Here is a 72,089-nt window from a genome sequence, read left to right as displayed (position 1 = left end):
TACAGCAACTTCAAAACAGGCGGCGTACCCTACCATCCCTCCTGATAGGGACGTCAAGCGTGTAGATGTATGGGCAAGAAAGGTATTTTCAGCAGTGAGCATGGCACTGAAATCGGCCAACTCCACCTGTGCCTTGGCAACATTTTTGTATACTCTGTGGGATTGCATATCTGTGGTTGCAGAGCATATTCCCGAAGGGGGAAGAAAGGGATGGCTTCTTGGCTTTTGTTAAGGACGGCAAAGAAGCTAATTGTGAAGCCCTTCAGTCAGGATTGGATACTGTGTATAGCGTAAGCAGATCCATGGTTATCAGCACTGTGATGTGCAGATATGCGTGGTTGAGGAAGTCGGGTTTTGCACCAGATATGCTGTCTAGGCTTCTCAACATTCCTTTTGACAGGTCTCATCTTTTTGGCAGCAAGGCTGACGGGAGCCTTGAGAAGTTCCAGACCTCGAAGGCGGCGGCCAAGTCTTTAGGCGCCGCTTTTAGACAACCTCAGCCTTTTCATCCTAGGGACCAACCTTGGAGGGGTAGATCTTTTCGCAACTACTCCTCATTTGGAAGGGCGAGAGGAATGGCCAGTAAAAGGGGCCAAAGAAAGTTTCCTTGTGGTGGACGAGGTAGAGGTGCCAAGCCAGCTCAAGCAGCAGCCTCCTTACCATCAGCTTCTGCAGCTGCTGCCACAAAACCACTCTGAGATCTTGAGTCACTATACACCAGTGGAGGCAGACTGTCTCAGCATCTGCAAGAATGGCAAGACATTACTTCAGATGCTTGGGCTCTGAAAATAGTAGCCCATGGTTACTGCCTTCCTTTCATAAGAAGACCTCAGAACAATCCACCGGGGAGCCGCTCTTTGATTGTTCCGTATCCGCTCCTTGTGCAGGAAGTTTTAACCCTGCTGGAGAAAGGTGACATAGAACCAGTACCTGTAACGGAGAGGACCAAGGGATGGTACTCCCCATATTATGTGATCCCCAAAAAGGACGGAGAACTGAGACCAATCCTGGACTTGAGATACTTGAACAAGTTGTTCAAAAAGGACAAGTTCAAGACGTTCACACTTTCTCAGATCCTTCAGGCCCTCCAACTTCAGGATTGGTTGGCGTCATTGGACCTCCAGGATGCTTATTTTCATATGCCTATTCATCTCAAGCACAGAAAATATCTGAGGTTCGCAATTGGCGGTTCTCACTATCAGTTTGGATTTCTGCCTTTTGGGCTGACTGCCGCCCGAAGGTTTTCTCCAAACTGATGGCGGTGGTGGCAGGGAATCTCAGGAGAGGGGGGATTCACGTCTACCCCTACCTGGACGATTGGCTGATCCGGGTGCGTTCTCCTGAACAAGCCTTGGATCATCTGAAAGTCACCTGCCACTCTCTCCACAGATTGGGCGTCTCCCTCAATTACAAGAAGTCCCATATGACACCTTCTCAACAGCTCCAGTACACCAGGGCTGTTTTGGATACATCTTTGGGAAAGAGCTCGCCACCCGAGGTGAGGGCTCAAGGCATTCTTCAGATGGTTACCAAATTTCAGAATGCCCAGGATCTTCAGGCCTTCGATTTATTGAGGTTGCTCGGCCTCATGGCATCCTGCATTTTTCTAGTGCCAGAAGCCTGATTGAGAATGAGATCCCTTCATTGGGGGGCTCTAAGAACACAATGGTCCCAATTTTCAGGAAATATTTTGGACCGACTTCAGATTCCAGACAGGGTCTCACATGATCTTCTGTGGTGGGCCTGCAGGGAGAATATTCTGAAGGGGGAACCCTTTTGGTAACCATGGCCGGAGATTACAGTAGTGACAGACAGCTCACTAACAGTGTGGGGAGCCCATGACAACAATCTGACAGTCAGTGGTCGTTGGTCTCCATCAGAGTCCAAGCTACACATCAATCTTTTGGAGCTGAGGGCAATCAGATTAGCGCTGAAGGCCTTCCTGCCCTCTCTCCGGTGAAAGAATATCCTGATAGTAATGGACAACACGGTGGCTATGTATTATCTGAACAAGAAAGGAGGTGTAGGGTCACTACCACTGTGCAGAGAGGCAATGCAGCTCTGGTACTGGGCAATTCAAGAAGGAATCTCTCTATCAGCAGTTCACCTGGCCGGAGAGGAGAACATGGCGGCAGACACTCTGAGCAGGCAGAGCACAGTCTCCCACGAGTGGGAACCAGCTCAGGAAGTCCTTCAAGAGATCTTCACCCTTTGGGGAACCCCTCAAGTAGATCTGTTTGCGACCGAGGTCAACCGGAAGTGCGAAAGATATTGCTCAATGGAATTTCCCCCAAGAGGAGCTCTGGGAGATCCATTCGTAGTGGACTGTGAGTTTCCACTCCTGTACGCGTTCCCTCCAGTCCCCGTCATTCCTCATGTGATCAGGAGGTTGCGAAAGTTCAGGAAGCGCATGATCCTAATTGCCCCGTATTGGGCCAGGAGGACATGTTACCAAGACCTTCTAGACATGTCCACCTGTCCTCCGATACGTCTTCCACAGAGAGAGGATATTATCTCACGAGAGGAGGGTCCTCCAACCATGGTCACCATTCTCAACCTTCACGCTTGGTTTCTGAAAGGTTGAGATATAAGGATTGGGATCTCCCAGCTGACGTTATGGAGGTGTTGCTTTCGTCTAGAAGACCAGCAACAAAATCCTTGTACTGTTGCCGTCGGAACAAGTTTTGCAACTGGTACAGGGAAACAAATGTGGATCCTTTTCTGTGTAAAATGCCAGACGTATTGTCCTTCCTTCTATCTTTAGCCAATCGGGACTCCAGATTGGTACTATTAAAGGCTATCTGGCAGCGCTGTCCATTTTTAAGGGCTCATCATAGGAATGCTGTTATTTCAAAATCCCACTGGTAACTCAATTCCTGGAAGGACTCACTAATGTGTATCCTCCATCTCCTTTCCAGCTTCCAGTTTGGGACCTAAATCTTGTCTTAAAGTTTCTAATGTGTGCACCCCTGCACACATGTCCTCTAAGGTTGTTAACCTTTAAAACCATTTTATTGGTTGCTCTCACATCAGCCCGCAGATTGAGCGAGTTGCAGGCACTGTCGGTAAAGCCACCCTGTACTGTCTTCTACAAAGACAAAATTGTCTTGAAGGTCAAACCTTCATTTTTACCGAAAACCGTTATCGGATTTTCATTTGAACCAGAAAATTGTACTTCCATCCTTCTACCCTCCTCCTCACCCTGGCAAGGAGAAGGAAAGGCTTCATAGGTTGGATCCTAGAAGCGCTCTAAGCTTTTACATTTCGAGAACATCCAAATTACGGTTTGATGATCAACTATTCATAGGGTATACAGGACACAAACTGGGTCAACCTGTTACCAAGCAAGCCTTATCTAGGTGGATAATTTTGGCTATTTCTGAGTGCTACAGTCTGGCTGGGAAAGACCCTCTTGAAGGTTTGCGGGATCATTCCACCAGGGGCATGGCCACATCTACAGCCCTTCAAAGGGGATTTCCTATAAAGAATATCTGCGATGCTGCAACATGGTCATCAATATGCACAAATGCTCTGGATGCTTCCCATTCTCAAGATCTTGCTTTTGGCAAGGTAGTACTTTTTTCTGACCTGTATATATACATTCTATACCCTCCTCCAAATTCGAACACTGCTTTGGGAGTCGGTCAAAGATGAGGAATATGTTGGAGGACACAATCCATTCGAAGAACAAGTTACTTACCCTTGGTAACGTTCTTCCGACTGGATGTTCCTCCAACCTATTCCTCATCGCCCTCCCATCCTACTCCTCTGTAGAATTTCCCATGCTATTATAGCTTCCGCTCCACCAAGGTTGAGTACTGTCATGCCCGTATTTATGGGCATCTCTGCTGCATGAGGAGGAGGAAAAACAGAACCGCGCGTGCCATATATGTTCTCCGATGACGTCACCCTCGACGGAGGTCTTCGGGGGACATCGACTCAGCGCCATCGACACAGGGCGCCCTCTGCCGAAAAAAGTTTGCCGAAGCAGCTTAAGCTGGGCATTAACATGTCAAAGATGAGGAATACGTTGGAGGAACATCAAGTCGAAAGAATGTTACCAGGGATAAGTAACTTGTTCTTTTGTTCGTTATGAAAAAGGAGGAGTGTTGTGTGACCCTCCCAAGTGTATTGCTCTTTTAAGATGGTGTGTCCCTCCCAAGTGTATTGCCCTTTTATGATGGGCCATGACTGTGTCATGTCCCGACCAAATAAAAGGAGCCCATGCGTGCACCTGCCTCATAATGGCTGCAGACTCCAACACTGGAACTGTTGATTCTGCCTCTCAATTCAGGCTTGCATGCCCACACTGTGTGACCACAGTCCTGCAGCCCTGGCCTGCAGGCCCACACTGTGTGATCACGTTCCTGCAGGTCCCTGTTGGTCTGGGCCCCCCAGATCAGCCTCGTGCCCTGCGTCCATCTACGATGCTCTCGGAATCCATGGTGCCACCGGCACCCAGGCTGTGTCCCCATGGACTAACGGTTCCCCCTGTAACCACAGTAAGCCCGGGTGACCCCGGCAAACCTAACATGGTGCTGGGAAGCCCAGCACCTGTCTGGCCGGCCGTGTGCCTACTGTCTGCCCCACAATAGGTGTGTCATTATGTACTACCTGGCGGTAGGTACATGTTTTGATTTATATTGATGTTCAAAAATGTAGTTAATTCTTAATTTGATTAATTGTTATACATGTGTGTGGTTCATTGTCATTTTGTACTATATATTTGTCCAAAGCGTTTTGTACATTATGCATTCAAGCTTTGTGCATTTGCTCTTGTATTAATTATGTGTCTCCTTGACTAAAATGTCATATATAAAAACAAACCAATAAAGTCAAACAAAGTGTTTTTGTTTACATTTTTGTTTAATCCTTGTGAGATTGTAGTCTGAAGGGTCTCACTCAACCAAACATATTTCACCTGATTATTTCTTATATGAACATTTGCAAACTGTACCTTGGCCCCCAATACTGATTGTTTTGTTTGTGCTTTGATTCCCATTGAGCCCTGGCAGTTAAATTACATTTAAGGGACAACCTCATTTTTGATCTTCTTTGATGCGCAGCTGTATGCAGTTATTTATTCAACGTGCACGTCTTTTTCAGGTGTGGCCTGCGAACCCTGCTAATTGTTGAGGTGTTTTATTGGAAGCTCTGGTTGCTCACTCTAAGGTTCATCCTAAACAACTATGTCCCATTACTATTTTGAATCTACAAACCTATAAAAAGAGGTCTTGCCTTTGTTATGAATCTTGTTCTATTGTGTGAGCTATGCCATGTATTTTCACAATTTATAAGTAAATTCCCTTGTTGTTCCTTTCATTGGTCTAAAAGGGTTAACTGCACACATAACTGTATTATTACTGGCGGAATTGCATTGCACAGAACTTCATATTTATTCTGTCACTTGTAGGTTTTCCTCCAATCATCATACTGCTCTGCTTGTTTATATGGATAATAGTGACCTTACTTACTTCAACATTTCTACTACATCTTATTTGAAAATGGATTTGCCCAGACCCTCCCAGCTGGAACTGCATTTGGATAAAATGCTGATGGAGCTTTTCAACATTCGTACATCCATAAATACTCTTGATAAACGTTCCCTTGCTTTTCAAGAAGACTTCCAAACTTTCGTGACTGAAGTAAAAGGCTTTTCTGGCAGGTTTGAGGAAGTTGAAGTGTGCGTTTCATCAGCACAGGACAGACTTGAGGACTTGGTGCACATGCAGATGAGACTGAACAAATTGGAAGAAAATCATACAGAATAGGAAGACCGCAATAGGAGAAATAAAATTAAAATGTATGGCATTCCAGAAAAAGAAGAAGGCGAAAACCCTATTCAATTGTTAGAAAGCAGGATCCCCAAATCCCTTGGCATCACTTTTTCCCCAGCTCTTGAGTTGCAGAGGGCTCATTGAGTCAAACCACGATTTCCATCATCTAATCAGGCTTCAAGACCCTTTATTGCGTGCCTTTTATGACACCAACATGTTAGACGGATCTTATCTCAGACTAAGAAAGCACCTTGAATTTCTTTTGCAGGTAATAAAATATACTTTGCTCTGAATTTTCCCAGAGGCACCCAAGCTCAAAGGAAAATGTTTCTTAACATTCACCCATAACTCAAGAAAATGGGCATTAGATATGGATTACTGGAACCTGCCAAAATGATTGTAACTATCCCTAATGGGCCTACTAAAGAATGTCTAGAACCCGACACACTTCTTTCTTTCCTGCGTGAATTGGACTCCAACCACATGGACATTTCCACTCCTATTTCTATATCGACTGCAGATACTGCATCTTCTAACCCTCATTCTGCTCAATATCTTCAATGGAAAGGCAAATCAAATAAGCATCATGCCTATCGTGGTCGCTTCACCAACTCTTCCCCTTCTGAGGACAAACCACTGTTAGACAATTCCAGAGATAATCCAGAGGCAAATCTCGCTCTCCAATTAAATGCTCTGAATCAACTTGTTGAATGAAGTATCTTCTACCAGACTAGTTTGTCCCCTGCATCTTCATCATTTATGTAGCTCCTATACTTTTGATTTATTCCAAAATGTATTACATTACTTTACATTTTATGGTGACTAAACCCATTTCGAATGGATTGTGTCCTCCCACGTATTCCTCATCTTATGATATTCGCATCCCAGCTCTGCTGCTTCGGAAAGAAATTTCACCGGGGGGGCTGTGTTCGAGACCGCAGAGTCGAGGTCCCTCGAGGACTGCCGTCGGACGTCGATGTCATCCACTGTATAAAGGGCTCAAGCATCGCCCGTTACCTGAGTTCTGTTTTTCTGACGCAACTGCTTCGTGTTACAAACGGTGCATCATTTTCTTCAACAATGTCCTCGTCTTCTACTCCCTCCACACCCAAGACAGGGTTAAAAAAATATCTGAAGCGAGGCAGGAAGATGTCTATAACCGACCCCAATCGGAATTGCCTCTGGTGCCTCAGCCCAGACCATCGGGTTGATGAGTGTGGGTCCTGTCAGGCAATGTCCAATAAGGCTCTTAGGGAATGCAGAGGTAAACTGGCGGTGGGGGAGGAGAAATATAAGTCTTCGAAAAGACAAAAGGATTCGGATGAATCCAGTCGAAAATCTTGTCATGAGCCGAGGAGGTCGAGACCGGAGAGTCGTTCGAGGAAATCTTCCTTGTCTTCGACTAAAAAGTCAACAAAAGCGACGCCATAGGTCTTCTTCCTCCTCGTCCTCTTCTGAGAGGAGAGTAACTTATCCATCAAAGCACGATTCCCCAGAAAAATGGGAGACCTTCAGGGCTTCAATGCTTAAAATATTCGAGAAAGCGGCCCAGACCCCCTTGAAGTTGCCGCATGGTGATCATGCCTCTACTCACTCTAAAAGTGACAGAGGAAAATCAAGATCTAAACACAGAAGAGTTGAAAAAGAATTGGGAGTGTCTTCAAGGGAAAGTTCCCCGATGCCTCGTACTAAGTGAAAGCCTCTGGTGTATAAATCGGGGCTAGCGGAATCGAAGTCGAAGCCAAAACTCGACTCGACACCGTCGACGACCATAGCGTCAAGACCGCTGACGAAGATGACGTCGACACCTTTAGCTGTATCAAAGCCTTCTTCGACAGCATCAAAGCCTCCTTCGACCCCGCTGAAGCCAGCGTTTTCCCTATCGACGCCTTCGATGCCTTTTTCAAGGCCTTTTTTGATACCAAGACCCAAGTCGACGCCATTGTCCATGCCTAGGCAAATTCCACCTTCTTTGCCTGAAAAGACTTTCCACCCTCAACCTAGACAGGAATTTTTTAGATCCATGTCATCTATATATGAAGAACATTCCTCTGAAGAGGATGTCACTCCAGCTGGAGTTAGACTTGGAGCCAGAGAGGTCCCTGAAGAGCTAGTGGACCCACAGTCTAAAATAACAGACCTTTATGACTGTCTCCAAAATGCCAGTGGCTTAGACACTTCACCTGAAGTGGATTTTGAAAGACCAGATCCTACAGATCATGCTGATCCTAGTTATAGGAATCTTATGGGAAGGGTCATTGATTTTATGGGTTAGAAAGCAACTTCTCTGGATTTTGACCAGGATGACATGACTGACATCCTGAGTGAGGGTCCCTTAAAAGATCCTGTTCGTCCATTCCATAAAGCATTGCAAAAAAGGGTAATGATAAATTGTAATACTCCTGATTCGATTGCAGCAGTAAATAAGAAACTGGTACAAAGATATAGCCCAGCTTTATCAGATCCAGAATATTTATCCAAACATCCATCTCCTGAAAGTCTAGTGGTTCAAGCTGCAACCTCCACTAGGCAATCAGCTTACCCATCAATACCACCAGACAAGGACGATAAAAAAGTTGATGCTTGGGGCCGGAAAGCTTTTTCTTCGTGCAGCATGGCCCTGAAATCGACTAATGTCACTCGCACATTAGCAAGATTTACTTATACCCTGTGGGACTGCATGTCATCAGAGGCTGAACGCATCCCGGAAGGGGAGGAACGGGATGGTTTCCTGGCTATAGTGAAGGATGGTAAAGAGGCTACGGAGGAATGCCCTCAGTCAGGTTTGGACACTGCAGATAGTATAAGCAGGCCCATGGCATCTAGCACGGTCTTGCGCAGATTCGCATGGCTAAGGAAATCTGGTTTTGCACCTGATATGCAGTCTAGAATACTTAATATGCCATTTGACGACTTGAAGTTGTTTGTCAGCAAGGCAGACGAGAGCTTGGAGAAGCTAAAGACCTCAAAAGCGGCAGCAAAATCACTTAGCGCCGCTATAAGGCAACCTCAACAACACTCTTATGCAGGCTCATCTTCCTGGAAGAGTCGCCCCTTTCGCTTCTATTCCTCTTTTGGAAAAGTGAGGGGGCAGGCCAGTCAGAGAGGCCAACAGACAAAACCCTTTCGTGGTGGAAAAAGGGAAAGGTGCTAGATCAGCCACAGCAGCGGCTACTACCTCCTCACCACTGCTGCCACTGCTGCAACCGCTGCAAAGCCGCTTTGAGATCTTAACCCACAAAACCCTGGTAGGAGGCAGAATCACTTGGTATCTGGACGAATGGCGGGACATTACGTCAGATGCCTGGGCACTAGAGATAGTGACCCAAGGTTACTGTCTTCCTTTTCATCAAAGACCTCAAGATCATCCACCGGGAGCCAACTCTGTAAAAATTCCAGACCCGCTCCTTGTGCAGGAGATTTTAACCCTGCTAGAGAAAGGTGCAATAGAACATGTACCTGTAGCGGAGGGGAACAAGGGCTGGTACTCCCCCTATTTTCTCATCCCCAAAAAGGACGGAGGATTGAGACCTATCTTGGACTTGAGAAGTTTGAACAAGTTCCTTAGGAAGGACAAGTTCAAAATGGTGACCCTTTCTTCAGGCTCTTCAGCTTCAGGAGTCCCCACCACCCAACCGAGGAGCAGGAGCTCCAGGCCACGTCCCTGCAGGAGCAGCGGACCTACTGAGGAAGCTGCCCTTTTAAACAAGAAGTTATGGTAAGTGCAGAAGCATTGGCGCACTTTTACTGAAATTACTATTTCAACTCATGCTCCACTGCCTTCTAAGTCAGTATAAGGAAAAGTTCCTTTTTTGCACAATAACGGCTAAAATAGCCAAGTGCCTCTTCGCCTCCATTAAGACACACGAGGCATTAGAAGTTCCAAGATGGCTGCCCGCAACTTGTGTGCAGCCTCCCCGGCCTAACGCGGCCACCAGCAACCTGCTGATTGGCCATTCGGTCCACTTTACATCCCAATGGGCGCCGGCAGGCGAAGCCGGCCCACTGCAACACAAGGCCCACGGAGACAAGGCCATCACCTGTTTGCGCCTGTTTCTGCCGACTCTGCCGTCTGCCAGATCCCCTGGTCCTCACACGCACGCCTGCTAAGGTAACTCTTATGCTCCTCGCAGACCTAATTCTCCACAAAGACCACTACTAAGTTGTCTCACCTACAAGCATTCGTGAACTTTTGCTGCAATCTACCATTGCCTCAGCGCTTCCACAATTTGTTTAACCCTGTCTGGTATGCGCACTTTCACATTATAACACTAATGTTATTACCCTCGCACTCTGTTGCCCCACGGCACGTCAGACTAATGCAATCTTCTGTTCCCAGTCATACTACACCCCTATTCATATATGCTTTGAATCCAGGCTCTGCACAACCTGTATCCTAGAGCACTATCATCTATGGCTACCAATATACTTTCAGCTTAATGCTAGGTCCTCCCCTCCGCACACTAGCCTGTTGCCTCATATTGATGCTAGATACTGCCTGCAGCACCTTAGACTAACTATGCCTTGCTGCCAAACTGCACCTCTGACTATCCTTCTGTATCTAGACGCTACATAACTGTATTTCAGCCTATTGGTGTTATCGCGATTTTAGATCCAACCCTAGTGCATTTTAGCCCAACTGTGTTGTTTCAAATTTAGGCGTTATCCTGTACATTTTAGCCTAACTGTGTTGTTTCAAATTTAGGTGCTACCTTGTGCATTTTAGCCCAACTGTGTTGTTTCAAATTTAGGCGCTACCCTGTGCATTCTAGCCTAAATGTGTTGTTTCAAATCATGGCGTTACCTTGTGCATTTTAGCCTAACTGTGCTGTTTCAATTTAGGTGCTACCCAGTGCATTTTAGCCTAACTGTGTTGTTTCAAATCTAGGCGCTACCCCAGTGCATTTTAACCCAACTGTGTTGCTTCAAATCTAGGTGCTACCCCAGTGCATTTTAGCCTAACTGTGTTGCTCAAATCTAGGTGCTACCTTAGTGCATTTTAGCCTAACTGTGTTGTTTCAAATCTAGGTGTTGCCCTAGTGCATTTTAGCTGTTTCAAATTTAGGTGCCACCCTTCTGTATACTAGCACAATTCTATCCTCTCTAACCTTGGTGTCACCTCTGCGCAATCAATTTCAATTGGACTAGTTCACAACGACCTAGTATGTGTGTCCCGAGTATCAGCCTGGTCGCCTGCCTCCTGCTCCTCATAAACACCACAGCACTATTTAGCATGTCACTTCAACCACCTATCATGCATTTGAACATTTTCAACTTTAAATCACCTAGTAGTCCCTCTCTACATACAAATGACCCTCAACCACGGCTACCTATCAGCCACCCCCGTTCTACTACTGATAGGAATCTAGGTCTCAGAGCCAGACTAGCCAGAATCTACGAGCCCCTCTCCCGCTCTATGCCCACCCAACAGAGACTAAGAACCATGACTGTCCGGCCCAGCCGAATTACCATAAACCCCAACTCATCCCAGAACCTCAACCCTATACCTCCAAACAGCCCCTCTAATCTGGGTTCTCCTGAACCTATACAAGACTAAGCCTAAACTACTAACCTCAACACCACTGCTAGCCCCCAAATCAAGGGAGCCCTAATTAACGCCAGATCGTTAGTAGCGCATGCTACAGAAATCGCAGACTTGATCCTCAAAGAAGACCTTGACCTTCTTGCTATTACGGAGACTTGGCTACATCCAGCAGCAGGCCAAATGCTCATGCTTGCAGTCCCAGACAACTACTCCATCCTGAGACAAGACGGCCCAACTCGTGTTGCAATTATACACAAATGTAGTCTCACCATGAGAAATGTAACTACTATCAACACCCTCTCCTGCGAACTACTTTCGGTCAAAATCCTTCTCACCAATGCCCAAACTCTCAATATCCATCTGATCTATCGCCCCCCAGGCCCATTAGGTACTTTTGATGAGGACATCAACACCATACTATCTAGCAACATCAAAAGTTCTACACAAGTACTCACCCATGGGGATTATAACTTGGGATTTAATGGCCCAGAAGACCTATTGGCCAGTACTACCCTCAATACACTCTCCGATTTAGGATTTACCCAAAAATGCATGGAATCCACACACGCCATGGGCAAAATCCTTGATTGGGTGGCCTACTACAACTGTCTAGCTAACATCACTGACATCTCACCACTAGCCTGGACTGACCACCACTTGGTATCATTCATGCCCTCGACTATCCGACCCCCACCCCTGCCAATCAGCAGGGCCCCACCCACACTTGCAAGAAACAAAAAGAGTATCACTGTGGAGAGACTCATCCCGAACTTACTCCCTACACTCAACGCACTCCCTGATAACATGAACCCAGAGACCCTGGTTGATGAATACAATAAAATCATGTCTACTTCGCTGGATCTAATCGCCACACTCAAACTCAGATCAAGCAAGTCCGAAACTCATCTGAACAAATGATACACACCCTTCCTCAAAAGTTTAAGACAGCAAAAAAGAAACTGTGAAGCCACCTGGAAAAAACTCCCTTCAGCAGTGAATAAACTCAAACTTACCAAACTAACTGGCCTTTCCAAAAAAGAAACTTACCTTGCAAAACAAACCTCCTTCGACTCACCACATTAGAAGTAGGGAAAATTATTTTGTCTCTGAAACCTTCTAACTGTCAGGGCGATCTGTGCCCCGCACAGCTCATTAAAGATGTTGCCCGTGACCTTTCCCTGTTCATTATTAAATTAATCAACGCCTCCTTCTCTACTGGTTCCATCCCCACTAATTTAAAACAATCTTGGGTACTCCCACTACTAAAAAAAAAACACACTTGACCCAGCCACGCCTAATAACTATAGCCCCATAACGACCGTACCATTCCTTCTAAAAATATTGGATAAGGTTGCCTATGTACAATACAGAAGTATTTGGAAGAACACCACCTACTAGGAGCCAGTAAATCAGGCTTCCGTCCGCAACATTGGACCGAGACTGCTCTCATTGACCTTAAAGCACAGATCGACAAGCTTAGAGACAACGGCCAAACTGCCTTACTCCTCCTCCTAGACCTCTCTGCAGCATTCGACTCGGTCGATCACTCTGTCCTATGCATGCACCTACACACCTCAGCTGACTTCTCGGCTGAGGCCATCACATGAATTCCTCAACGACAGAACCAGGAGGGTCTTTTCAGCCACAGCTGCAGCAGACCCCATACCCATCACCTGCCGTGTGCCACAGGGCTCCTGTGTTTCCCCCACACTTTACAACATATTTACCATGCCCCTTTTCGATGATCTGGATCATCTTGTTGTCACCTACACGAACTGCGCAGATGATACCCAGATCCACCTTCCGCTTTCTGGAGATTACGGGAAGGGTTTGGCCTTGGTGAATAGGGTGTACATCATCATCCAGGCTTGGATGGTCACACATGGACTATGCCTGAATGATGATAAAACAGAACTCATCATCTTAGGCACCACCACCACCAGCCTAAAGAAATTAGGCCCTGCCTATTGTTCTTTCACGATGGATGGCCATAGCATCAACGTAGGACAAGTGGTTAAAACACTAGGCCTTTATTTGGACTCTACCCTTTCCTTCAACAGACAGGTGAATTCCCTAGCCTCCTCCAAGGCCTACACGTGCAAATTGATTTGTGCAGCCAAACCCTTTCTATTCGACACTAGCTGCTTGACCCTTGCTAGAGCCCTCATACTGTCCCGTCAGGATTACTGTAACACCCTCTATCTTGGGTCCTCCAAAGCCACCACCAGCAAACTGCAAACTCTCCAGAATAACTCTCTTAGAGCAGCACTAGGCATCTCCAAAAGAGAGCATATTACAATACATTCCCAGCAGAATCACTGGCTCTCTATCAATGATAAAATTCTCTTAAAAAATGCTTCTCTCACATACAAATCCCTCAACAACACCACCCCGATCTATCTGATCGACAGATTTCATAGACAGACCTCTTTGAGACCCATAAGACCAGCCTACAAAGACTGTCTATCGATTCCCAACTTCAAACGCTCCACTATAGGGGGTAACAGCTTCCCAATGAAAGCAGCCAAACTGTGGAACTCCCTTCTGCCATCTCTCAGAATGGACCTGCCCTTACAGAACTTAGGTTCTAAGTTCGTTTTATGGCTGAAAACGTAGGCCTTTGATGAATCACTTCCAAACTGCCAGCTGTATATATTGCATTGCTCACTGCTGTCACTTACTTGTACTTATTGCCCATCTGTACATATGTTTATCTCTCGGTTTATTAGTTTTACTATGTATATGTATAATTCCTGTACTTGTTGTTGTAACAAAGCTTTGCAATCTCTTGTAAATGCTGCACACTGGTACCTGAGGGTATGACTGCGCATTACAAATAATAAAACAAACAAACAAACAAACAAACAAACAAACAGGACTGGCTGGTTTCGTTGGACCTTCAGGATGCTTACTTTCATGTGCCAATCCATCTCAAGCACAGAAAGTACCTGAGGTTCGCAATTGGTGGTTCTCATTATCAGTTTCGGGTTCTACCATTTGGGCTGACCTCCACCCCGAGGGTTTTCACCAAACTGATGGCGGTGGTGGCAGCGAGTATCAGAAGAAGGGGTATTCACGTCTACCCTTACCTGGTCGATTGGCTAATCAGGGCAAGTTCACCCGACCGAGCCCAGGAACATCTGGCCATGACCTGCCACTTCTTAGCCAGACTGGGCTTCTCCCTCAATTACAAGAAGTCACAAATGATTCCAAGCCAAAGACTCCAATTCATCAGAGCAGTCCTGAATACTTCCTCAGGGAAAGCCTTGCCTCCCGAGGAGAGAGCTCACCACATTCTGCAGATGGTAACAAAGTTTCAAAATGCCCAACATCTGCCAGCCTTCGGTTTTCTAAGGTTGCTAGGGCTTATGGCATCCTGCATTTTGCTGGTGCCAGAGGCCAGATTGAGGATGAGATCCCTTCAATGGGCCCTCATGACTCAATGGTCCCAATTTTCAGGGGAGATGTCAGATCTTCTGCAAGTCCTGGCCAGAGTGGCTCAGGACCTTCTATGATGGGCTTGCAAGGAAAATATCCTCAAGGGACAACATTTTTGGCAACCATGGCCGGAGATAACGGTAGTGACGGGCGCTTCACTCACGGGGTGGGGAGCCAACACCAACAAACTGACAATCAGCGGTCGTTGGTCTCCATCGGAGTCCAAACTACACCTCAACCTTTTGGAGCTGAGAGCAATCAGACTAGTGCTGAAGGCTTTTCTGCCCTCTGTACAAGGAAAGAATGTCCTGATAATGACGGACAACACAGTGGCCATGTACTACCTCAAAATAAAGAGGAGGCGTAGGATCACTCCCACTCTGCAGAGAGGCAATGCAGCTCTGGTTCTGGGCAATGCAAGAAGGAATCTCTCTATCAGCAGTTCACCTAGCCGGAGAGCTGAACACAGCAGCGGACACTCTGAGCAGGCGGAGCACAGTCTCCCACGAATGGGAACTAGCTCATGAAGTCCTTCAAGAGATCTTTGCCCTTTGGGGAACCCCTCAAGTGGATCTGTTCGCGGCCGGGGCAAACCGGAGTGCGAACTGTATTGCTCAAGGGAATTTCCCTCAAGAGGAGCCCTAGGGGACGCGTTTGTAGTGTACTGGGTATTTACACTCCTTTACGCCTTTCCTCCAGTACCTGTGATTCCTCACGTAATCAGGAGGTTGAGAAAGCATAGGAAAACCATGATCCCCTAATTGCCCCAGATTGGGCCAGGAGGACGTGGTACCCGGACCTTCAGGACATGTCCATCTACCCTCCAATACGTCTTCCACAAAGAGAGGATCTTCTCTCGCAAGAGGAAGGTCGGGTTCTCCATCCAGAGGTCAAGACACTCCGCCTGCACGCATGGTTTCTGAGAGGCTAAGATATAAGGATTGGGACCTCCCGGATGACGTAATGGAGATTTTGCTTTCGGCCAGAAGGCCATCAACAAAATCTCTGTATCAGTGTAGTTGGAACAAGTGCAGTAACTGGTGCAGGGATAAGAATGTGGATCCATTTCTTTGTAATACTCCAACATTACTTTCTTTTTTCTTACACTTAGCCAATTTGGGGCTTCAAGTTGGAACTATAAAAGGTTACTTGGCAGCGCTATGTATCTTTAAGCACTCCTCAGAAGAGGTGTCCTATTTTAAAATGCCTTTAGTCATTCAATTCTTGAAAGGGCTGACAAATGTATACCCTCCGACACCTTTTCAGGTGCCCATCTGGGATTTAAATCTAGTCTTTAGATTTCTCATGTGTGCTCCTTTCGAACCTTTACATTCTTGTCCATTAAGACTGCTCACTCTTAAAACAATTCTGTTAGTGGCTATAACATCAGCCCGCAGGGTAAGTGAGTTGCAGGCACTGTCTTGTAAGCCTCTTCACACCATTTTGCATAGGGACAAGGTTATTCTAAAAGTCAAACCAGTTTTCTTGCCTAAAATAGTGTCTGATATTCATCTGTCACAAAAAATGGTCTTACCTTCCTTTTATCCCCCACCTCACACTAGTAAGGAAGAGGAAAGGTTGCATAGACTGGACCCAAAAAGGGCTCTCAGTTTCTACATTTCCAGATTGGCAAATCTCCGAAAATGTGACCAACTATTCGTTAGGTATACTGGGCACAAATTGGGCCTTGCAGTATCTAAACAAACTCTATCCAGATGGATGATTCTAGCAATCTCTGAATGCTATAAACTAGCTGGGAAAGAGCCTCCGGATGGATTAAAGGCTAATTCGACCATAGGCATGGCAACTTCCATGGCTCTTCAGAGGGGTGTCCCAGTGCAGGATATTTGTGCTGCGGCCACCTGGTTGTCAATTCACACCTTTGTAAAGCATTACTGCTTGGACTCTACTTCATATCAAGGAGGACTATTTGCAAAGGCTGTCCTTCATTCAGTCCTCATAGTAGACTCAGTAAACATGTGTTTAGATGCTGTGAGCCTGCATGTAAATTATATGCTTGAAGTGGTCCCAGTTAAATGGATGCGGAGCTGTGCTCCCATAGTTTGTAGGCATGCTCTAAATGGTGCGAGCAGCTAACAATGGCGTCATTCAGTGGTGGAAGTTCCACTTGCCCCAGGTTAATAAAGGGTCTTGTAAAATGTGGTAGAACTGCCAACATACTACCAGCAGTTCGCCAACCACTACTGTCACCCACCGAATATGTGTAGAGGTGTAGAGTGTTTGATATGTGTCATATGTCTGCAACTACATGAGTGCCTATATGTGTATCAATGGTCTATCCTATGATTCATCTAACCTACAATTCCCAAGTGGTATAAGTATTGTCGTTCTGTAACGGGGGGAATTATTTATGTTTCAGTAACATTTGTTTGAATCGATTGTGTCCTCCAATGTATTCCTCATATTTGACATGTTAATGTCCAGCTTCAGCTGCTTCGGAAAACCTTTTTCGGCAGAGGGCGCCCTGCGTCAATTGCGTCGAGTCAATGTCCCTCGATGGCCTCCGTTGAGGGTGACGTCATCGGAGAACATATAAAGCACGTGTGGCACCCGTTGGCTTCAGTTCCATTTTTCAGTGACAGCATTTGCTTTGCCTAACGAGAATCGGCGTGCCTCATCATCCAGTTTTTGAGAAATTCTTCGAAAATCCTTCGATATGTCTTCATCTTCGACACCATCAACACCGAAGACCGGTTTAAAAAACTGCTGGGACTGTGGGCCCAAGATGTCCCTTTACCGACCCACACCGTGTCTGCTTGTGGTGCCTCGGGGAGAACCACAACACGGGCAGTTGTCCGAAGTGTCACTTCATCATGACAGGAAAGGCCTTGAGGGAGAGGAAGGGGAAACTCCAGGTAGGAAGAATACCCAAATCCCCTAAGCCCTGACCTGCTAAGACTTTGACCGACGAGTCGAGAGGAGACTCTCCTCGTAGGAAGAACGCAAAGCGCTCTAGGTCTAAGAGTGGTTCCCACCTCCAAAATTACCACTGCTATGGGAGTCTATCATAAGATGAGGAGTACGTGGGAGGACACAATCCATTCGAAGAACAAGTTACTTACCAACTGAAACGTTCTTTGATTGGATGTTCCTCCCACGTATTCCTCATCGACCCTCCCAACCTACCCCCCGTACAGTTTATGCCAGTTGCACTCTAACTTCCTTAAGAGCCCGAGGACTTAAAACCTGACCATCTGATGCGACCATGAACACCGTAAAAACAGAACTGAGGTAACAGGCGCTGCTGGAGCCCTTTATACAGGGGATAACGTCGACGCCCGACGGTGGCCCTCGTGGGACCTCGCCTTGCGTTCTCGAACACAGCGCCCCCTGGTGAAAATAAATTCTGAAGCAGCAGAGCTGGGATATGAATATCATACGATGAGGAATACGTGGGAGGAACATCCAATCAAAAGAACGTTACAGTTGGTAAGTAACTTGTTCATCTTCATCTATCCTGAACTGCGTGTTCACTGTCATTATAACTTCTTTTTATTGCTAGGTGTGAGACCCTGCTGGATTATTGGCCCCTTGTGTTTGTTTAGTCTTCCCAGTTATGGATTTTGGTTTAGTCTTGTTTCATATATATCTGTACTATCCTCGTATCACTCTCATTCCTTTTCATTTATGTTTTGTCTCTCCCTTCTGTTGTCTGTACTGTGTGTTTGTAACAATTTTCATATTGAATTTCTTGAAACTGAATAGATATGAGGCGTATACTATAACCTTTTTTAGGATGTGTTTCTTCACTTGCATTATTACTTTAACTTAATCAGATCTTATCAATTATTTTTCTTTTTGTTAACATGCACCTGAAAATATGTTCATAGAATGTGAAGGCTGTCAACCAACCCATCAAAAGACAAAAGATAATTGCACATTTAGCCAAGCTAAAGACAGATATTGCTTGTATTTAATAGACTCATTTATACGCCATTCAGGAAAATAATAAATTAGCCAAACAGTGGATGGGTCAGGGTTGCTTTTCCCCAGCTACTAACAAAAACGGTGTTGTTGCAATACTTATTTCTAAAAAGCTGAAATGTCAAGTATTAACTGAAGAAAAAGACACAGAAGCCAGGTTGATCATAATTGATCTACTGATTCATATGATTCCTGTGTCTTTTTTTAATCTTTATGGCCCAACCAACTCCTACCCGAATATTTGGACATCGCTTACTACTAGATTGATTTCTCACAATTACGATAGATTAATATGCTGTGGTGATTTTAATCAAATTAGGGACTTTACCTTAGACCGTTGATCCAATTTAATTAGTTCTAAACCACATAAATGTTACATGAAATGTATACAAGATGTTAATTTACAAGATTCATGGTCCCTTGCCAACCCAAATCTGATGGATTTTACTTTTTATTCACACCCATATGCCTCATTTGCCAGATTGGATTATGTTTTCCTCAATCCCAACATTCACCTCTTCTATTATAACTTCTCACATTGGCTCCTTTACTATTTCAGATCATGCTCCTGTGCTTACTACTTTAGAATGGTCTGCCAGTCCTAACAAGTCCAGTAGGTGGCGATTTACTTCTATAATCCTTAAAGATGAAAAGTCTAAAGAAGTTTTTAAAAAAAAAGTTTTTATTATCTTATTCACACAACAAAACAATACAAACCAAACAAGCAGTACAACCTTCAACCATTTCCATATACATCCATAATTTCTAGTCGCTGCTTCCCATTCCCTCCCCCCTTTATGAGTCTATTTCTTTTAACCTTCCGTTTCAGCTACCTGTGGTACGGTCTCCCCTTCTATAGCATCTGCCGGGTCTCCAATTGACCCAAACAGCTTGGCTATCAGTTGTTTCCAGGCCATCAGGGACTCCGTCTCCTCCTCCCCCCCTGCGCTGCTGGCCTCTTGCCACACCATGGTTTCTGCCTCGGCCCATTTTTGTAAATCTCGCCACCACACCTCCACCATTGGCATATGGCAGGTCTTCCAACCCATGGCAATTCTCCTTTTTGCAAGCACATAAGCCAGTTCCTTCAATTTACTCACATGCCTAAGCTTCGGTGATCTCGGGAACCCTCCCAGCAAACAGGCCCACACTGTGTCCACTGCGATCTTAACCCCTCTTTTCACCAATTTCTCTTTTACTGCACCCCAAAATCGTTCTATGACCGGGCATGACCAGAACATATGAACCATGCCCGCGTTCTCCTCATCGCATTTGGGGCACGCCTGCGTTCTCAAACCTCGATATCCTCCAAGGTGTCAGGTATGCCCTATGCGTGACATATAGTTGTATCTGTTTCAGTCTCGCATTCCTAGACACCTTCTCATGATACCCCTGCGCCTGTTCCCACATCCCATCCTCCATCGGGGCACTAACTTCTGTCTCCCAGTCCATCTTCAACTGCGTAACTTCCTTCCCCACTTTAGACATCAACATTTCATATATTCTGGAAACATCATGACCCCCCTCTGTTATGTCATATATCGTATCTATGGTGGCATCTGGTTCCCCCTCCAGCACTGTTACAGGCCATATGCTCTTAATTCGCTGCACCATCCTATAATATGTAATGTACTGCCCTTCGTGCAACCCCATTTCTTCTTGCAAATCCTTAAAAGTAATACTAGAGCCGTCCTGCCAGATGTCTCCCATTGTTGCCACCCCGGCCGGTTCCCAGTGGCTCCGGATTGTCAATCTTAACTGCACATCTGCCCCCGTTAGTGCTACCAGCGGCACTTGCGGGGAACATGGGGACAGGTTCTCCATCTTCTGGCATGCCCTGCGCCATATCTTCCACCCTAATAGCAGCATTTTAGGGCGCCCCAACATCTCCGCCCTGGGTGCCCACATCATTTCTTTCAAGTAAAATGGTGCACAATCACGCCCGAACAGCCTAGATTCCGAGGTATCCTCATCAGAGAGCCATTTGGCGACATATTGCAATTGGCTTGCTACATAATACACCTCATAATTGGGCAGTTTTATCCCACCTTTATCATGGAAATTCTGTAGCTTCGATAACGCCACTCTATTTCGTGTACCATGCCACAAAAAATCCCTACACATGCTATTCAGTTTAGTAACGAACTTCTTAGGGATCAGGTACGGTATATTCCCAAAATAATGCAAAAGCCTTGGCAGAACCACCACCTTTAGCATTGCTCCCCGGCCCATCATTGCCAAGGGTAACCTGGCCCAGAATTGCATGCACTTCTCAATTTCTGTAATAGCTACTTCTGTATTGCACCTATGCTCCTCCTCCACATTATGGTATATGTTGATCCCCGGATATCGGAATGTACTAACCGTCCATGGTACCTGCAATACAGGCAAACGCTCCACTGGGATCCCCATGTACCTCCCCAATGGGAACATGCTGGACTTCTGGGGGTTCACCGCTATGCCGGACAACCCAGCAAATCTCTCCATCACATCCAATATGTACTGGAGGTTTTCCTCCGGGTATCGCAAATACAGCAACATGTCATTAGCGTACAGGGGTATCAGATGTCTCTCCCCATTTACTTCAATGCCTATGATATCATATTGCTGTCTCAAGTATATTGCGAGAGGTTCCAGGGCCAATATGTAGAGCATTGGGGACCATGGGCATCCCTGCCTGGTGCCCCTGCTAAACTGCCATCTTCCTGATATCACAGATCCTGTCTTAACCCTAGCTAGTGGTTCGCTATACAATATCTTTGCCCACCTTACATATCCTGGCCCTAACCCATATCCTTCCAGGGCCGCAATCAGCCATGGCCATTTAACTGAATCAAAGGCCTTTATTGCATCCAAGGACACAATTGCCATATCCACATTGTTTTCGCCACCACTCTCAACAATTCTATGGAGCCGTCTATGTTTATTGGTAATATTTCTGTTAGGAACATAGCCCGTATGGTCTGGGTGTATCAATTTGCTAATGACCTTCTTCAGTCTATTTGCAAGGACAGCGGTCAATATCTTGCTGTCTTGATTCAGCATCGACAAAGGTCTATAGGAGCCACAGCTATTCCCAGGCTTGTTGGGCTTGGGAGCGGTATTATGGCGGCCTCTCTCAGTGAGACGGGCAAGCATCTCATCTCAAATGCTTCGTTCAGCATTTCTAGCAATGGGGGAAGGACCTCTTCTATGTACACTTTATAAAACTCGCTTGAGAGTCCATCGGTCCCCGGGGTCTTACTAGTAGGCAGCTGCCTCACCACCTCCCCAAGCTCTTCTAAGGTAATTGGTGCATCTAGTTCCTCTCTCTCTTCCTCATTTATCCTTGGCAATCCTATGTCTTCCAACACTTCTCTCACCTTAGCGCTACTACTTCCGCCGTCCTCTCCATATAATACCCTATAATAGTCCATGAATGCTTGATTGACTGCCTCTTGGGTATCTGCTACGCTGCCGTCCTCTCTCTCTATGGTCCTAATTGTGACTCTGGGGGTCTCGCTTTTATATAGCCTCGCCAAAAGTCTCCCCGGCTTATCCCCACCCGCATGCTGTCTCTCTACATATTTTTTATAATTGAGGTTACATAATCTGTCCCAGTATTCTACACATTTCTGCTGTAGCTTGAGTGTCAATTCCACCTTCTCTGCTGTATCATCCCCTCCCCTCAAAGCCTCCTCCAGTTCCTCCTCCATCTCCCATAGGTCGGCCAAAATCCCACCTTGCAGGCCCTTGGATTTTGCTATGGCCACTCCCCTCATCACTACTCCCATAGCATTCCTGCCGAGTCCACACTCCCAGTGTTTGTTTCAAAATAATTCACAATCTCCTCCCTCAAATCCTCCCTAAAGAAGGGGTCTCTCAGCGCTTCCGCTCGTAGACGCCATGTCGGGATTCTAGCTCTCGGGGGGCAGTATTGCCATTCAAAAATCAGGGGCGAGTGGTCCGAAAGGACCCTAGCCTTGTACTGATCTCCGCTATCATTTCGGGCGAAGTAAAGACATAGTCTAACCTCGTGGATAACTGCTGTGGGGCAGAATAGTGTGAGTATTGCCTCTCCTGGGGGTGTCTCACTCTCCATACGTCTTCCAAGCCAAAGTCCATTAGCAATGCCTGTTAGGCAGAAACCTGTGCAGTTCCCTTTGGGAACACTGCAAAAGATCTAGGACTACAGGTGTTAGCAGTAAACCCACTTGGTAGCAGTCTGTACCACCCAGATTTACCTGGTAGCTGTGGCTGAGCAGTCAGACCTCTCTCAAGAAGAGTTAGGCAGTATGCAAAGTATACACAATAGGCACTCAGATACAACAATACAAGCCAACACTGACCAGAGCTTTGGTATCAAAGTATATAATTATTTATTTAAACACTCCAGCACTCTTATCGTAAAACACTCTAAACACAGTTACTATTATAATACATACAGCCCTTATTCCTTATCAGATAAGTCTTAATTAACACCACTTATTTTCATACAGAGGTGAGCGCTTAACTATAGATGGCACTCCAACAAGTTCATGAAGAAGGGAGGGAAAAAGACAAAATATGGGAAGGTACACCACTCTAAGCTTTAGGAACACTATTAGCAAGGCGGAAGAGCAAAAGGAGCAAAAGTCACTTGTGAGCCAAAGTCCATAGGCTGGGCCCACTCTTAGAGAGAGCAGAGCACAAATGCGCCCAAGATCACACAGTTACACTAGGCTTAGAAAGTCTTGCAGAGAGTTCGAAAAGAGTTTAGAGAGGCTCAGAAAAGTTTAGCCAGGGTGTCCCAGGCTAAGCCAGGTTCGAAAGTCGGGGGCTAAATCTACCCCGTACAGTCGGTGGCAAGGGAAGCCGGGCGGGACATGGTACCTTAAGTGGGAAGGATCCTCCAGCGGTGGCAGTTGTTCCTGACAGCGGGTGCAAGTCTCGTCATCGTCCAGGGGAAGAGCCGATCTCGACTTGGAGGAAAGATGAAGGTCGTTGCACTGCCAGGGAAGAAACCAGCCGCAGAGTTTTCCGGTTAAAGGTATTACCTTTAAATTCGCGGTCGTGGTAAAACGTGGTATCCCGGTTGCCGGGGTGCTTTGCACAGGCAAGGCGGCCACGAGATACGTCGGGAAGGCGAAAAGACGGTGAAACTGGTTATCCCCACCAGTCAAAGGAAGAAGACTCTCCGACGGGAGATATCCTCTGTCGTTGGGAAAAGTGGTGAGGCGGTCCAGCAGGGCTCCACCGGTGGTGTCGTCGTGGCAGTTCGGCTCAGCTTCTCCCTCGTCGGATTCTTAGGTCCTGTGGCGACTTCTGAAGTTCCAGTCCCCAAAGCCCTGCTTTTATGCAGAAAACCCCCATTCACTTAGCCTAGCTGTCACTCAAACATGCTAAGTGGTGAGCCGGCCGACTCACCACTTGGGCCAATCAGGACGGAGTGCGACTTGAGTTGCCTAGGCAACTCAGTCCAGGGTGCCTAAATCCCCCTCCACCCCTCCTAAGTACCCCAGACAGAGTGGCACCACTTTGGAGGGCTTCTGTGGAGAAGCCCGCCAAAAAAGTGGAACAAAGGTCTCGACTTGGGTTGGAATCACAGAAGAGAACACAAACGCCATTTTAGAACCGAGTTTTGGCAAAAAATACCAACCGGAGAATTAAAATTAATTAAATAAACCAGCGGTATGTTCGAGGCTATCGTAATTAAATAAATAAAGATAGTAGCCTCGGACAATGGGAAAATCTCATAGAGAAATATTCGCGGTTAAATATAAAAAGTAGTATCCACTGCCACCAGCCAAAACCCGATCAGGGGGGACGGAGACGTGCCCCCTCGACTAACAGACCCCGGGGCAATCGAATTGCCCCAGCTAGTACGTCCACAATATGATGGTTTGTACTGGTTCTGTTCAGAATTTAAGACTAGTAAAGTCAATGATGACTTTACAGACCCTGGGAGACAGTAGTCAGTCCCAGGGTTTGGAGTCTATACTGGGGAGTCACTATGACACCCCTGTGTTACTGCACTGAGGGTGCTGTGTAACACACATCACAAAAACACATGAAGCCCTATGGAGTAAAAGACCCCATAGCCCATTAAACACATATAGAGTCAAAGAAACACACTCAAATCATGTCCAAGAGTGAGGGTAAAAGAGTCTCACTCTTGGCAGGAGAAGAAAATAAACCCCAAAAATCCAGCAAAGCTGCTGGGGGACTCACTAGGTTAGGAAATTCAGCCTAAACAGAGAATTCTCCCTAACAATGCCTGCAGCGTCTTGGCCGCCGGGGCTGGTCTATCCATCTTCCCATCCGATCTGTCCACCCTCGGGTTCATTACGCAGTTAAAGTCCCTTCCCCAGATCATCGCGCTTTCCACACATGCGCTCACATTTTTACACAATGTTCTGAAGTACGCCGCTGTGTTCTGGTTCGGGGCGTACGTATTGACTATACTTATCTCCCTATTTCCACCAGTCCCTTCAGTATAACCAATCTCCCTCCGACTCAGCTATCACTTGCAATCGCTGAAAAGGGACATGTGGCGCCACCCAAATAAGCACTCCTCTGGCATAAGCCGAGTATGATGAGCCCACCACCACTCCCTTCCATTTCCCAGCTATCTTATCCATCCTCTCCCGAGAGAGGTCGGTTTCCTGCAGCAGTGCAATATCTATTTTTTGCCTACGCAGGTACAACATAACTTTGTTCCTCTTTAAGTAGCTGTTGAGCCACCGTACATTCCATGTAACTATTTTAAGGTCTCCCATAATCTGTTCGAATTCCATTCCACCTCCCACAGGTGCAGTCTGCTACTAAGTTCCATTCCAATCCACATAGACTCATTACTCAATTTTAAACTCCCCTTAACCAAAAACTCCCCGAACTCCCCATTCTCCCCCCCCCACCCGCCTCCCTTCCCTGCCCCAACAAAACTCCCATTAACTGTTGCCCAGCTCCATCCCTGGATCTCAGGCTCCCCCGCATCTAGCCCTTTCCGGCCTTTGCCTGTACCCGACGCTCCGCAGGGTGAGGCCACCATAGTGTTTAGCCTACTACTACTACAACTATATTCGGGGGGTAGGGTGCTTTGCCCTGCCGCTCCTATTCGCTTCAGATTAACTACGCATAGCCACCCAATTTACGCATGTTTGCTTATTGCTAAATTCCAGTCCTTTAAAGTTCGTTCGAGACAGTGGTATCTTATCAAAGCATTAGCTATAATTAGTCGCACCCAGCAGTATCAATCTTCAACTATACACCTCTAAGGTGCTTACGCTGCACTTATAAGTATGCATACAGTGTACCAGTCAGTGTTCATGTTCTGCCTGCGCCTGCTCCGTTTCTTGTTCCTGGCAACCCTGCAGGTCCAGCTATGTTGTTGCTTCTTCTGGAGAATCAAAAACATGCATTTTGCTCTTGTGCACCACTTTTAATCTCGCAGGGTACAGAGGCATGTATTTTATGCCAGCCGCACGTAGCCTCCTTTTGATTGACACATAGCTGTACCGTTGCCTCTGGACCATCATTGTGTAGTCAGGATACGCTGTAACGGTGCTCGATGCCCTTTCAATCGTCCCTCCTTTTCGAAAGTACTCCAGTATCTTTTCACGATCTTTATAATTCAGTATTTTGGCAATGATCGCTCGGGGAGGGGCCCCAAGCCTAGGCTTCCTCGTCAAGGCTCTGTGTGCGCGCTCCACTGCAAACCCTTGCGATAGTTTCTCAGCTCCTATTTCTTGTAAGAGTAGGTTCTCGATGTAGTGTGTCGGGTCCTGTCGTTCCTCTCCCTCCGGCAGTCCGACCACGCGGATATTGTTCCTCCTCGCTCTCCCTTCCGCCTCCTCCGCCCAGGTCTCCAGATTAGCAACGTGTTGTTTGAGTACATGGATCTCCTTTTCGTTACTGGTGCTGGTGTCCGTGTTGATTTTCACCGCACTTTCCAAACTACTTGTTCTCTCAGCCAGCCCCCTAACGTCTTGCCGCAGCAGGGTAACTTCTATACCTACTGCGTCTATTTTAGCCTCCAGGGAAGTTTGCAGATCCGCCATCGCCGTCCCCCAAGAGTCTTGCAGCTCTGTTATGGCTGCCAGTATCTGGTGTTTGTCAGTCGCTGCCGCGCTCTCGCCGGTGCTATCGTGTCTATGGATGTTATGGTCGATGGAGATTGTTGCGTTTTGGCGAATGCCTCCATCGTGGATTGCTTATTCTTATTTTTACTCACAGCCCCTTGCCCTGACATCTTGCAGCCTCCGATGCACACCCAAGGTGGCCTGACCTCAGGTGTACAGTCCTGTTTTCCTATGTGAGCTCGGCACCAGTGTACCTCCCCGGGTGTGGGCAGCCGTCCTAGAGGAGCCCTGGCGTTAGCTTGCGTATTCTGAGCTCCGACTTCGGGATGGTTTGTATCCTCCCACGTATCAACCGTCTCACTACATCCTAGTGACCACGCAACCCCTTGGTGTAGTCACCTAGCCTCCACGCTCCTTCTATGCGGCGCACCACCAGCTTGGTCTCCGGCCGCTTGAGCTCGCTTTGCATGCTTTGGTTGCTTGGTGACGACCACTATTCACTTCCAGTGCTTCTCCATGGCCCTCTAAGCAGCCCAGCCCTCCATAATACCACCAGCTCTCATTGTTCATCTCTTATCGTTGCCAGGGGCGCGATTACGTTTCCTTTGGAGCCTGTTCAGTGTCCATGCCCCCAATTTCCAGAAGTCTCTGCTGTCAGGGGCCTATCCCCCCCTCAGCTGCCACTTTAGTGTTTATTGGACTACTTCTACGCACTGTTCGCCACTCCACCTCAAGATAATATACTTGTAGATTCACGCTGGGCCTGCTCTTCCTCCGTCTTTTGTAGCACAGCTCATCCACTGCCGTGTCCCCTCACAGGGTGGGCTCCGCTGTTTCTCGTTCCGGCGCACACTTCGCGCCGCTATTGCGTTTCGGGGCCCCAGCTTGATTCCACTGCTGGATCTCCCCGCACGCCCACTTAACCGAGTGGCGCCGAGGCTCCCGCTGTATGCGGGCGAGGACTGCACAGCTCGGTGTGCAAGCCCTTCGCCTTGCACACCCCCCGCTCTTGGGCCTATTCCTGGGGGTCAACCCACCGTCACAAGCCAGCTGCACTGGAGCATGCAGCCTTCAGTCGCGGGGACTCCGGTTTACCCCCACATGTTCGCTTTACTCATTCCCCTAGGCTGGCAACTCCTTACGTGTTGTGAGAGAACAGCTGGGCGTCGGCGCGCACCTCGCGATGCTTTAGCTATGCGGCGCTCAATGCCTCCTCACATAGCAGCGTGATGTTTATACCGCCGGGTCCTCACTGCGTGCGCTCGAGGAATGCACAACACTGTGTGCCAGTTCTCTGTTCAGCGCCTGCACTTTCTCCGCCGTCGGGTGCCGATCCACCTCCGTCCGAGCCCACGTCACAGGCCAGTGCAGACCTGCAGTCTGTTGTTTATCAAACGGAGGGACTCTGAGCCTTACACCCGTGCTGGCGTCCGTGTCCGCTATTGTGTGCTTTTCTCGCGGGACGGCCTCAGTGGTTTCCGAATCTCATTCCTTTGTTGTTGGCCATCTTAATACAATGTCTCTGACAGCCGCGGTTGTACTTCGAATGATACTTCCTGCTCCTCGCGTCCAAAGCATTCGATCCTCACCATGTGTGCGGAGCACACCTTCCGGCGCCCATGCTGTAACTCCAGGGGCTTTTAGGGCATTTTTAAGCATAGTTTCTGCAATTCGTTCGTCGGATCATTTGGAGCCCTTCAGGACGCACGTCCTACTTCATGGCTTCACAAGCCACGCCTCTAAAAGTCTAAAGAAGTTATTCACTTTACATCATATTTTTTTCAATTAATTTGTTGTACATACACTTCTATTACTAATAACTGGGATGCCTCAAAGCATCTCTTAGGGGTTTTATTATTAAATATTTTGTTAGGGAGAATTCTACAGAATGGCTAATTTCCTTTACCTACCGGGTCCCTCAGCAGCTTTGCTGGATTTCTAGCATTTATTTTTTCACCTGGTAAGAGTGTGAGCCTTTTTTTCACACTCTTACTTGTGTTTTGCTGTGTGTATTTAACATTTTCTTGTGTTCATAGACTGTGGAGCCTCACCTACTCCATAGGCATCATCTTTTTACTGTGTGTTACCTTCAGTGCGGTGACACAAGGTTGTCTTTTTGGCTTCCCAACTCCGACTCCATTTCTGGGACTGACTACTTTCTCCCAGAACATGTAAAGTTGCCATTGACTTTATTAGTCTCTTTTAAAACTCACAGACCCAGTGCAAACTATCTTAAATAGAGTTCTGGAAAGGGTTAATACTATCCCCTTTTGTCCGTTTCTCTTGGAGCATTGTTTCGCTCCCTTTTCATTAAGACTTGGCTGGTTGCGCTGGTAACTACCCTATTTTTCCTAGCGCGGGTATCTTAAGTAGCCATGGTATTGTTTTAGGCTATCTTGGTAGCCTCGAACTTAAACCCGCTAGACCATATACGTTTTCATACGGTTCTGGCTGGGTTTATTCGCCATTTCTTTTTGTAAAAGTCTTTCTCGTGTTTTTCTCTGCACGCCAAACCTGGTTTGGTTCCTGTATGTCTGGGGGGGACAGGATGTGAGGGAGGGGTTTAGGACTCCCTGCACAGGGTCTCCTTGGAGACCCTTGTCGCACTCTGATCTGATTGGCTGTGGTGACTGCCCTGGCGGGACAGCCACTCTGCTTTGTGACTGACAGCCAGGCTGTATGAATGGGGGAAAACTGCATAAAAAGCAGGTCTCTGTGTCTGGAAAGGCAGAGTCGCCACTGGAACGAAAGAACCAAAGAGGAGCTGACAGAAGAGGACCCCTACAACGACTGCACTGCCCGGTGAAGCCCTGCTGCAGGTCCAAATCTTCATACTCCAACGACAGGGAAGATCTTCAAGGAATTTTCTCCCCTTGAGCTGGTCGGAACAACCAGTTCACCAAACTGCTCGACAGGTCTCCCTTCTCTGGTCGAATATACTGTACAGAGCTACAATGAACCATATAGCCAGGAGGAACGGACCCTGCTTGTGTTTTAAGGAGCGCACCTTTTATTCGTTGCTTTGCTCTGCTGCTGTTTTCTTCCCTGAGCAATGCCGGACCCTCCAGTCTTCCTACTTCGTGTCAGTCCGACCGTCGCTTCAGGAACCGTGAGCCTGCAGGACCTGCCAGGAACGCCCACCTCAGCTACAGCCTTCTTCTCCATTTAAGGTACTGTTCAAATCCGGTTGTCCGTTTCGTTCAGCCGCGGTGAAAGTTTGTGAAACCTTTTGCCAATCCGAGGGCTTGTCCTTCTCCACCCTTTAAACTAACTTTTCTGCCGACCAACTTCGTCTTGAACTCTTGGCAAAGACTTAACCGAGAACTACCCTGAACCGTGTGATCTTGAGCAAACGACTCTGACCCCTTGACTTTGGGCCAGGCCCTGCTTGAATCTGATTTCCTCACTGTAGTTCCTTATTCTAGATTGCCCTGCTTACTTACTTGTTGGTGTATTCAATTCTTGCCTAACTTTGTCTTTCCCTCCCTTTTAAATTGCTGGAGTGCCATTTTGCTCACACTTCATTTTGAGCCTAACTTGTCCAGAATCTATTGGGTGTGGTGTAGTGTTTTAAGAGTGTGATTTTTCAACTGCTTTACTTTAGTGAAATGTTTTACAACTGATGTGTAAATAAATGTATATTCTTTTACTCAGAAACCTGGAGTCAGTGGTTGTTTGAATCATAGTAATTGCTGTCCTTTGTGTAACTATTGATACTGCTCACTTACTCTTGAGATAAGTCTGGCTGCTCAGCCATCGCTACCACTTTACTGTGTGGTACTTGCTTGTACCAAAGGTGAATTTGTACGGTAACTTGTAGTCTTAATTGTGTGTTGTGTTCCCAAAGGGTACTGCATATAATTCTGCCTAACATATGTAGTTCACAATAAACATTGAAAAATAAACAGATGATATTCTGCAAGAAATTAAAAGGACTGATTTATATTTGAACAACCAGACTGATTTACCAGAAAAGAATTAACCAGAAAAGAATTAACTGAGAAACACATTCATTACAATAATGATTGCTTCATATCTAAAGCATAAGAAATAAAAGAATTCTATAACACATATTAAAATAGTTTATGGTTCTATCCTAACTAACCCCAAAAAGATAACTGATGCATTTTTAAACTTTTATACACAGCTGTATAATGCGGAGTCCTCGATCATACTTTATAACATTAACAATTTCTTATCCAGTATTAATAACCCTCAAATTCATTCAATTTCCTTATCTGACCTTGATACACCTCTTGATGTTTCTAAAATTAAAAAATCTATTAAACATTTGAAAAAAGATAAAGCCCCTGGCCCTGATGGCCTACCTCTTGAATTTTATGATACCTTCTCGATATTCTTACCCCTCACCTCCTTCAGATATTTTCAATTTTTTGGGAATAAGGGAATTAGCAAAGGCTTGTTCACAGAAGCTACAATTGTATTATTCCCACGGCTAATAAGGACCCATCTTTAATTTAAAATGATCTATCTATTTCCTTAATTAACACTGAAGCAAACATTTAGCTAAAATTCTATCAAATAGACTCTATAAATGTAGGCCCCATTTGGTTAATTTAGATCAAACTGGTTTTATTAAGGGTTGATATGGTTCTTCTAACATCTGTCTTCTTTTTAATGCTTTAGCTTCTCAACGCTCTTCCCTTGATCAGTGTACACTCATAACACTTGATGCTGAGAAAGCTTTGGATCGTGTGGATTGATAATACATGTTTAAGTCCCTTATTTGGCATTGAATTCCCACTAAATGCATCGAATTAGTTAAGATCATGTGTAGCTCACTGTTAGGGAGAATTCTCTCTTTAGGCTGAATTTCCTTACCTAGTGAGTCCCCCAGCAGCTTTGCTGGATTTCTGGAGTTTGTTTTTTCCTCCTGCCAAGAGTGAGACTCTTTTTCTCCCACTCTTGGACATGATTTATGGTATTCCTTTGACTGGTAATGTGTTTTATGGGCTATGGGGTCCTTTACTCCATAGGGTCTCATGTGTTTTTCCTATGTGTGTTACACAGCACCCTCCGTGCAGTAACACAGGGGTGTCATAGTGACACCCCACCATAGACTCCATACCCTGGGACTGACTACTGTCTCCCAGGGCATGTAAAGTCACCATTGGCTTTACTAGTCCCAAATTATTAACAGAAACCAGTACAAACCATCATATTGTGGACGTACTGGTCGGGGCAATTCGATTGCCCCGGGGTCTGTTAGTCGAGGGGGCACGTCTCCGTCCCCCCTGATCGAGTTTTGGCTGGTGGCAGTGGAAACTACTTTTTATATTCGACCGCAAATATTTCCCTATGGGATTTTCCCATTGATCGAGGCTACCAACTTTAATTATTTAATTCTCATAGCCTCGAACATACCGCCGGTTTATTTAATTAATATTAATTCTCCGGTTGGTATTTTTTGCCAAGACTCGATTCTAAAATGGCGTTTGTGTTCTCTTCTGTGACTCCAACCCAAGTCGAGCCCTTTGTTCCACTTTTTGGCAGGCTTCTCCACAGAAGCCGCCAAAAGTGGTGCCACTCTGTCTGGGTACCATAGGGGGTGTGGGAGGGAGTTTAGGCACCCTGGACTGAGTTACCTTGGTAACTCAAGTTGCACTCTTGTGTGATTGGCCCAAGTGGTGAGCCGGCCGGCTCACCACTTAGCATGTTTGAGTGACAGGTAGGCTGAGTGAATGGGGGTTTTCTGCATAAAAGCAGGGCTTTGGGGCCTGGAACTTCAGAAGTTGCCACAGGACCTGAGAATCCGACGAGGGAGAAGCTGAGCCGACCTACCACGACGACACCACCGGTGGAGCCCTGCAGAACCGACTTACCACTTCCCGACGACAGAGAAGATCTCCCGGCTGGAGAGGCTTCTTCCCCTGACTGGTGGGCACAACCAGTTTACCTTTCTTTCTTCGCACCCCAGCCCGGTTTGTGGTCGAACTGCCTGTGCCAAGCACCCCGGCAGCCGGATAGCCACTCACCACTGAACCGCGAATCAACGGACCGCTCCTGGTACCTGAGAAACTCAGTGGCTGGCTTCTTCCCTGGCAGTGCAACGGACTCCTGACTTCCTCCACGACGAGATCCTCTCTTCCCCCGGACGAAGCACCGACTTGCATCCACTGCCAGGAACAACTGCCCCCGCTGGAGCGTTCTCACCACTTTTAAGTACCGTGTCCGCCAGGCCTTCCTTTGTAAAGATTGCAACAAGGTAATAATAACTCCTTAACCTTCTGGACTGGGCTTGCCGCCTTGACCCTCTAACTGGTCCCTTTCTTTGATCCAACTCCTTTTTGAACTATTACAAGACTTTTGTGCACTGCAACCGTGTGACCTTGGACACATTTCGTTTCGATCCTCTTAAAGCGGATCCGGCCTACTGACTCTGAATTCACAGTTTTACTTTGCCTTCCCCTCTTGTTCTGTTTTTGTAAAAGTGTTGGGATCTGTTTCAAGTTGTTCTCTGCTTTTCTCTCCCTTTTTAAAAACGAATTATTAGAGTGCCATCTACGTTAAGCGCTCACCGCTGTCTGAAAATAAGTGGGGCTTTACTTAAGACTTTTCTAATATTCTTTTAAGGGAGTGTATATCTTTTAGTGACCGTGTTTTTGAATTGCTTACTATTAGTGCCTGTGTGTTTTTCTACATGTGGTTTTAAATAAATAATTATATCTCTTTTACACCAAGCCCTGGTCAGTGTTTACTTGTTCTATCGTGTGCTCTTGACCTATTGTGAATACTCTGTATACTGCCTAACTCTTCTTGAGGGAAGTCTGACTGCTCAGCCACAGCTACCAAGTGAATCTGTGTGGTACAGACTGCTACCAAGTGGGTTTACTGCCAAACACCTGTAGTCCTAAATCTTTTGCAGTGGTCCCAGAGGGAACTGCACAGGTTTCTGCCTAACACTCACCATCCTCTAATATTTTCATGAATGAGACCTTAAGCTCTTCCTTCCCAATTGTTAGATGTACTAGACAAGGATGCCTTCTTTCTCCGCTTTTATTTGTTTTAGCCTTAGAGCTCTTCCTGGAAAGCATGAGAGTAAACGATAATATTGTGAGTATTTGTATTATCTCTTCAACTGTTAAACTGTTTGCTTATGCTGATGACATCTTGCTTTACATCACTAATGCTAAATTATCTATCCCAAGTGTGTTTACATCTATTGATATATTTTCTGAAATCTCGGGTTATAAATTGAATCTTGACAAATCTGAAATTCTTCCCTTAGACAGCTCCTTGATTTCAGATAATATGGATACTTTTGGGATGTCATTATGTACTACAAGTATCAAATACCTTGGGATTATTATTGCTATGAATATCTCACATGCTTTAATACTTATTGCAGATTTTAATGTATCAGCTATCAAAAATATGATTACTAAATGGTCCCCATTGTACTTAACCTGGTTGGGCAAACTCGATACTATTAAAATGATGTTTCTCCTATCATATTATATATTTTATCAATGGTTCCCATTTCCTTCCTCTAATCATTTTTATAAAAAGTTTGACTCCCTTCTCAAATTCTTATGAAATAAGAAGAAACCTAAAATTGCTCTTAAAAGACTTAGGTCCTCATCACAAGGTTGGCAGTAATTCATCGGTGCCACCAGTGGGTTGCTGCCGACCCCGGAACACCGAATCCACCGCCTGACTTCCCGATGCCATCGGGGCATTAGATGTCCCAGCAGCGCAGGAAGTCAGGTGTCGGATTTGGTAAGTCCCCATTCCCGTGGAGTCTGATAGGGCTCCATGGGAATGGGGACTCGGAACAACTCTGCCTGCAGGGGCTGTTGCGCCCGGCAGGCTCAGACCTGCCAGCCGCAACGGCCCCTGCAGGCAGACTTGTAGTGTGGCGGCCCAGAAAGAAGGGTACCGTAAGCTTACCGGCAACCTTGTTTCCGACCGCCACACTCGCAATGAGTCCCTTAATCTCCCTAAAATTATGGGGGAAGCTAAATTGCGACCCACTAGACATTCAGGCAGTCCTCCTGGCTAACTCCATAGTAGCTCAAGGATTCACTCAAAGGATTTGCACTCCTACCCATGAAAAAGGACGGACCTTAGATTGGTTAGCTGGCACCAACTGCATCATTAATATCCATTCTAATACCCCTACACCCTGGTCTGATCATAACACTATAGTATTCTCCACTTCCATTATCACCATAAACTTGAAACAACCATTATCAGCACCCACGGTCCCCTCCAGAAGCTCAAAAAACATCAACCGAGATAATATGCTACCTCTCCTCACTCCACTTCTTGGCTCGCCACACCTGGACAATGACCCATCTATCCTGGTTAGTCAATATAACGAAATCATGTCCGAGGTCATTGAAAAAGTTGCCCCCCTAGAAAAGAAAAAAGCTAACCTTCAGCACATATCAACCCTTGGTTTACCCCGGAACTCAGAATCATTCGCACTTCAAAAGGATCTGCTGAAAACAACTGGCTAAAATCCTCAACGGAGCCAAACAAAAGCCTATTACAAACCTTAGCCAACAACTATAAAAAAGAGATAATTAAAGCCAAAAGCGAACTCTTTAATCAGAGAATATCAAATTCCCAATTTAATACCAGAGAATTATTCACTATTCTCTGCGAATTGGACCTTACAGTCAAAGACGAATTATGGTGTTCCAACATCCAAAACGCCTTAGCAGACAAAATCTCACTATTACAGTGAAAAATATAATTTAAAAAATCTAAACTCAGCCTCAACCTAACCCTTCCAGCAACATTCATTGCTACGGAACACCCTAAGGCCAATACATTTACATTCACCCCTCTCTCTATTCCAGACACCATTAATATTATCAAAAGCCTAAAACCTTTCAAACGCAAAGGCGACATTTGCCCTGCAACATTGGTAAAAAAATGTGCGATTGAATTTGCCCCTTTTGTTACTAGCCTTATCAACAGCTCTTTTGCCTCCAACACAGTCCCGATAGACCTAAAAACAGCCTGGGTTCTTCCCCTACTCAAAAAACCTACATTAGATCCAAACATCCCCACGAATTTCCACCCCATTACCACAGTACATTTTTTGCTAAAAAATACTCGACCGTGAAGCCTATCTGCAGATCCCAAAACATTTGGAAAATAACCATCTCCTGGGCCTAAGACAATCAGGTTTCAGACCAGACCATGGTACAGAAACAGCCTTACTGGATCTGAAAACACAAATGGACCAATATGAAGACAAAGGCGAATTATGCATCCTCCTTCTGTTGGACCTCTCAGCAGCCTTTGATTTGGTTAATCACGACATCCTGTGCCAACACCTCGAGACCGCGGCCCAATCCACATTGACTCTTCACTCACACTAAATAGACAGGTCAATGCTATCATCTCCTCTGCAGCCTATACGACCAAACTGATCAGAGCCAGTAGACCCTTTCTTTCTTCAGAAAACACCATCACCCTGGCCAGGGCCTTGATACTCTCCAAGATTGCTTACTGTAAACTCACTATTTGCAGGAACGAGTACTACAAATATAAGCAAAAACTACAAATAGTACAAAAAAAACGCCATCAGAGCTGCTTTAAATATTCCTAAGCACAAACACATCTCATCCATTAGAAGAAACATCCACTGGCTCCCAGTCCACAACAGGATCAAATTTACAATTCTGTCATTAACACACAAATGTATTGCAAATAAGGCGCCAATATACCTTAGCAACTTCATCTGCAAAGCCCAATCCAACAGACCGACCCGTTCAGCCTATACTAATCTTCTTATCATCCCCAGGTACAGAAGACAGAATGCAGGAGGCTCAAGCTTCACAGCAATAGCGCCCAAATGATGGAATGCCCTCCACATACAACTCAGAAATGACACCTCCTTTTGGTCATTTAGAAAAAATCTAAAAACTCTCCTCTTCAGGACTGACCCCTCTCAATAACTTCCTAGTTCGCAGATCAGTCTGCCTATAACTAAACACGTAAAATCTTGATGTAACAATGTAATGTAATGTATAAACGTGTATAAGTAACAATGCAACGCTACTGTATATTTATGTAATGTGTAAATCGGCAATGAACTGTTGAAAAGACCTGACAGTGAAGCTCAGTGAACCTGTAACCATATTCTTAAGCATATCTTAGAGACTAGTTGCCTCTGGGCTTTGGGAGCTGTACAAGTGAAGAAATGAATAAATAAATAAGTTCGCTGATTTTGAATCCTACCACAAAGCTTTTGTTTTGAAACAACTCATTTTATGTTTACAATATAAAGAATTACCAGATATCTCCCCAACCTGGTGTAAGATCAAATTGGATTTGTTATCTCCCTTTCAACTTACAGAAGTTCTCAACATGTCTTCATGGCACGGCTCAAAAACTTTCCCAACTTTGCACTTTCTTAGAATCGCTTGGCCAAGTCTGCTTAGCATTGCCTCTAACATCTTGGATCATGTAGGGGAGGCATGATATCACAAGTATGACACTGACAAAATGGGTACAATTTGTAAAACCTTTATTGAAATGGTTGGGGTTGGAGAAACTGCTAGTCTGCCCTATAACTAAGATTGGAGTAGTTTCGATCATCAAATAATAAATAACGCAGTCCTAGTGGAGTCTGTCAAATCAAAATGGCTCATGCTAACAAAACCTAATGCCTACCCTATCTCTTGTTCAAAAAAGTGAATAAAGGAGAAATATATGCAAAAGGAAAGATCAGTGTTCAAATGAATAAATGTGTTTGAACCAGTTCTCCTCCCCACGTTAGACCTCACACAGTAAGGCTGTACCTGTAGGTAGGATGATACACTCTGCCTCGGCTTCCGACACAAATACAATTCCGGAACGTGGATCGAGGCCCATCTGACCTTCCACGTTTATGTCTCTTTTATCGACTTCCAAAAACAATGTTTCAACCAAAAAGTTCACATGGGCCCCCTCTGTCGGGCTTACTTTACTTCAGGTCTCCCTCTGTCAGGCTCGGACCCCTTTCGGATATCCAAGGCTTTCGAATGTGCGTGGCTAACCTTTCAAACCACTGCAGGACCACTTCGACTCAAAATGTATAGCTCAACTTTTCCCTTTCCCTTTCTAGGTGCAAAACTTTTCCATTTCACTTTTGCTGTATATTCGTTTTCTCTCTTCAAACAATGTACCTTTCACAGAGACTTTTGAGTGGGCTACTTCCTTTCGCCGGACCACTCCGTTATTTAGTATCACTGAACCCGCAGCCTGCCTTTTACTTCAAAGTTCATTCACAGGTCTGCCTTTCCTCGCATCTCATTCACACGCTTGCAGCCTTCACTTGTGATAAAAATGTTGCAATTTCAAACTTTAACACACACTGGTCTTTCAGGTCGCTTGCTAACTCACAGGCTGTTTGCGTTTCTTCTTTCCTTTATGATTTCCAATTCACGAGTCAAGGTTAGTACCACAGGCTTGGCCTCACCTACCCAGCTCTGCCGTTCACACGGGAGGGTCGCTGGCATCCTTGAAACACAAGGCAGTTTTCACTTGCAGGATATGGCCATCTCCACGTGTCTCTCGTGGCCTTTCGGAGGCAACGACCTCCAGTAGGGAACTCTGGTGTTTTCTGACCCCTTGCCCTCTCAGCTTGTTCCGTCACTCTAACGAAATAGATTTGCCTTCCTCCCGAAAGCCCTACTTGTTCTCGTGTTCCGCCTTACTCAGAGTGTGTCTTTGGGGTCTGTATTTTATTTGTGTGGGGAGAGCTAATTGGTATCGGGTGTATGCACTTAGAATTAAGTGCCTGACTTTGCCTGACCCGATTAGTGTGACATGGCCAGTACGATGTGTGAAAGGTAATGTCGTTACTCTCAGTCATTCTCTTCATCGGCCCAGAGTTTGTGTGAAAAGGGGGGGGAGTTGGCACCTCAGAGCATCCTAAAATAAAGGACGGGTTGGATAAACGAAATAGGGGGGAATACCACGTTTTGCCATCGGCTGACTCACCCCAACTCCCCGAAGGTCCCTCACCCAGGTGATCTTCCCACACTGGTCCAGTCCCGGATTCTGGATCTAAAGGCGATGGACGTGCCCATGCCACCTGAGAGAGAGATCCCCAGGGACTAGCGGGTGAGCCACCCTCTGGTTTCTCACAATCGAGACACAATTGGTCTATGGTTTAATAAGAATCTGCCTTTTAAAAATGATACTGATGATATACACAGATGGTATATTAAGGGCACCTCTTGTATCCATAATTTATTGTACTATAATACTGTGATCCCTTTTCACACTCTAGCTTATATTTCTAACCTCGATAATTCAAATTTGACTGCGTTTAAAGACATTGCTAAAGTTATTACTTTGTCATAACCGAATCTTTCACAACAAACCCCTTTGATAAAATATCAGAATCTCCGTACCATTGTTTCCACTGAAGCTGCAGCGATATATATATTTTCTATTCTAATGTACCCACATTGAATTTTGTTAAGAAGGATTTCTGAACTCAGACCAGGAGGGGCAGAGGTTCAGAAGGCCAACCTAGTTTCTTGGAACAGGGTAACCTCTGGACAAGCCCCACCAATCAGGGTAGCTATGGCAGGCGGTCAAGACTAATGGCCTCATCACGAGTTTGGCGGTAACCCTTAAATCCGGCGGTAGTGCTATTACCGCCAGATTTAAGGGTCGGCCAAATCAGGGCTTCGGCGGATTTCTCCCCAGCTCTGAGCTGGGGGGAAATCTGCCAATTTTTCGCGCTCATACCGTAGGCGGGAAATCCGCCGGCGGTAAGAGCGCGAAAATTCCCCATTGAGCCCAATGGGGAATGGGAAATTCCCGAACGGGCTTAGTGGGGAATGGGCAATACCTGTTCCGCCAAACCCGTGATCCCGTGATATTAGCGCCGGGGGTTTGGCGGTAGGGCTATTAACGCCGGCGCTACCGCCCAACTCGTGATGAGGCCCTAAGTCTCAGGAGGGGTGAGGGTGACTGAAGGACCTCAATGAGCACACAGAGCAAGGACACTTACAGATTACTCCAGACAGGTGTTATATTGAAAATATAGACACATTTATTACAAGGCCTTTGTAACATAGACCATAGCAAAGAATCACAGTTACATTAAGTAAACCAATACATCACACTCAATACAATATATATACAAGACCAGCGGGGGTCTAAAGGGGTGACTGCACGAAATATGTCAACAACCTAGATGGGAAGGAAACAGGCAGTGCAGTTAATCGTTAGGCCCAGTTCAACATCACTTATTCACCTAACTAAGAGACAGTCCAAACCCTAAGAAGAGGGGAGCCTTGTGATCAATAGTACATGTAGTGCAAGCGCATGCGGTTTTTCCAATGGGCAAAATGGGGTCTCTTCAGAGGTCTCTAGCAGCTTGGGAAGGTGGATGAGGCGATGAAGAATAAGTTCCCACTATTCAAGAAGGACCTCCACTTGAAGGCAGAGGCAGTTTGAGAGTTCGGAATGGAGTTGCTATTGCACAATAGTGGTGGACAGGGGAGGGGCCCCCAGGGGCCACTCATGCATAAAAATTGGCTCTTGCGCTAGGGGCCACCAATTAGGGTATTGATTACTCACCAGTCCCTGATGCAAGGAGACCCAAACTTCGGCAGGTTAGTCCAATTCGGTTGCAGGTTCGGATGCGGTAAAAAGGACGTCTCAGCACCTTTTAGTTCCTGAGATCCAGCGATGATTACCAAACGGTACAGTGGCGATTTCTCCGCTCTGGGTGGATGAATCGCCCAAGTTTCACTGCAGCAGGCTTCAGGGGCAAGAGGGTAACAAAAGCAGCGGACTTGCAAAAGACATTGCCGCAGCAGGGCAACACGGTAACCGCGTTTACTCTGGTCCGGGCGCACTCGTCTCACTTCAGACCTGGGAATGCCAAATGTATGAAATTCGGTGTGAGGGTGCTGTGGACTCAGATCTAGCAGTATACCAAGTTTCGAGGGCCTCCTCGAAATGACGGCGGAGACAGAGCAAATGTCCTGCGTAACACTCCGAGAAATCTTACTTGCAGGTTTTGGTGAAGGTGCCGAGAATAGTTGGTCCCGCTATTCCAATGGGTCTAAGTGTCTTCGCAGACCTTCTAGGACAACCAGATGCAGAGGGGTTCCACGGGACCACAGCGGGCTCAGGGTGCCAAACCTTCCAGCGGGTCACCAGCGGTTCCTCGACTCAGCTTCGTAGTTGTAGGATACTTGGATCCTTTCCTTTGTTCAGTGAGAACTCAGGAGATCGACCTGGTAGTGGTGTTTCCAGCCTCCTCTTATCCAATGTTCCTTTTGCGCCAAAATGGAGAGGACCCAATGGGAGATTTGCTCACAAACACATACTCCATACGTGGACCAATCACAGACAACGGTGGTCTCAGGCATTCAGGACACTCCAGACTCTCTGGCACCCAGGATGTGTTTTGGGACCAGACATCCCAGCCCACATCCTGGAGGCACACACACAAGGTATGCAGAAGCCCGCAAAAGCATTAGGATTCGCAGGAAAGTGCATGACGAAATAAGGAATGGTCCGGGTCGACTCGACCTGGGGAAGGTGAAGGGGCAAGATGGCCAAAGGACAGCACTAAGAACCTTGTGGCATGGCCATTTTGGAGCCAGGCCACCTATTCGTGCCAAACGTGGTCAACACTGTTAACATGGCAGGAAAGGGTTAAAAATAATGCGAAACGATACTGCCACCAGTCCTGTCCCTGACACATCTGCACAGTTCATAAAAAGTCCAGCGAGAGTATCTAGGGCCTTTGGAAATGACTATAGACCCAAGTGTGCTGTATGGTAAAATACATTGCACACTTGTAACATGTTGCACAAAAGTTGCAACATGGAGAAAGGACTAAGGGAAACAAAGTCTCACAGTACTGACTGTCTTAAGGGCATGTCAGTTTCCCTATAAAAAGTAAACGAAAGCCCAGAGGAGTGCAGCTGAAGGCTGTGCTTCTCTGGCAAAGTTAGTCAATGGTGTTTAAACAGCGGCACAAAGTTTGGGGGTTGACACATGGAGGGAAATTACATACACATATGAAATCTTTCCTAACAATCGCCCCTCCCAGACTAAGGACAGGGGGAACTAATCCACCCCTGGATGAGTTTCTTGTTCAGGTCGGTTAAATATTCTCGATAACCCATCAGCATTTCTATGTTGGACACCTGGCCTATGCTCAATAGTGAAGTCAAAGCCTTGCAGACTTATGGACCACCTAAGCAACTTTGGATTCTCTCCCTTCATGTTCATTAGCCACTTTAAGGGCTTATAGTTATGTTTGAACAGTGGATTGGGTCCCATAGAGGTAGGGCCTCAGCTTTCTTAGGGCCCAAACAACAGAGAAACATTTTTTCTCTACTGTGGACCATCTGAGCTCTCTGTCTTTAAGCTGGCGACTAATGAAGCCAATAGGGTGTTCCTTACCTTTCTCATCTACTTGTGATAGTACAGTTCCTATCCCAGTGTCAGAGGCATCTGTCTTCACAATAAAAGGTCTTTGGTAATCAGGGGCCCTGGGAACAGGGGCCTTGCAAAAGGAGTCTTTTAAGCCATTGAAGGCCTTCTCACACTCTTCAGACCAAGTTACCTTCTTGGGTAGTGAGAGCACTCAGAGGGGCAGCTATGGTACCATAGTCTGCCATGAAATTTCTGTAATACCCAGTGAGGTCCAAAAAGGCTCTAACTTGGGTCTTTGTAGTGGGGGTAGGCCAGTCTTTTACTGCTTGTACTTTCCTGGGTAGAGGTTGTATCCTCCCTCCACCTACTTCATGTCCAAGGTAGACTACTGATCCTTGTCCAATCTGGCAGTTACTGGCCTTTATGGTGAAGTGGGCCTTCTGAAGAGACTGTAACACAATCCCATTGTTTTTCACATGGTCTTCCCAGGTGGCACTGAAGACAGCTATATCATCCAGATATGCAAGAGAATTCATCCAACCCATTCAACACATGGTTCACAAGCCTCATGGAAAGTGGCAGGGGCATTCTTCAACCCAAAAGGCGTTACCCGGAACTGGTAAAGACCCTCTGGTGTTGAGAAAGCTGTCTTCTCCTTGGCATGCTCTGCAAGAGCTATTTGCCAATAGCCGGCAGTGAGGTCAAACGTGCTGAGGTACTTGGAGGCACCCAAAGTATCCACCAGCTCATCTGTTCTAGGCAAGTGGTGTGCATCCGTCTTGGTGACAGCATTCAGAGCCATGTAGTCCACACAGAACTTCAATTCAGAAGTACCTGCCTTTGGAACCAAAACCCCTGGGCTGTACCAAGGACTACTGGAGGGTTCACTCACCCCAAGATCCAACATTTTGTTGACCTCCGTCTTAATGTAAGACCTTACTTTGTCTGACATTCTGTATCCCCTACTTTTGGTAGGTACACTGTCTCCTGTGTCAATGTTATGTTTGCACCAAGGTGTCAAGCCAGGGGACTGTGAAAACAAGGGGGAAAGCTGCCTAAGCAAAGTTTTCACCTCAGCCTGTTGATCAGAAATCAGGTGAGGGGCCACTTGGACACCCTCAATGGAGCTGTCTGAAGGACTGCTTTGAAACAGGTCAGGAAGAGGTTCAGACTCTTCTTCAACATCTGAAGCCAACAGCAGTGCTGCAATTTCAACTCTTGGGATGAAAGCCTTCAGCCTATTTACATGGAACACTTGGAGCCTGACCAGCCCTTCCAAGGTCCACTAAATAGTTGACCTCACCCAGTGACTCCACCACTGTGTAAGGGCCTGACCACTTGTCCTGTAAAGCTCTAGGCCTTATAGGATTCATGATCAGGAATTGCTGACCAAGGGTGAAATTGATGAGGGAAGCCTTCTGGTCATACCAGTGTTTCACCAGAGCTTGCCCTGCCTTCAACTTTTCACTAGCCAGACACATCAGGAGTACCATCCTTTTTCTGAGCCCTAGCACATAGTCCACTACGCTGGTAGTTATGGGGGGAGTGGGCATCTCCCATCCCTCCTTGACTATGGCCAAGTGTCCCCTTACAGGGAGACCAAACAGAAGTTCAAAGGGGCTGAAGCCAACACCCTCTTGTGGTACCTCTCTGTAGGCAAACAGTAAGCATGGTAACAGAAGATCCAATTTTCTTCTTTGGGGTTCTTCCAGAGCCCCAATCATGCTCTTCAAGATCCTGATAAACCGTTCAACTAAGCCATTGATCTGTGGATGATATGCAGAGGAAAACGTATAGGTGACCCCACATTCCTTCCATATGGCCTGCATATACTTGTACTAGAAAAAGAGGCCAAATCCCAAAAATATTTTGTTTTCGGTGGAGCAATTCTCAAAAGGGGATAAGTAAAAGTGTAAGGATAAGGGTGACGGGGACGGCACTGAGAATTGATTACCCCTCACTACTACGATCCTAGGAAAAGGTTGAAGTACTTATGGTCACACATACAAAGGTCTAAAAATAGATATTTTCACAGGGAGTCAACAGGTAAAAACAGCCAGACGTAATTGCGTACATTAGGTCAAATTTTAATCACATAAATGTAAAACGATTATTTTAAAAAACCAACAGTTTAATACATCCAAGAGATATAGGAAGCACAGAGACAGCTGTATAATCCTTGCATCAAAAAACAGAAAAAGGCTACAGAAGAAAAGAAAAGAAAAGAAAAGAAAAGAAAAGAAAAGAAAAAGGGATGGGTAAATTAATACACCCTATAATCCTATGTGATGGTTGTGCAAACGCCTAATTTTAGACATTTGTTGAGATATGGGTGTCGACATGTTTCGGCCAAATGATAGATTGGGCATTTTCTCAGGTGTCCATACAAAGGTGAATATTGTGGCCATCTTCAGGACAGTGGATTTCTTCACGTTGGGCCTTCTGAGTAATTTGATACCGACATTGTGGATTTAATATCACTGGATCGAGTGTGATAAGCAAAAGGCCATTTAATGGTTTGCAGAAGTTGCATCTGGAGGCACATTGGCGAAACATCTGTGGCAAGGTACACCTGATTTTGTTCGGACAGGGGCCGTCTGTACGAAGAGCGTAGCGTGGTTGGAGTCAAACCGGGAGTGTGAGAAGATGTTCGCTTGAGCTCCTGCCACACAGATCTGATTGAAACACGCTCTTCGGACAGACGGCCCCTGGTACCTCATCCACGGTACAGCGGATCCATGCGTTTCCTCCCACAAATATCGGAGACCTCGCCATGAACCACACGGTACTGCGGATACATGCGTTTCCTTCCATTAAGATCGGAGACCTTGCTATGAGCCACTAGTCTTCTCTCGCGTACCCAGTCTACTAAGAGACTGATCCCCGTAGCACCACTGCCGTCCGGGCCTGCTACAATCTACACCTACACCCGGCTACCACAGCGCATGCAGCAACTAACTACCAGCCCTTTTTTCAATATTGGTGTTCTGATCAATGACTACATTGCCTGCCTGGACAAACAAAATCAGGTGTACCTTGCCACAGATTTTTCACCAATGTGCCTCCAGATACAACTTCTGCAAACCATTAAATGGCCTTTTGCTTATCACACTCGATCCAGTGATAATAAATCCACAATGTCAGTATCAATTTACTCAGAAGGCCCACTGTGAAGAAATCAACTGTCCTGAAGATGGCCACAATATTCACCTTTGTATGGACACCTGAGAAAATGCCCAATCTATCATTTGGCCGAAACATGTCGACACCCCATACCTTAACAAATGTCTAAAATTAGGCGTTTGCACAACCATCACATAGGATTATAGGGTGTATTAATTTACCCATCCCTTTTTCTTTTCTTTTCTTCTGTAGCCTTTTTCTGTTTTTTTTTTATGCAAGAATTATACAGCTGTCTCTGTGCTTCCTATATCTCTTGGATGTATTAAACTGTTGGTTTTTTAAAATAATCTTTTTACATTTATATGATTAAAATTTGACCTAATGTACGCAATTACGTCTGGCTGTTTTTACCTGTTGACTCCCTGTGAACATGTCTATTTTTAGACCTTTGTATGTGTGACCATAAGTACTTCAACCTTTTCCTAGGATCGTAGTCTGCATATACTTGGACATAAAGTTGCTGCCTCTGTCAGACACAACTTCTTTAGGGAAGCCAACCCTAGTAAATATGCCAAGCAAAGTTTTTGCAACTGACTTGGGAGTCACAGTTTTCAATGGGATGGCCTCAGGATACCTGGTGGCATGGTCGACCAGCACCAGGATAAACCTATTTGCTGAGAATGTTTGAGGGTCAAGGGGACCAACAATGTAAATCCCTACCCTCTCAAATGGTACCCCCACAACTGGGAGTGGTACCAATGGAGCTTGGATTGTTGAGCCACTCTTACCAGATAACTGGCAGGAGGCACAACTCCTGCAGTGACTTTTTACTTGCACCCCCATCTTGGGCCAGTAGAAGTTCATGGATAACCTTTGCTTGGTTCTCTTGATTCCAAGGTGACCAGCAAGGGGCACTTCATGCGCCAGCTGCAGGAGGAAGGGTCTTACAGTAAGGGAAACCACCAACCTCCTGTGATCTCCTTCTGTAGACTCTGTAGGCTCACTATACAGGAGCCCACCTTCCCAATAAATCCTGTGCTTCCCAGGAGGTTCACCCTCAAGCTGGGAGCAGGCCTGTCTCCTTAGGCCTTCCAGATATGGGCACTCACTTTGGCCCTCACTAAATTCTTCCCTATCAGGACCACCTTCTACTAACAAATCATTTAGTTCAGGATGGTCATGTGGGTCAATTATTTCAGGTATCACCTCCTCCTTGTTAGGTCCTGGGGATTGACCAACTACCTCCACCTCAGTGGTGGGTGAGTTAGGGGGAATGTTTTCTTTCCTTCTTTTGGATTTTCTTACTCCTTTAGCCTTGGGTTTCCCCTTTGGCTTGGGCATGGCATTGATCTTGGCCAGTGCTGCCTTTGTTTGAGACCTTGTGCAGGGTCTTTCAGCTGTATCTCCCACAAGCCCTAAAGCTCTGAGATCATTTCCCAACAAGACGTTTCCTGGGGCATACCTCTGTATGCTCACTGGAATTCTGACTGTTGTACCATTGATAGTAAGAGTAACAGGTATTACTGGGAACATGAGAGGTGGGCCATCAGCCAACTTAGTGGGGGCCAGAGGAGCTCTGGCAACTTCCCCTGGATCTACCAAGGTAGAATCCACTACAGTTCGACTGCACCCACTATCCCTAAGAGCTGGAGTATCTACTCCATTGATCAGCACACTTTCTTTAAAGTAGTGCTTGGTATTATCTGGAATCCTAGCATAAGCCTCTGAGACTTTAGGCTCCCAGGAACCCAGGGAAACTAAAACTACCTCAGCTTCTATCCCACTGGGGGCGGAGTCTGAGGAGAAGGATGCCCCTTGTAATCTCTTCTTCCTCATAGGAGCAGAAGGCCAGATTAGCAGAGTGGATCCCCAAGGTTTTGACCTTACATCTGGGATCCCCCTTCACATGGTCAGTTGCTCCACAAGCAAAACAAGATCCACTGGGTCTGTTTACATAGGGAGGCTTACTATAACCAGAGTTCTGTTTTGGAGGCTGACCTCCACTACCCTGTGAGTTCTCTTGTGTTTTACCCTTATTTATTCTTTTGTGGCCCTTATGGGAGGAAGTTTTATCAGTTTCTCCACCCTCCTTATCTTTGGACTTTTTCCCCTCCTCTTGCTTACCAGGATGAGTCTTGTCCTTATGGGACACTCTATGTAACACCCACAAGTCTGCTGCTATGGCAAGTTTCTTAGGATCTATCTCCTTTGAATCTGCCAAGTGCTGCTTAAGCTCAGGGAATGAAGATGCAAAAACGTGTTCAAGCGTGACAAGACATATCATACCTTCAAAAGTAGAGACCTTATAACCTTCAACCCAGCCAGTCAAGTTTTTTAAGGATTCAGTTACATAAGATACCCAAGTACCACCTTCTTTCTTTTTGTACTCTCTGAATCTTTTTAAGTATTGGGCAGGAGTCTTTCCAAACTTTAAGATGAGAGTTTACTTCAACATCGCAAAATCTGCTCTCTCAGCTTTTGACATTTCCATAATGGCACTGCAGCCAGAATGGGTCAGTCTGCTAAGTAACCAGGCAATTTTATCAGCATTGTCAACTTGTTGAATTTCACATGCATACTCAAATGTATTCAGCCAGTCCATAATGTCATTCATTTCCTCATACACACTGAGCAGATCCTCAGGAAACCTTGGATGAGAGGAGGCCCCAGACCCATGTCCAGGACCCTTGGATCCATTGGCAACCTGATGCTTGGCCAGTTCCAACTGGTGATCCCTGTCTTTCTGTTTTTCTGCCTGCTCTATTTTCAGTTTGGTCATGTTAAATTCAAGCTCCTTCTGCCTAAACAGCAGTTCTTGCTTCTTGAATTCAAGCATGGCCTCACCTTCAGTACTGGCAGAGGAAACACTAGACATTACATCCTTCAAATCCTCATGGGTCCCATGAACAAGTGCAGCGACAGAACTGTCAGTTCTGCCAGTGGGAGCAGCCCCACCTCCTTCTGTACTGTCCACAGTCGCTATGGCACTAAGCTGAGCTTCTTGCCAGTCCATGATTCTTTGGATCATTTCCATTGTTGTGCCTTGAGCAGATACACTTCTGTCAGCACACATCTTTCTCAATGATTCAGATTTAGAAGCATTTAAAGTTAACAAGGTACTTGTTTCCATACTGTTTGATAGGACTATGACCTTTTTCAGTTATACTACAACAATTCACTATGGTTTATAGTGATTATTTCAACAGCCATAGTTTTGAATGGCAAAGTTTCGACAACAAATGCATTTTTTTTAATGGGGGGAGTCCCCCCAACCCCTGTTTTTCCCCCTTAACACCTTAACACCCATTTTAGTTTAAAAAAAACCTTTACCCACAAAAAATGCATTTTTGATACATTTTTATTGAAACTTTTGGCATTCAAAACTATTTTTTAAAACAATGCCTGGATACCTTCACTATGTGTCCTGGTAGGAATAACTTGAAATGCCTTCACTAGTATGCAACACTGGATACCTTCAGTTCTATCCCACCGCTGTACACCAATTTGTTAAGACGGATTTCTGAACTCTGACCAGGGGGGTAGAGGTTCAGAAGGCCAACCTAGTTTCTTGGAACAGGGTAACCTCTGGACAAGCCAGACCAATTAGGGTAGCTATGGCAGGCGGTCAAGACTAAGGGCCTCATCACGAGTTTGGCGGTAACGCTATCAGCGCTGATTTTAAAGGTCCGTCGGATCACGAGTCCAAATACCGCCGGCGCAGGTACAGCCGGCTGTACAAGCGTCGGCTGTAAAAGCGCCAGTAACCATTCGTGCTAAAACATTGCAATCACGAGTCCGGCGTAGGCGCAACTAGTGCCAGAAAAGCGACGGACAATCCACCGAAAATACCCCCAGCAAAAAGCTGGAGGTAAAAGAACACAGGCCACAGCAATAAGGGCCCAGGTGAAACCAATGCAAATCAGAGGCCTACAAAGGACCTACCCATGCACAACACACCCTCCCCAACACCATTCCACCAGTAGGAGCAGGGAGGAGACAGCAATAAGGGCCCAGGTGAAACCATTGCAAATCAGAGGCCTACAAAGGACCCACCCATGCACAACACACACTTCCAAACACCATGCTGCCATTTGGAAACGGGACTCTTGATGTGGACTTCTACCTGCTACGCCTGGAACTACAGAGGCCAGCCAACCAGGCCAGGGCCCTGGGAGTGCAGGGGGGTGGGGATGAGGAGAAGGAGGAGGAGAGCAGCACCAGCAAGGCGGCCAGCCATCCCCAGGGTCAGGCCAACACCCTGGGACCTGAATGATGGCCAGTTGGTGACTGAATATCGGCTGGACAGGGCAACCATCACCCAGTTGCTGGACACAATCCAGGCTGACATCGGCAGCCGTATAGCCATCAGCACAGTAGTACCTCCGCTAGTGAAGCCAGTGTCTGTGCTACAATTCCTTGGGACTGGCAGCTACCAACACACAGTTGCCATGATGCATGGCATTGCCCAGTCCACATTCAGTGCCATGCAGGGACAGGTGCTGGATGCACTGTTGAATCATGTGAATGAGCCCATCACATTTCCAGCCACACAGGTACAGGTGAACCAGCTGAAGGGTCAATTCCATGCCATTGCCCAAGTCCCGAATGTAATAGCAGCCCTGGACTGCACACATGTAGCACTGGTACCATCCCAGGCACATGAGTCAGCCTCCAGAAACCGGAAACATTACCATCCCCTCAATGTGCAGATGACATGTGGCCCTGACCTCACTTTCAGCCACTGCTGTGCCCGCTACCCAGGGTCCATCCACGACTCCATGGTCCTGCGCAACAGTACCCTGCCAGCGTACATGGAAAGGCACCGAGGGCAAAACACATGGCTGCTGGGTGAGTACCAATGTATACCATAATGCATGTTAATCCACAACTGACGGGGCTGGTCACACACAATGAAATCCCTGAATGTCAATAGACAGCACCATCAGTGCAGCATTTCCAATCAAGCACCATACATGAGAAACCTTAGACATGTCCAACACAGCAGAAGACACCCATTCAGGATGTAAAAGACATGTGGCAGTACAGTGACATATGTAAGGCCTACCACCACACAGCTTCCTGTGTGAGTAGCACTATGGCTTCCAACACTGACACAGTACAGACATCCCACCCTGCCCACCCGACAATCATGCAAATGTAACACCAAAGTCGCCACATCCACAAATGCACCACACATAAGTAGTCTGAGTAATGCCAATGTACATCCCACAAACCCTGTCCCCTGAATGGCCAATGAAATGCCTGGAGAACAGTACAGAATAGTGACAACCAGCAAATGCAACTGCAGCCAAAGGGAATGGCAATGAAACATGAGGTAGCCACTTCTCGCATGCACAAGCAGATGGAAGGGCCCCCTTCCCCAGTGACAAGTGAATGAGTACTGTTACATACTGAAACAAAGGCGTACCAAGTTGTGAGTACCTCTTTGAATCAATACTGCTCGTAGCACAGCACACTCCACAATGTTAGTGACCAAATGACAAGTATGGCAAAATGACACTGATGACTGAGCCCTGTACACCCACTGAACTTACCGTGTCCCCAAACCTGTTTTCTCTCCCCTGCAGGTGATTCTGGATATCCCCAGTACACATGGCTCATGACCCCTGTGCGTCATCCACACACTGCAGCAGAGCAGGCATACAACCTTGCCCAGGCTTGTACACAGATCTGCGTGGAGAGGGCATTTGGACTGCTGAAGGCACGCTTCCGGTGCCTAGACCATACGGGAGGGGCATTGATGTATGCACCTGAAAAAGTTGGAAAAATTGTATTGACATGTGCCATGCTGCACAACATCTGCTGTCGCAGGAATGTGCCACTGCCCCCTGATGCTCATGTGCAGCCACCTGAGGATGGGGGTGAAGGTGATGACGTGCCTGTAGGTGTTGCACGTGCACAAAGGGTTGGGCTGAGGGAGGGGACATTGGCCAGACAGGGATTGATTGATGTTTTTTTTTCAACGGGTGACGGCTACATTTAACAAATGTCACTTCCTGTGGAGCGAAGGGCTGTGATTCTGTTTCGCTGTATCCTCATTGTTTCCCCATTGGAGTGAGTGGAAAACAAAGCTACCGGCGAGTGAACACTGTGTGCAGCTGTCCCTTTAAAAATCATCCTGCTGCTGCCACGGTGAACGAGCACGCCGACGTGTTTGTTTAAATTTGTCCGCGCCCTTGTGGCGCTAAGCCCTGTGGAGCGAAGGGCTGTGATTCTGTTTCGCTGTATCTTCATTGTTTCCCCATTGGAGTGAGTGGAAAACAAAGCTACCGGCGAGTGAACACTGTGTGCAGCTGTCCCTTTAAAAATCATCCTGCTGCTGCCACGGTGAACGAGCACGCCGACGTGTTTGTTTAAATTTGACGGCGCCGCGCCCTTGCGGTGCTAAGCCCTATGGAGCGAAGGGCTGTGATTCTGTTTCGCTGTTTAGCTGGAGAGCGGAGAGCGGTGCCCTTGATGACCGCGAATTCAGGACCACAAACCAGGAGGAAAACGCTCCAGCATCGGCGGATGGTGAATCCGTGGACAGCAATGAAAGCAGCGACCGGCTCCCAAATGGCTAAGGTAAGCGAGCGGGGTGACGGGCACTCTGGCCTCGTGGAATCGAATGTGTTGCTTAAGTCTCTTACAGTTTCACTTTCACCCACGCACCCTAAGCCTGCTGTTACAAACTTAACAACGCCCGCAAATATGCTTTTAGTAGCAGTCGAAGCAAATGACATTACTAAACCTGATGAAGCAAACACTGCAAACAAAGCACCTGCCACTCACCTGCAACAACAGTCACAAGACCTTCGCGAAGAGCAGCCTTGGGTCATTGACCCAACTCCCTCTTCTTCTCCTGTCTGTTCTCCTGATCGCCCGCCGGCGGCAGCTTCACCACTTGGTGAATCTATGATGCAGAATGAGACTGTTGGCTGTAAGGGGAACTCTACAGTAGCTGCATTAGTTGCTCTGCCTTTCACTCCACTTCTGCGGGAAAACAAAACGTCCACAATCCCTTTGACAAATAGTCCTGAAGTTTTCTATTCGCCCTTTGACGTAACTGATGTCGAAATGACTGAAGCCGAACCCCCATTTGCAAACATTTCTGTTGAACTCCGCCCGCTTCATACAGTCACTTCAACTGTTGCCTCCGGTCGATTCGTAACATCCGGCAGGAGCAGAAAATTGCCTATTTCTACCGACATGTCAGCAATATTGGTCCCATCAATTGGCCTGTTGTCAAATGACGAAACTTCAAACTCAAACTTCATAATAAACACTAGTAAACTATGTGGACCACCTGGTACCCGTACTTCAACGGAATGTTCTACTCCGAATTTAACACCTTTAGTGTCAAGGAAACGTCCTCTGAACATTCTTAGACTTGCACCCGACGTGAACAGTGGTAATGAACCTCTAATACCTGCTAATCATCAAGAACGTGATACCCTTGCATTAATTCCTAAAGGGTAAAAAAATGGTCATTCCAAGGAAATCCAAACTGAGTTGCCTATCAAGTCCAACAAGTTAAATATTGCAGGGAAAAACGTCAACATCGGAAAAAATAGCACAAGTCTTAGTATTGAAGTACGTGAAGCGTGCCTGCTGGCACAACTAGACGCTGATTATGCCACTGCAAAACAAAGGCTGCTAGCTTATTATGATCAACGTCATCAAACTTGTCCTCGGCCAAAGTCACAGCTCAATTCAACTGAATCAGCTGACTTGGTCATTCAGGGAAACCATCCTCGGCAAGACCATTCGACAATAAATGCTGATGGCGCTGACCTGAGCAGCCATTTCCCTGGCATTGTTGATGGAGAGCCCGAAACAAACCATAATGTGTCTCCAAATAAAAGTGTGGCAGAAGGTTCCCGATTACTTAATTTGGCATCCACAAGCACCCCCCGAGTCCGTACCTCCTTGCTGAAGAAACACTTGTCTGATCACTCGAAAAAAGCTCAATCAAGCACTCAACCATCATCGCATGAGGAGACTTCCTCGTGTTCACACTCTTGTGCCGATGGCTCTTCATCGTCATCCCAGAAATCTAGTCTCTCGGCTGCAGCTGCCACGCAGCGATACAACAATGTGCTTGCTGCGACCTCGATGGCGATGATTCCCTTCACAAAACTTTACGAATCGCTTCATGATGCCTTAAAATACCAGACAGCTCTAATTGCAGTTCTATCCGAAAAAATGGTGAAAACAGAAAATTTCAACAACTTTCTTAAAAATCAGATCTTGAGAGAAGCTGATTTTACCACTCGGTGGCAGGAACGCCTGACTGACTTAGCCGCATGTCACCACTGTCAAAACGACACCCTGTCGGAAGGACTCTTGGATGCCCTTAAGTGGATACGGCATAATGTCGGTGTTGCCTTTTCCAACTCAGTACTGCAACACCCATCAACCGCTAAATTGTTAGGGCTCCTAACAACAGAGTCTACTACTGATAGTGGGACAAACGATCTTCTTAACTCGGCGGCCAGGCAAAATCCTAGCTCGGAAAATACTCTTTTGGCATCCTCGAGTGTGTCTCAAAGTGGGCAACTCAATCAAAATGGGCAACTCAATCATCCTATCCTGACTCCAACTCTGACAGGCCGTCAGTTGCATCCCGATGATCCCCAAGAAAATTTAAAAACAAGTAAGGACAACACTGAGAAGGAAACTACTACTTCATGTAAGTCTCCAAAAGGAGCGGCTTCTGACGGAGAACAGCCTGCAGTAATTCTTTCAAAAGACAAGAAACAGGACTCTGTGTTGTCAGTTCCGCAGTGTTCGTCAAACTCATTTGGCATTTTTGCGGGAGCTGCGAAATCAATAACTTTTTCTCTTGTCGACTCATCAGCCAAAACTTTAAAAACTGTGAAGAGCTCACGGGTCGCCAGCCAGCCAAATCTTAAACGTCCACATGCTGCAATTGACAAATCGAAAGTAAAAAAAATTATTAGAAACTTACCATCACCGAAAAAGTTGGGTTTGTTCACACGAACAACCAAACCAGAAGAGGTTCAGGCTAAAGTCACTGCTAATTCAGCGAAAGGTGTAAGACCAACTTGTGCACCGGCCCACCCCTCAACTAAAAGACGAAGAATCGAGTCTGCGAGTGAGACAGGCGAGAGCCTCGACAGTAACCTAGAAATAGATCTCTGCAATTTTTCTACCTATTCCGTCCAGGAAGATCTACTTGAGAGACACAACGCGAGTGAAAATGATCTTATACATTCTCTTCCACCTGATGTTCAGGGTCTGTCTAAACCTACAACAAATCAAAGGTCCATGCCAGCGGTCTCGTCTCCTCGTTCTGGAAACAAATCTCATAGAGCTCGTGATCATCTTGTGCATTCAACTGAACTCTCATCATGATGGAATCCTAAATGTACCAAAAATCAACAAAGTAAGAAGGTGCATTATGTATCCAGAGCTCACCAAAATCTCTCTTCCTCTTCAATTGCCCAAATTGGGAAATTACGTCTTCAAAATATTCAAGACGATGACAATGATGTCAATCTAAATCGTGCAAACGTGATGAGACTACTTAAATGCATTCGAACACTACGCACAATCGAATCAGCTGACATTAAGATTGTCGAATATCCAACAGAACGCACAGCTGATCAGGTCATTCTGCACATTGCTTCTGCCTCTGTTCGAAATACCATGATGCGTGCCTCTGACGAGTTATTGGCTTTTGGTTTTGATATTTCGATTGAACCTCTGGCTCAGACAAAGAGTTCCAATTCTCGTCCTTTTTCGCTCTCATCAAAGGCTGATGCCTCCATAAGCTATAAGGAGCTAAGGCAGTCACTTGCTGAAATTTCATCAAGACACAACCAAAACCTTCAGAACAGCCGCAAGTCAACATGGGATAATCAAAAACCTTGCTCCCGCAACAGGAGACAATAGCCATGACCAATTGGTCGTGAACCTTGGTGCGAGTTCCTATCATGGAACACGAGAGGGTTCACGCATCTTTTCAACATCTTTGAAGCCGACCTCCAGCGAGCGGTTTTAATCTGTTTACAAGAAACGTGGCTTGTCGAGGCTCCAACGAGAGATGGCTTTGAAGTTCATCTGAACCCCGCAGTAAAAAATCCACAAGGTCGCCCTTATTCTGGGCTACTTACAATGATCAAAGTTACTAATCAGTGGAAAACTCTGGAAGTCTCTAATCCAAATTATTTTATTCAGGGGATCCTTATGCAATCTACTCAAGGCATCATAGAAGAGCGGCAAAACCTTCTGATCATTAATGGATATTGGAATCCTCACAAAATCAGCACAGCTATGTTTTTGAAGGCCATTACTAGTCTCATAGATAACGCTGTTATAATATACAGAAACCTGTCGATAATCTGCTGTGGGGATTTAAACTGCTCCTGGTTTGGTTTTGACATCATTCGACAGGTATATCTACCACTGGCCGAACACAAGCTGTCTAGCCGATGTAAGGCATGGACGAAGGCACTACAAAACCGAAATTGCCATTTGGTGAAAGGAAATGTCGAAGGAGACGACCCTCCATCTGCAACCTGGCATCGTGATACTTCTCACAGTATCCTAGATTACTTTTGGGTGTCTCAAAATATGGTGGACAAGATAACTAACTTGAATGTTGACAAAATGCGTAACAGTGACCACGATGTCTTACGCCTCTCGTGCACGCTGGAGTGGACACTCCCAGAAGGACAATATGAAATTCCTATCTCAGTTAATGCAGGGGGCAATCGCTTACGAATAAACGGACCAAAACTTCAATTATTGAGTGATCAGTTCTACAATCTTTATGCAGATCAAAATGTCAACTATGCGCCTCTGGTCAGCAAAATGATGTCCACCACTGTTGCAGCTAGATCAATGGGAATGTTCCAACAACATATGTCAAGCACAATCATTTCCGATCAAAAGAAAACGATGAGAGCTGACATAAGACTGCTGAAAAGGCTCTCAAGTTCCTCCACGACGGTTGAGAAGCTCAGAAAAGAAATTAAACAAAGGCGTCAGGTGTACCGCAACTGGTTGCAAACGCATAAAATGATCATCCATCAAAACAAGGCCGAATCAATGATGAAAATACTAGTAACCAAAAACACCCGTCAGATATGGGACATCTTAAACGCTGGTAACTCTCGATGCTCGGCGCACATATCCAACGAAATAAACAGCGCAACCTGGGTAGAGCACTTTTCTGAAGTTTATCAGTTGCCCAAAAAAGAATGCTACCCAGACACAAAGTTTTCTGGCGCCGTTTGGGAGGTGACGATGTCTGCTCTTGAAATAGAGAAAATGGTCATGACCCTGAAGAACTCTCATGCCGCAGGTCCTGACATGATTACCAACATCATGGTGAAAAAATATGCCCGGCAATGGGCCATCTTGATTGAAGCCTTGTTAAAAACTATACAAACAACAAAGCTAATGCCTGATTCTTGGCTGGAGCAAATTGTGGTTCCAATATTCAAGCGGGGCAATCGAGCGATTCCAATCAACTATCTCCCGATTGCCCTACTTGATACTATTGGAAAAATCTTGGGTTCGTGTCTACGTCAAAAACTTGATGCATGGGCTTCAAATGCAGGGATTCTAGACATCAGACAAACAGGGTTCACCAAGGGAGTGGGTGTCGAAGTCAACTTACTCATTCTAACCATTTTAAAGCTGGAATCCTTGAAGACAGGGAAAAAATTATTCCTTGCCTTTATCGATCTACGTCAAGCCTTTCATATGATCAACCGTGAGTTGCTGTGGACAAAACTACAAAACTGGAATTGTCCGAGATCCATATTGGAGCCGATACAAGTCTTACACTCTGGTACATCAATTCAAGTACCGCTAAACAACCAAGGCGACTTGTCATCATCAAAAATTCCTATACATAGAGGCGTGAAGCAAGGCTGCCCTATGGCAGCTGAGCTCTTTAAGCTCTTTATTGCAGATGTTCCAGCTTGCTTGAACCAAGTCCAGTGTTTTTCCCCAAAAATTAAAAACACTCCGATAAAATGCATAGCATATGCGGATGACCTTTTCTTAATTGATCGCAGCCAGATCGGTCTTCAACGGTTGCTGAGTAACCTCAGCGACTACTTAAAACAAAATGACCTGAAACTGAATGTCGATAAAACCAAGATAATGGCTATCGGTATAATAACATCTCGGAAAGACAAAGCCTTCAAATGGACCATCGAGAATAACATCTTGTCAACAGTGAAGTCCATTCCCTATCTTGGCGTCATGTTTAATAACTCCATCAACGAACATCATTGGAGGCAAGATTTGATTGCACGGACGAACCAGTTTGCAATTCAAGGGGCCAAGATTAACAGCGAACATGGAAAATTTAGTTTGTCACCAGTTTTGACATTTTATGTTCAAAAGGTAATTCCAGCAATCGTCTTCGGTGCTGAGGCCGGATGGAATTTGGACGCACAGATATGGCATAAACTCGAAGCAATATTCTGGAGGCGCGTCCTAAGACTCCCAAACTACGTATCCATTACTGCAATCCGTTATGAGTTATCTTTGAATTCCTTACACTCTGTTGTAATCTGGAAATCTCTGACCGCCTGGAGGAAAATGTGCGTAGCCGCACCGTGCCCTGCTTACCAAATTCTAGTTGCGAAACATGAAGCTGCCAATAATCAATTGTTCGGCGCCTGGAAATCAGCCCTGGCCAACCACCTAACCAGTGTGGACATATCAATTGACGACCTCATTAATTTGCCACAGTTGGCAAAGAATAAATTTGAAACTTGGTCTTGGATCTGCAACTTAGAACACCGAAGCAAACTGAAATCCACGCTGAAAGCAGAAACTAGTGTGCATAAATTGAATAAACCCTGTCGATATTTAGTAAAATGTCCCAGTTCTCAATATCGTGAAAAATTCTTGAAGTTCTGGCTAAATGCCATTCAGACTAAATAAATGCTGGGGCAACGCAGAAATAAGGACACTGTAGATAACATGTGTCAATTCTGCTGCAACGCCATAGAAACGTCTCATCATCTAGTAACAGCATGCTCAGGGGTGAATACCCAGCGACAATGCCATCTTGGGAAATATGCCCCACTTGACGACGACCCGGCCGATTGGTGGGGCCGTGTAATTTCTGGACATGATATCCAACTAACATGTGCTGTCGTCAACTTTCTGGACTCTATTCTCTTGCGCCCTGAGGCTTAATTAACTAACCAACTAATTTTCTTCTTTTGGCATTGGCATTTCATAGAATGTGATATGAGTTTATGCTCCTAGTCTCTCAACTACAGACCAAAGTTTTAATTTTACTTACTTTGATATCCGGACCTGATCTTTGTATGATTATGTATTCTATTGGTATGAACATGAGTTAGCTATGATGTTGAACCATGACGTATGTGATTTGCTAGTACATCTAGTTGTCTGGTTTTAAGACGTTCTTAGACGTACAGGCTCGCTTTTATGTAACAAAAGTTATGGTTGACCGACTTTTTTTTTAAAGTTGTGATCCTATAGCTGAAGTTTCAATAAAAAAAAAAAAAAAAAAAATGTCACTTCAACATTAAATAGCACTTTTTCACAATCACTACTGTCCATGCTTTGTCATCTTTGAAACATGATTTATTCTCAGTAAAACAATCCCCCCTCCCCCAGTGAACACCCAGCACACAATCCCCCCTCCCGCAGTGAACACCCAGAACACAATCCCTCCTCCCCCAGTGAACACCCAGAACACAATCCCCCCAGTGAACACCCAGCACACAATCCCCCTCCCCCCAGTGAACAGCCAGCACACAATCTCCCTTTCCCCCAGTGCACTCCCCACAACAGTGCAGGTAGGTGCATGTTTGTCATCAGGGCACCCACAACGATGCCATGTCCGACTATGATGGTCGTGGGCGTTTTCCATGTCCAGGCCCCTCTGGTGTGTGTGACCTCAGGTGGCGTATTGAACGGCGCCTAGGAGACGGCTCAAGGGATCCCTCCGTGGGTGTAGTGGAGGTTGATGGGACTGACCCGGTTGTTTGCAAGTGTTGTCGGAGAAGGTTGTTCCCCTCCCTTGTCTGTTCGGCAAGTGCTGATACTGCCTGCACAACTCCTTCACCCTTTGTTCAAACCCTGTCAAGGCTGTGGTCCATTGCTCCACCACTCTGCGTGTGCGCGCATTGTCTCGCGCTATGTACTTGCATCCATGGCGTATGGATGCACGGATGCACTGATAGCCTTGATGTGACGGCTGTGCACCTTGGCCATGGATTCAATTTTGGCCTGTTTGGCCTCGATCACATCCAATCGACCCATCACTGCTGCCCCTGTGATGAAGGGTACCCCTGGTGTGGCAGGTACCGGCCTGGCACTTGTGTGCTGTTGCGGGGCGGGCTGCATGGGGACATGTTGCCGGCTGGGATTGGGCTGCCGGGCTCTGAGTGCCAGTCTTCAGGGCTACCATACGATGGCGTGTCCTCGTCTGGCTGTGGTGTGCGGACACGACGTACATGCATAGGTGGGGTTTGTGCTAGCTGTGTGCCTGGCCCTGGGGTGCCCTGTGGTGTGCCCATCCCTTCAGCGTCACTATTTCCAGGTGAATGCAGACGTCCAGCCTGATGCGCACGTGGAGGTGTCAATCCCACGTCAGGCTCCGATCCACAGGTGACTCCCTCTGCATCGGGGCTATGCCTGGTGGCTTGGGGCGAGCTGGCCGTGGACTCCCTGCGGACAAGTGGGTGCTGCAGCGGTCTGGTTTGGCTGTATTCTGGTGAAGTGGGAGGTGGCCTGCGTCAGTTCCCTTCCGTGCGGCCCCTTTGTGGCGTGGTGGTGCTGGTGGAGGCACGCTGCCTCGGGCGCTGTGATGGTGTGGCCTCCTCCCCATCATCTTCATCCTGTGGGGTTTGCCGTGTGCCTGTGGGGTACATAGGGTGTGGATTGAGTTCAAGGCAACCTACATGAGTATCAAGCAGTTCATGCCATCAAGTGGGATTGTAGACAGTATCAATCATGCATTCAACTTGCATTTTGTTTGGTCACCATGTGGTACTTGGTGTGAGTGTGGAGGTACACTGCATGGGGATGTTTGTGTGACAAGATTGCATGCGGGGTTGGGGTGCAATGCGCTCAGGGTCCTGGGGGTGTATTCTTGCACACTCACACTCTACGTAGCTGTCCCATGGCTATGGATGTCTGTCCCCTGCTCCTTCTATTGATGCACTGCACGTGCAGGGTAGTCTAGGCAGCACTACGGTTCAATGGATCAAGGGGTCACTTATGGGTGTCTGCAGTGCCTTACACGCATTTCTACACATTCATACACTCAGGGTCTGCATGTGTGATACTTTCAGTTGCATGCATTTGGGGTGGGACTCACCTGCAGTCGGATCAATGCCGGTGCCTGCTTCTGCTCCACCAATTCCCTCGATGGTGCCAATGTCAATCAGGGCATTCATCTTCTCCTCCCAGGGTGTGAGTTTGGGTGAGGGTGGTGGTGGCCTTCCTCCAGTGCCCCTGCTTGCACTCCTGTGCTGTGAGAGGATGCTGCAGACTCTCACACGCAGGTCGTTGAGGCGCTTGCGGCAATCCTCCCCATCCCTTGGCACGTGCCCCACTGCAGTTACCCTTTGGCTGATGTTGCGCCAAATCTGTGCTCTGCACTGGCCACTGGTTTTGCGCTGCTGCAGCTCTTCATGATGGATCTCAGCCTCCTCCACCAGTACGGCCAGCTCCTGGTGGCTAAATTTGGGCTTCCTCACCCTGTCCAGGGCAGACTTCCCCCTAGTGTGTTCCTGTGACATGATTCAGTGTTCAAAGTGGTGGATGGTTTCCAGGGGCTGTGATATCCGACGGATTGTGATTTCCAAGATGGCCATCGCTTTGTTTCCCGTTCCGGCGGGGACGCTTCCCCGGTGCGCCGGATTTACGGGTTCTACCCGTCGCGTGCTATTTGCGCTACCCCCATGTCCATGTGCGCGTGCACGAAAACTCGTGATCTGGCGGATTATCCGCCGGGGGGGCTTGGCGTTAGTGCTATTTACGCTTGACGGGAAAACCGCTGCATTACCGCCGAACTTGTGATGAGGCCCTAAGTCTCAGGAGGGGTGAGGGTGACTGAAGGACCTCAATGAGCACACAGAGCAAGGACACTTACAAATTACTCCAGACAGGTGTTATATTAAAAATATAGACACATTTATTACAAGGCCTTTGTAACAGAGACCATAGCAAAGAATCACAGTAACACTAAGTAAACCAATACATCACACTGAATACAATATATATACAAGACCGGGGGGGTCTAAAGAGGTGACTGCACGAAATATGTCTAGGCAGCACTACGGTTCAATGGTTCAAGGGGTCACTTATGGGTGTCTCCAGTGCCTTACACGCATTTCTACACATTCATACACTCAGGGTCTGCATGTGTGATACTTTCAGTTGCATGCATTTGGGGTGGGACTCACCTGCAGTCGGATCAATGCCAGTGCCTGCTTCTGCTCCACCAATTCCCTCGATGGTGCCAATGTCAATCAGGGCACTCATCTTCTCCTCCCAGGGTGTGAGTTTGGGTGAGGGTGGTGGTGGCCTTCCTCCAGTGCCCCTGCTTGCACTCCTGTGCTGTGAGAGGATGCTGCAGACTCTCACACGCAGGTCGTTGAGGCGCTTGCGGCAATCCTCCCCATCCCTTGGCACGTGCCCCACTGCAGTTACCCTTTGGCTGATGTTGCGCCAAATCTGTGCTCTGCACTGGCCACTGGTTTTGCGCTGCTGCAGCTCTTCATGATGGATCTTAGCCTCCTCCACCAGTACGGCCAGCTCCTGGTCGCTAAATTTGGGCTTCCTCACCCTGTCCAGGGCAGACTTGCCCCTAGTGTGTTCCTGTGACATGATTCAGTGTTCAAAGTGGTGGATGGTTTCCAGGGGCTGCGATATCCGACGGATTGTGATTTCCAAGATGGCCGTCGCTTTGTTTCCCGTTCCGGCGGGGACGCTTCCCCGGTGCGCCGGATTTACGGGTTCTACCCGTCACGTGCTATTTGCGCTACCCCCATGTCCATGTGCGCGTGCACGAAAACTCGTGATCTGGCGGATTATCCGCCGGGGGGCTTGGCGTTAGTGCTATTTACGCTTGACGGGAAAACCGCTGCATTACCGCCGAACTTGTGATGAGGCCCTAAGTCTCAGGAGGGGTGAGGGTGACTGAAGGACCTCAATGAGCACACAGAGCAAGGACACTTACAAATTACTCCAGACAGGTGTTATATTAAAAATATAGACACATTTATTACAAGGCCTTTGTAACAGAGACCATAGCAAAGAATCACAGTAACACTAAGTAAACCAATACATCACACTGAATACAATATATATACAAGACCGGGGGGGTCTAAAGAGGTGACTGCACGAAATATGTCGACAACCTAGAAGGGAAGGAAACAGGCAGTGCAGTTAATCTTTAGGCCCAGTTCAAAATCACTTATTCACCTAACTAAGAGGCAGTCCAAGCCCTAAGAAGAGGGGAGCCTTCTGCTCTATAGTACATGTAGTGCAAGTGCACGTGGTTGTCCTAATGGGCAAAACGGGGTCTCTAGCAGCTCGGCAAAGGTGGATGAGGTGATGAAGAATAAGTTCCCACTATTCAAGAAGGACTTCCAGTTGAAGGCAGAGGCAGTTTGAGAGTTTGGAATGGACTTGCTATTGCACAATAGCGGTGGACAGGAGAGGGGCCCCCAGGGTGCCACTCGTGCGTAAAAATGGGCTCTTGCGCTAGGGGCCACCGGTTGGGGTATTGATTACTCATAGGTCCCTGATGCAAGGAGACCCAAACTTCGGCAGGTTAGTTCAATTCGGTTGCAGGTTCGAATGCAGCAAAAAGGATGTCTTGGCACCTTTTAGTTCCTGAGATCCAGCGATGATTCCCTAACGGGACAGTGGCGATTTCTCCGCTCTGGGTGGATGAATCGCCCCAGTTTCAAGGACGTTGTCGCAGCAGGGCAACATGGTAACCACGTTTACTCCGGTCCGGGCGCACGCATCTCACTTCAGACCTGGGAATGCCAAGTGTACGAAATTCAGTGTGAGGGTGCCGTGGATGGCGGAGACAGAGCAAAGGTACTGCGTAAACTGGTCAGCCGACTGGTTGGCCTAGGGACACTTCCGAGAAAGCTTATTTGCAGGTTTTGGTGAAGGTGCTGAGAATAGTTGGTTCCACTATTCCAATGGGTGGAAGCGTCTTCGCAGCCCTTCTAGGACGACCAGATGCAGAGGGTCCCACGTGACGACAGCGGGCTCAGGGTGCCAAACCTTCCAGCGGGTCACCAGCGGTTCCTCGACTCAGCTTCGTAGTTGCAGGATACTTTGATCCTATCCTTTGTTCAGTGAGAACTCAGGAGATCGGCCTGATAGTGGTGTTTCCAGCCTCCTCTTATCCAAAGTTCCCTTCGCGCCAAAACTGAGAGGACCCAATGGGAGATCAGCTCACAAACACACACTCCATATGTGGACCAATCACAGACCATGGTGGTCTCAGGCATTCAGGACACTCCAGACTCTCTGGCACCCAGGATGTGTATTGGGACCAGACATCCCAGCCCACATCCTGGAGACACACACACAAGGTATGAAGAAGCCTGCGAAAGCATTGAGATTTGTGGGAAAGTGCATGACCAAATAAGGACTGGCCCGGGTCGACTCGACCTGGGGAAGGTGAAGGGACAAGATGGCCAAAGGACAGTACAAAGAACCTTGTGGCATGGCTATTTTGGAGCCAGGCCACCTATTTGTGTCTAACACGGTTAACATGTCAGGAAAGGGTTAAAAATAATGCAAAATGATAGCTGCCACCAGTCCTGTCCCTGACACATCTGCACAGTTCATAAAAAGTCCAGCGAGAGTATCTAGGGCCTTTGGAAATGACTATAGACGCAAGTGTGCTGTATGATAAGATACATTGCACACTTGTAACATGTTGCACAAAAGTTGCAACACGAGAAAAGGACTAAGGGAAACAAAGTCTCCCAGTACTGACTGTTTTAAGGGCATGTCAGTTTCCCCATAAAAAGTGAGTGAAAGCCCAGACGAGTGCCGCTGAAGGCTGTGCCTCTCTGGCAAAGTCAGTCAATGGTGTTTAAACAGCAGCAAAAGGTTTGGGGGTTGACACATGGAGGGAAAATTACTTGCACATATGAAATCTTTCCTAACAAATATTGTGTCAAACGGCTGGCTTAATGATCTTTCCAACCAATATACTGCTATTACATGGGAACAAATTTTACTACAAGTCTTCAAGATATCTAGAGCCACTAATTTAACTAAAAATGCCTTTTTTCTTTTAAACAGAGATTACCTCACCCCATGCGTATTTCTAGATTTGCTCCTAACCGGGTAAGCTTATGTTGGTCCTTCAAAGAAAGTATTGCTCATTTTAAACACTGTATATTTTACTGTAGATTTATATTTTCATTTTCGGACAGAATCTGGGCAACCTTTTAAAAAAAAAATCACTTTACTGCTCAACTTAATCTTGACAACCTTATTGTTGGATCACATGGTGATTCAGATTTGGCAATTGAATACCTCAATGCCTCCACAGCGGATTCTCTCTAATTTATTGTACCATTTCTGTAGGTCTTCCCCCTCCTTGTGTTTCTGATAATGTCCTCTTTTGTTGCTTTTCTTTTATGTTCCTGTAGTCCCTTTAACTATATATTTTCTATCAATTGCTTCAATTAATTCTAATGCTAGTTTTTATAATGAAATGTATCAATATTTTCGATATGATGTTTTTGTACTTACTGTAACCTTGATCCACTACTTTGATGCCTCTTAATTGTTAACTTAATCTATGCAATACCTTAGATTATTTGTTATGGTAATACTTATAAATGTTTTAATTGTTGAATATAACATCTTTGTATTTATTCATTATATTGCTTAATAAAACTTATTTAACAAAAAAAAGAAAAGAATGTAGAGGGGGTAGAGAGACATGAATGGGCTAACATCAGCAGGTAAAGGTGCTACCGAAATAGAAAAGGTGGTAATTTCAGGAAATGATGATGGTACAGCAAATACAGAGGAGTGCCCAAAAGGCAGTGAATGTAAGACTTAGGAGAAAGAAGAAAACAGTTAGACAGAACAGTAAGGTTCGAGCAGTCCAGGCAAGTATGAGGTAGGACCAGAAGGTGGGAGGAAGAACGACAGTGGACCAAGATGGATATAACAAGATTATAGAAGCGAAATGTAGAAAATGAGAAGGGTAAAGAAACACCTCTGAAGCTTCCCCCCACTGCCTACTTGCGCTGGCCCAATTACTAGCAAGAATATGTGCTACACTCAGTATTTGGGAACGGGACCCCGAAAACCTGCAACTAATCAGTCAACGGTGATTGGTTCAGGAAACCCTGAAGCCCACATTGCCAAAGAAATGAGAGGTTGAGGGGAATCCCATTTGAACTATACAGGAACTGGGAAGGGCAGCTAAAGAACCTACAGAAGCCCTAAAGGCAGAGAGTCCCTGGGTGATCGGGTAGGATTTTGTTGGACCTCCCAGAGATGGAGAGGAACCAGAAAACTTAAGGTGAAGATCCAACCTGTCATATTTTGGTTTAGGAAGACCCACTTTTCTTTACGTTGTTACCTTGAAGTTTGTAAATATAATTGGAGGTTTGAACTTGAACATATGATCGTGGTGTACTTCTTTGTTAGAGAAAGTCCTTTGACGAGGCAGCATGTTTCTGTTCTACAATATACATACAAATAAATGCTAAGCGGTCCACAAGTGTATTATAAACAGTTTTATAATACACTTCAGTTCATAAAAAGTATCTGAAGCCATTGTACTTTTCGGTTATGGAAAATAACACTTAAAAAAAAGAATTGTTTACTTAGTAGTGTAGTTTGGTTTTCTCATGCACCTTTCATGTGAAATTTGTGCATCTTAATGTAGATTCATTTTTAAGAAAGGCCAGTTTTCTGGGTGCAGAATAAAATCCCAGACACTGGTATATAGTCTGCCAGTCAGCAGGTTACAATGTTTGCTAGATATTTCTTCATTAAATTGAATTAGTTGTTTTCTTTTTCTCATTGACAGTTGGCGAGTTGTTGATCTTCCAGCCTTCGACGGACCCTTCACGTGTGTTGAGGAGGTATGATTGTATTTTACAGGTTGTCAAGTTTTCAACTGATGCTTAAAGATGCCTTGTACCCCTTCACCATTTTTGTAAACTAACACTTGGCCAATATGCTCAAAAATGTTCAGATGTTCCAAATTACATGGACACCTGTCATTTTTAGAAACCCTCTCCTCAATTTAAGGTAGTTAGGTGAAAGGAATAATGTGACCATTTGTACCCCACACAGGCTCTTGCATTCTGTTATCATTAGGTATTAACACAGAATATTACTCTTAAAGCATGTCACTTTTCATCACACAGATAAGTGCCACAAAGGGCAAAACACACCTGTGATTGTTTAACTTTTTGCAAGATATCTGTCTTTTGCTATAAAACCTCTATTCGTAGAGCCACTGCCCTTAAGATTCACAAGGTTTGGCTGTGTTGCTTATAGTAATTGAGAATGAGAACACACCTTTGGTAAATGGGAATCATGAATGTAGAAGAAACCTTAAGTTTGGGGAGGCAGCATTGGCTTGCCGCCAATATGGTGTTTGCCTAGCCCAGTGGCTCTGCACCTAAACTACCCTAACTGGTGATATGGTCTACAGTCAGCATCCTTCAAGAGGGGCGATAAAGTGAGATGCTCAGCTTGCTGGTTTTAAATCCATAGGATGCCTAGAAACATTGCCATGTTCCTTCAGTTCATGGATTTAGAGTACATGGATATGACTTTTCCAGAATCTCATGCATTCTCACCTTCTAAAGGGATGCCTGTTTCTTCCTGTATAGAACACAGATGGAATTGTTATGTAATCAGAAGCAGATTATGGCTTTCACCCCCGGGTCGGCGGGTGGACATGCCGATGACGGCCCGCCAGCTGAGGGCCTTACTGAGGGCTGTTACCGGCCATGTCTGTCCACCAACACAGGTGTGAAAGCCATCCACACCCCGGGGTTTATCCATGGTGCGAATGGTTTATTTTTTTCTCGGGAGATTGGCTGAGTTTATTGTGTGACACCAATCTCGAGAACGCCCCCACCCAAAACAAGATGACAGCCGTCATCAGTCCCTTTTCCATTTCTATGATGGCGGTCGGAGCTGGAATTGGAGCACAAACCTCTGGTCCAGCAGGTAAGTGGGGAGGGAGTCAGAGGGTGGGGAAGTGATATGGTTTGTTTTGGGAGGTGGGGAGGCAAGAGGGAGCTCCCACACTAAAAATAAATAAAAAGATTGCGCCACCCGGGGAAGGGCCTCAGGTGGCTGGAAACAGCAGGCAGAGAATGTGTATTCTCGCCCGCTGTACCAGCCACCTGATTGGCTGAGCGCCCTTCCCGGGTGCGAATGGGAATTAATAGCCTACATGATCCACATTCAAAATAAATAAAAAGATTGCGCAACCCAGGGAAGGGCCTCAGGTGGCTTGAAACAGCAGGCAGAGAATGTGTATTCTCGTCCGCTGTTCCAGCCACCTGATTGGCTGAGCGCCCTTCCCCGGGTGCGAATGGGAATTAATAGCTTACATGATCCGAATGGCCTCCCTGACAAAATGGGAATATATCTAGGTTTTCAATTAAAACCCAGGGCAGTTCTTCCTCTGACCTTTGAGAAGACATTGTAATCCCAAGCATTATCTCCTCCTCTTTTCTAATGAGCTTATTTAATGTCTTACTTCTTAATCACACATAAAATGCGGGATCAGAGCCACAGTAATTACCAAGGACCTGAAGTGTACACTAACCTGCAAACAAGAAAAGCCAAGGTCCCTGAGAATATTTCAGACTTAATCAAATACAGTACAGACTAAATTTGGTTTTGATTTTTTGAAAGAATTAAGTTTTTAATAGAATTAAATCAAATACTATCAGGAAACAGGGCAACGAAAAACATCCAGAATAACTAAACACAGTTCTCAATTTTGAATAGAAACAACTATAAAATCAAGCTAATGAGAACTAAAGCAAACCCCTGGTAAGGCATAATGTTAATTTACACCATATGACCATCTCAAGAGAAAATGCATCCGACCAAGGAGTGCTACCATCACCAAGACCAAGTGACATGTAGAAAATGAAAACATGCAAGTGAACATAAAGGTAACAAAAAGTTTTAACTGGGTGTTTTGTTCTCCCAGATAGTGCACAAATGTATATTTCGAAGGGATTGTGTCCTCCGACGTATTCCTTATCTTAGATCTTAGATATAAATCCTTCAGCTTTGCATATAAATCCTTCAGCTTTGCTGGCCTCGGAACATTTTTTCGCCAGAGGGCGCTGCGCGTCGATGATCGCCGAGTCGATGACCCTCGACGGCCTCCGTGCCGACGTCGACGTCATCCTGCCTATAAAGGCCGCGCGCAGCGTCCGTTGCTCAGTTCCGTTTTTCCGCGCTTCGTTGTGCCTCGGAACACCGTTGCTCAGTTCTCGTCAAGATAACGTATATAATAACTACTATTTACCTCGATATCGATGGCATCCTCCTCCGACCCGACGACCCCTCGGTCCGGTTTCAAAAAGTGCCGAGACTGCGGGAAGAAAATGTCGTTGACGGACCCTCACAGGGTCTGTTTGTGGTGTCTGGGAATCACGCACCAGAGTTCGGAGTGTGAGGAATGCCTTTCCATGACGGCGAAAGCCTTGAAGGAGCGTAGGGGGAAGCTCGAGAGAGGTAGGTCAACTTTAACTTCCTCGAAAGCTTCTTCGGTAGAGTCGAGACGTTCGTCTCCTCACCATAAAAAACACTCTCGATCTAGATCACGAAGTGGCTCCCACCACTCGTCGACATCGAGACACTCGAAGAAGAGACGTAGGAGATCCCCTTCGTCATCTTCGTCGAGTTCTCCTGAGAGAGTTCATTGCCCCACAAAACGCAGCTCGCAAGCTGAGTGGGAGGAATTCAGGAAAAAGATGCTAAGCGTCTTCGAGAAAGCGGCCTCGTCCCCCTCGAAGACAGCTGAGGGTGATACCCCGGGTAAAAAACCCAAAAAATCTAAACGCCGCGAGTCGCAGTACCCGGCGGAAAAGTCAACCCGAAAGCGCCTCGAGCCATCGGGAGATAAAGCATCATCGACGCCATCGTCGAAAACTCCTTCGAAACAGAGGTCGGCGCCATCGACGCCGTTGTCGAAGGATTCATCGGCGCATCAGTCGATCGAGTCGACGCCGACGTCGACGCCGATATCGACGCCGGTGAAGGAAAGAACCACGGCTACTCCACAGCCAACGGTTAGACAAAAGACCTCCGACTCGACGCCGAGAACGTCGACGTCGTTCTCGAGCAGGACTCCGATCCTTTCGAGTTCTTCGAGGCCTAGTACACATTTCTCGACGCTTTTCACGGCGCCTTCGAGTACTTTCACGTCGGTGTCGACGACATCGACGTTTTCAAGGCCTGTGATGATGGCTCCTTCTGCATTGGAAATGGGGTTTATACCATTCCAAAAACCAATGTATCCCCCTTTAACCTCGATTTTTGAGGAAAGGGAGGATTCAGACCAAGATATTGATTTACAGAGGACCACATCACCAGAGCCAGAGACTTTCGCCTCTGAGGAAGGAAGATTAAAAAATCTTCAGGATGCACTTCAGGAAGCTAGTGGCTTGGACACTTCTCCTGAAGCAGAATTTATCAAACCAGACCCAGGAGAACATGCGGAGACTCCATATAGAGCTCTGATGTCTAGAATCATAGAATTTATGGGTTGGTCTGCACCTTCTCCTGCCTTTCAGCAGGATGACCTCACTGACATACTGGACAAGGGCCCACAGGAGGATCCTGTGGTTCCATTTCACTCTGCTCTACAGAGAAGGATTTTGACAAACTGGGAAACGCCAGAAATTATCCCGGCAGTAAATAAAAAACTGTCAACAAAATACAGGGTGGCTAGTTCTGACCCTGAATATTTGTCAAAACACCCTACTCCTGAGAGCTTGGTTGTACAGGCTGCAACCTCATCAGGCAGCACATCTGCATACCCCACTGCTCCGCAGGATAGGGATGACAAAAAGTATGATGCCATGGCTAAGAAGGTTTTTTCTGCCTGTAGCATGGCGTTAAAGTCTATTAACGCGACCTGTACGCTCGCTAGGTTCAGCCACACCCTTTGGGAGTGCGCTTCATCAGCGGCTGACTGCCTCCAAGAAGGAGAGGAAAGGGACGCATTTTTAAACATCATCAGGGATGGTAAAGATGCGATGTGCGAGACCCTACAAACTGGCCTAGATTCTGCTGACAGTATCAGCAGGGCCATGGCGGCAAGTACCACAATCCGCAGGCATGCGTGGTTGAGGAAGTCTGGTTTTGCCTCTGACGTGCAGACCAGGCTTTTGAATATGCCCTTTGACGGTTCTACCCTCTTTGGAAAGAAGGCGGATGACAGTTTGGAGAAACTGCAAACGTCCAAGGCAGCAGCCAAGTCATTGGGAGCTGCTATCCGTCAGAATACCTTTCGTCCTTCGGGATCATCGTGGAGAGGACGGTCCTTTCGTTACTATTCCTCATATGGAAGGGGCAGGGGACGACCGGCTCAAAGAGGCCAAGGAAGATTTACCCGTGGTGGACGGGGTAGGGGAAAGAAAGCCGCACCCGCAGGAGCAGGAGCCACTTTACCTTCGGCAACTGCATCAGCCGCTTCAAAACCACTCTGAGGTCTCCCCTCACAGAACACCAGTAGGGGGCAGGTTAACTCACCATCTGACGGAATGGCAGGCTATTACGTCAGATGCTTGGGCTCTGGAGACAGTGGCCCAAGGTTACTGCCTGCCCTTCCTACATATCCCTCAGAGTCATCCACCGGGGAACAACCCTTTGAAGCTTCCAGATCCGCTCCTCTTGCAGGAGGTTTTAGACCTGCTAGAGAAAGGTGCCATAGAACTGGTACCTGTAGCGGAAAGGAACAAGGGTTGGTACTCCCCCTACTTCATAATACCGAAGAAGGACGGAGGACTGAGACCCATCTTAGACTTACGGGAATTGAACAAATTCCTCCGAAAGGACAAGTTCAAGATGGTGACTCTCTCTCAGATCCTTCAGGCCCTCCAGCTTCAGGACTGGTTGGTATCTCTAGACCTCCAGGACGCTTATTTCCATGTGCCGATCCATCCCAGGCACAGGAGATACCTGAGGTTCGCAATTGGCAGCTCTCATTATCAATTTCGAGTTCTGCCATTTGGGCTAACCTCCGCCCCGAGGGTCTTTACCAAGCTAATGTCGGTTGTGGCTGCAAGTCTAAGGAGGGAAGGGATTCATGTCTACCCTTACCTAGACGATTGGTTGATCAGAGCTGTATCTTCGGAACAGGCTCAGAGACAACTAGATTATGTTTGCCACTTCCTTCACAAGCTGGGCTTCTCCCTCAATTTAAAGAAGTCACAGATGATACCATCACAGAGACTCCAATTCATTGGAGCAGTCCTGGACACTTCCCTGGGAAAAGCCTTGCCACCAGAGGTGAGGGCTCGAGATATTCTGCAGATGGTCATCAGATTTCAGAATGCCCAATATCTCCCAGCCTACGACTTTCTGAGGTTGCTAGGCCTCATGGCATCCTGCATATTCCTCGTGCCGGAGGCTCGCCTGAGAATGAGATCCCTCCAGTGGGCACTGAGAACTCAGTGGTCACAGTTCTCAGGAAGGATGACAGATCTCCTTCGGATCCCGGTCAAAGTAGCCCGAGACCTTCAGTGGTGGGCCTGTCGGGAGAACATCCTGAAAGGAGAAATGTTTTGGCAACCATGGCCGGAGATAACAGTAGTC

This window comes from Ambystoma mexicanum, chromosome 9 (genome assembly GCF_040938575.1).
Source record: "Ambystoma mexicanum isolate Mex_15411 chromosome 9, UKY_AmexF1_1, whole genome shotgun sequence".
In the NCBI taxonomy this organism is placed as follows: domain Eukaryota; kingdom Metazoa; phylum Chordata; class Amphibia; order Caudata; family Ambystomatidae; genus Ambystoma; species Ambystoma mexicanum.
Note: the sequence above shows the minus strand (reverse complement) of the source record.